At 35.4% G+C, this 72,089-nt stretch overlaps 1 pseudogene; it reads left to right on the top strand.

Annotated features, from left to right (window-relative positions):
* The first annotated feature begins 37,612 nt into the window (after nt 1-37,612).
* Nucleotides 37,613-38,341, top strand: LOC131517964 (small ribosomal subunit protein eS6-like; annotated as a pseudogene).
* The last annotated feature ends 33,748 nt before the right edge of the window (nt 38,342-72,089 follow it).

Below are 72,089 nucleotides of genomic sequence, written 5' to 3'. Positions count from 1 at the left end.
ATCTCACTTAAATTTTAGTGCTATAGGAGCGCCTGGGTGGTTCAGTTGTTTAAACGTCCGACTTCGGTTCAGGTCATGATCTCACGGTTTGTGGGTTCAAGCCCCGCATTAGGCTCTGTGTTGACAGCTCAGAGTCTGGATCCTGCTTTGGATTCTGTGTCTCCCTCTCTCTCTGCCCCTCCCCAGCTTGTGCTCTCTCTGTCTCTCTCTCTCTCTCTCCCAAAAATAAGTAAACATTAAAAAAAATTTTAATTTAGTGCTAGGAAAAGCTTTCCAAACTTATGATTAAAACCAAAGTCCTACACCAGATTCTCTTTAGCCAGAATTGGGTCCTGGCACTGGATGCTCTATTTCAATCAGCACAATCATAGATAAATAATTTGCGTCCCGTCTGGGAGAATGACTGGGGTACACTATAGGAGGGCTTTGATTGTGAAGTGGAAGAATGTGACTTATAGCCTAGGATTTCTATAGATCACCTGCCGTAGACACATACTGAGCTCTAATAGCCCATTACTTCTTGGATAGACTATATTTAAATCAAAGTGATTAATGAAGCATATTATCATTATTATTTTAATTATTACAGTTCCTTGCATTACTGTTTGGAAGGACAATGGTCTGAAGCAATTCAGATCCTCCTGATATCTTTTATTGGTCTGCATTCATACTAATTTGTTCTCTGTGCCCACTTTTATCTATTGGGAGTTTCCAGACTGTTATGATGAGGCTTGGAATAGATTGAACTGGTTCTAACTTGCCTTATAGCATTCATTTAGGAAGGAATTTAAGACCTTCTAGCCATTGATTTCATCATGCCCTTCCCAGTCCTTACTATTATGGTCCCCTTCATGCTCCATTCATAAGGGTATTTTTTTCCCCACTTCCAGATTTACACATGCTTAGTGAGTGAATGAGTGCATGAATATTTCTTAAAGTAATTACTCATTTTATGTTCCCTTTGTACTTCAGAGTATTTTATACCTTTAGAGTTAAATGCATTTCTTTCAACCTAAGTCCAAATTAAGTACAATTTCATCATAAAGATTTATCGCTTCCCTAAAGAAATGTTTTTCAATTTTTTTTTTTTTGCATACATATACTTCATGCTTTGTTTGATTCTGCTCTGATTTTTTTTTTTTTTGGTTTCTGCTTTTTTCATAATCGTTCTCCCAAGAGTAAAATGCACACTAGTTTCATTCCTTCATTTCTGCAGCACACATTTCTAACACAGTTGTTGCTCAAAAAATGTTATTTGGTGGATAAAATAGTTGCATAATTTAGTATTGTTCATATATTGCTTGCTACATATATGTAGCAGTTTTGTTCCCTAACTATTCTTAGTTGGGAGCCATCAAAAGGTACAGAACTGTACTTACTGTATAGACTCAAACATGCTATGGATAGAAATAAGTAATTTTTCACTTACTACTTATTAGAATCCTGACCTACAAAGTACTCAAATTGACATAGGCCTGAATGTTACTGGAAAATACCTTTTTGTGAGTGTGGTGTGTGTATGTGTTAAATTAACATACAGTGTTATATTAGTTTCCATTGTACAATATAGTGATTAAACAATTCTATGCATTACTCAGTACTCAAGGTTAAGTGTATTCTTTTTTTTTTTTAATTTTTTTTAACATTTATTTATTTTTGAGGCAGAGAGAGACAGAGCATGAACGGGGGAGGGTAAGAGAGAGAGGGAGACACAGAATCGGAAACAGGCTCCAGGCTCTGAGCAGTCAGCACAGAGCCCGACACGGGGCTCGAACCCACGGACAGTGAGATCGTGACCTGAGCGGAAGTTGGACGCTTAACCGACTGAGCCACTCAGGCGCCCCAAGGTAAGTGTATTCTTAATCCCCTTCACCTATTTCAACTATCCCTGCACCCACCTCCTCCCTGCTAACCATCAGTTTGTTCTCTATATTTAAGAGTCTGTTTCTTTATTTGTCTCTTCTATCTTTGTTTTGTTTCTTACATTCCTCATATGAGTGAAATCATATATTTGTGTTTCTCCGACTTATTTCATTTAGCATTATGCCCTCCAGATCCATCATTGTTGCTATAAATGGCAAATTCTTTTTATGGTTGAATAATATTCCAAAGTGTGTGTGTGTGTGTGTGTGTGTGTGTGTACTCCTTTTTTTTTAACAATGTAAATATTAAATACATAATACATAAATATTAAACAACACAATACTGCACAACCAAGGGGTGAAATAGGAAATCAAATGGCAAATCAAAATATGTCTCAAAACAAAAGAAAAAGAAAACACAACATTCCAAAACCTATGGGATGCAGCAAAAGCAGATGTTAGAATGAAATTATGCTATAAATGCTTGTATTAAGAAAAAAAGTTCAAATAAACAACTCTTAACATACATAATGTTTTCACTTGTAGTAAATAACTTGCTTTTTTATATTGATAATTAAAGGCTGTTGCAACCATTAATAAAAATGACAGACTTTTTGGTAGTAATTAGTTAACCTTTATAGCAATGAAACTTTAATTTGCTACTTTAATGCATTAGAACAGCAAAGGACAAGATCAAATCAGCATGGTCTTATTTAGAATACAATATTCAAATTCACTAAATGCTTTCTGGTCTTTTCTGAGTCCTAACTCAATGTTTAGAATCTATGAAGACAGGAGACAAATCAAGATATGGATTCTATTCTATGTTTTTCATGTGGTTAAATATATTTAGCAAAATGTAAAATAGTACAGATTTCACAAGCAAAATTTATTTTCATATGTAGAAAAATGTTTCATGTAAATGATGTTTCTTCCTCTGTATAAATCACTGTAAAAATTAGAAAACTAGTTTTAATATTTATCATTGAATGTCATCCTTTCCTATGATTCCAATTACAAATTACAAAAACTTTTGACACTTCATTCTTAGTCAGCTATGTGGGTCAATTAAGATTTCAATGTAATTAGTACGTATATGGTTACTATGGATGACATATTTGACTTTTATTTCCAATAGTTTAAAAGAAAAACATTTAAATCCTTAATAATAAATATTTTAGGTTTGCCAAATGTTCTTTCCAGTCGCCTACTTTTTCTAGATGTCATGGTTAATGTATCAATTTTTACCTAAGTTTGCTCAAATTGGGGACAAAATGAAGTTTCAGCTACTTCTTTTAATTTTCGGTTTACTTTCTACCTGGGTATTAATATGGGTGCTGTGAGACAACAGTAACAACTATGAACTGTAGATTGCTCTGTGGATCTGCAATAAAAGAATCTTTCTTTTCCAGAAAGTTCCCATTGCTTGAAAGGAGATCAGTAAAGAAACTTGCATAGACTTTGCATGCACTGAAGTATGCTCTTCCTCAACAAATCGTTTCTAGTATATAAGCTAGTTGATGGTCTCCATAAAAACACCAATAAAGTCAAACATTAGCTGGGAGACGTAGGAACCCCAACAGACTTTAGGGCCATGTTCTATATTCTGTCACTTATGCGTTTCCCCTTCTTGTTAATGATATTGAGTTGTGCATATTCAATTTCTAGCCATTTCATCAACAGATTTTGCCTGTGACTAAGAGTCTCTTTTATTATCTCCATCACATGATAGTCCATTGGCTCAAAAATCATCATTTCTAGAAGACTAAATGCTTTGTAAAAGTGTAAATTATACATACCCATGTGCCTGTAGATTTAGGATGCTATTGACTTTTTTTCTAACTATGAAGAAGAGATCTATCTATTCCTTGTTATTACTACTTAGAAATCCAAAATAATTCTGTTATTTCTACACTATCGTTTCTGATACAGAAGACCACTTCATCCTGATAAAACTCACACACAATTCAGCACAGAATAGCAAGTAGGTTTCATTTCTCTCTCTTTTTTTAAGTTTATTTATTTATTTTAAGAGAGAGAGAGAGAGAGAGACAGCAGAGGAGCAGCAGAGAGAGGGAGAGACAGAATCCCAAGCAGGCTCCATGCCATCAGCATGGAGCCCAATGCTGGGCTCGACTCAAGAACCATGGGGTCATGACCTGAGCTGAGATCAAAAGTCAGATGCTTAACCAACCGAGCAACCCAGGCACCCCTAGCAAGTAGGTTTCAAAACAACTGAGTTGTACATTAACCAATTCTATATTTCCCATCATATCTTCTATCAACTATCCGTCATATTCCTTCTCTCATATTACTTTCTGTCATTCTTCATAAGTATTTACCTAATAATAAAAAAGCAGAAACGAGCCAATTGTTCACTTTTCTATATAGGCATTGTGGTCACTCAAACCTTGTCTAGTAAATGCCTTGTTAAATAAATTGCCTCATTTGATACAGAAACCATGGATTGGTGCTAACCATGGAGAAAATATAAAAACAATATGCAGGTCTTGTACAAGAAAATGTAAGCACAAATTATGGAATCTCCTATTTTAAAGATTCATGGTTTCTTAAAATTTATGTGATTTTTCTAATTGTAATTTTCTCTAGAATTTGATATAGAATAGTAAATAAAAATTGGATATGTAAAAATTTGAGGGGATAAACTTGATTTTTACCTCAATATGAATTCTTGATCTATGAATGTCATGGAATTTCAGTAGGGAAGAGACTATTCAAAGATCTATCTGGGCAGATAACCACAAGAAAGACTACAGTGTCACATACATGCTGGGATTTTAAATGGCAAATATCAATTACTTGTATGTTACCCTGGGATGTTGATATAAAAATCACCGAACTATTTAAGATAAAGTACATTCATCAACATGTAATTTTAAATTTATGAATTATATTTGAAATGATGTCCAGATTTATAACATAAATAAAGGGAAAGCTGCCAACTAGACGTTGGGTCTTATATTTTTATTGTGCTGACAATATTTGTCTTTCAATTGGTATATTTAGACCATGTACATTTAAAGTTATTATTGATATATTTAGATGACATCCGCCAGGTTTGTAGCTGTTCTCTATTAATATCACTTGGTTTTTTTTTTGCCCTTTCCCCTCTTTTTTCTGCCTTCTCTGGTTCTAACTGACATTTTGCATTATTCCACTATATCTCTTCCGTTAGAATGCTAACACACTTAAAAGAAATTTTTAGTGGTTGCCATAGAGTTTGTAATATACATGTTTACCTAATCTTAGCCCATCTTCAAATAACATTTCAAATAAATAACACGGGGTGCCTGGGTGACTCAGTCAGTTAAGCGTCCGAGTCTTGGTTTCCTCTCAGGTCATAATCTCACGGTTTGTGAGCTAAACCCAGCATCCGGCTCTGCTCTGACAGCTCAAAGCCTGCTTGGGATTCTCTCTCTCCCTCTCTCTCTGCCCCTCCCTGCTCACTCTCTCTCCTCTCTCAAAATAAACTTCAAAAATTAAAAAATAATAATTAAATAATACAAATATCACTGTGTGCATAGTGTACCTTATAGCAAAGTATTCCCGATTCCTCCTTCCCATTCTTTATGACATTGTTGACATTTGTCATATTTATTCATATGCTGTAATCACCCAATACATTATTATTATTACTTTAAGCAAGATACTATCTCTTAGATCAATATAAGAAAATATTTTATTCTACTTTCATGTATTGTTTCTTTGATAGTCTTCTTTTCTATTTGCAGATCCTTTTTCTGACCTATGTAACTTTTCTTCTCCCTGAAGTACTTTTTTTTGACATTTCTGAAGGCAGGTTTACTGGCCATGAAGCTTCTCAGTTTTTGTTTACCTGAGATCTCTATTCCTCACTACTGAAGGCTAATTTCACCCACTATAGAAATTTAGGTTTTGATTTTTTCTTCACTTTAAACACTTTAAATATGTCACCCTACTCTCTTCTTGCTTCCATGGTTTATGATGGGAAATCTACTGTCATACTTATTTCTCTGTAGAAAAGTTGTTTCGCTTATTTTTGGCTCCTCTCAAAATATCTCTGTCTTTCCTTTTCTGCAGTTTGTTAAATTTTTTTTAACGTTTTATTTATTTTTGAGACAGAGAGAGACAGAGCATGAACGGGGGAGGGGCAGAGAGAGGGGGAGACACAGAATCAGAAGCAGGCTCCAGGCTCTAAGCTGTCAGCCCAGAGCCGGACGCGGGGCTTGAACTCACGGACCGCGAGATGGTGACCTGAGCTGAAGTCAGACGCTTAACCAACTGAGCCACCCAGGCACACCTCTTTTCTGCAGTTTGAATATGACACACCTAAGTGTAAAATCTGGCTTTTATTGTGCTTGCCATTTTCTGAGCTCCTTAGATTTGTATTTGGTGTATGTTTTTAATTTTGGAAAATGTTCAGCCATTATTGCTTCAAATATTTCTTCTGTGTTCTCTTTCTTCACCTTTTGATATCCCAATCAACCAGCTAATATTTTACTAGAAATAAAATAGAATCTAAAACAAAATAAAATAAAAGAGCAGCAGCAAACAATGGTTTGTATATGATTTGATACACCAAAGGAAAAGCGATCTGTATAATGATTCATGTAGTTTAGAGTTAATATGTAATTAAGAATTATTTGAATTACTACAGTGATTTTGTTTGTTTCGTTTGGTACAGAAGTTTTTCAGTAAAAGTAAGTGAGTTTGAATATAGATTGCTCCTTTAAAAATATGAATCAACTAGCATTACTTCATTATGTTCCCTACCTTAATAAAGAGATTATAGAACTGTAATGCTTTGCATCATTTCTGATATGATGCACATATTCAGGAAGTGTTTGTTCTCCCTTTCCTTCTTGTAATCTAGATGTTGGTTTAAGGATATGGGTGCTGACTAATTTCTTGAACATAGTAAGAATGGAAAGTGAACCTAGTGACTTATTATGTCAAGGCCAGGACAGTATATTATTTTACAAAATCGACAGTAAAAAAAATCTCTCTTCAAAATTTATAAAAACAGGTTGCCTTAAGGATTAGAAACCAAAGTCAGCAATGCAGTGCTTGCTTCAGATTTGTTTACACAGTAGCATTATAGAACAAAGACACAGCATACTGTACCATGCCTATATACAAAAACTTGCACACAAAGGTTTATTTCAGCTTTATTAACAACTGTTAAGACTTGGAAGCAACCAAGTCGGGCCTTCAAAAGGTAAATGGACAAACAACAGCTAAATTCAGGTACATCTAAATAGTGGGATACCATTCGGGAATTAAACAGAAATAAGCTGTTCAGTCATGATAAGGGATGGAGCAATCTTGAATGCATATTGCTTCGTGAAAGAAGCATCTGAAAAGTCTTCATATGGTATGATTCAAACTACATGACCCCCTGGAAAGAGCAAAACTATAGAGATAGTGAAAAAAAAAGAGTAGTTGCCAGGGTATAGATGAGGGGGGATGAATGAGTAGAACACAGGGATTTTCAGGGCAGAGAAACTATTATGTGTGATACTCCATGGTGGATACACAACATTATGCATTTCGCAAAACCCATGGAACTGTACTATACTCAGAGTGAACTCTGAACTATAGAGTTTGGCTAATAACAGTGTATGCATGTGGTTCATCAATTATAATGAATGTACCACACAAGTGCAAGATGTCAATAATAGGAAATGGGGGAAAGGGAGAGGGTATAAATAAATAATAAAGGGAGAGGGTATATTGGAACTCTACACTTTCTAGTCACTTTTTCTCTTAACCAAAGCTGCTCTAATAAATACACTCCACTAATTAATAAAAACAAGCAAACAAACAAACAAAACACATGCTTTAAGCCAAGCATATTGTCTTGGTAATATGCAATTTACTTTTTTAAAATAGGTAAATTTCCTATGTTTTCCTTCTATATTATTTCTTCTTCAGGGTGTATTTTTAATAACCTTTAATTTAGTTTGGCTCCTTCCTAACAGGTAAAGTTATCAATTAAATATGTTTTTATTGTTCAGAAGATATGATGGTAAAGTAATAGGAAATTATTAATTTTTAAGAATGTATTAACATTTATATGCTATAATATTCATTGGATTTTTGTTTCCAAGCAAAACACAATTGACACAATAAAAGTAAAATTACCCAGTGATGAACATCACAATAAGAAATATGGCTCTTTTCATAGTTAAACATTTCATCCTGTCAATCACAGGGATATTCAGTCTAAAGAAACAAAAAACAAAACATTCACAGGGTAAATTGAATTATTTACTATGTTTTCAACTTGTTAAAAAATTAGGTGTTGGTAAGTGCGCCTGGGTGGCACAGTCGGTTAAGCATCCAACTTCAGCTCAGGTCATGATCTCATGAACCCATGATTCATGGGTTTGAGCCTCTGTTGGGCTCTGGGCTGACAGCTCAGGGCCTGGAGCCTGCTTCAGATTCTGTGTCTCCCTCTTTCTCTACCCCTCCCCAGCTCACGCTCTCTCTCTCTCTCAAAATTAAAAGAACATAAAAACATTTTTTTTAATTAGGTGTTGATAAAAGTTCTGAGGACACTTCTCATAGGTGAAGACATTGTGGCTGCAACAACAACAAAAAAACATGTTTACAGAGAACATGAAAAACATCAGTTTGCTGTAAATATTATATAACAATGAGGCCTTTAGCAATTATAAATTATTTTATAATGATATATCAAATGCAGGATGTGCTCCATTTGAATATTTATTTTTATAGTTACTATTACCTTATTGCATTTAGAGATACTGACCCTAGCAGTGTTATGGGTTGAATTGTGTCTGCCCCCAAAAACATGTTGAAGTATTAACTCCCAGGACTGCAGAATGTACACTTGTTTGGAAATAGGGTCATGACAGGTAGGACTAAGATGATGTCATACGGGAGTAGACCTTATAAGAAGAGGACATAGAAGCATAGGGAGAATGTCATATGACATCACAGGCAGAAATTCGAATGATGCAGCTGCAAACCAAGAAATGCCAAGAACTGATGGCTGCCACCAGAAGCTAGTAAGCAGCAAGAAAGAATTCTCCGAAGACAGGTTTCAGAAGGAGAAGTGTGCTGTCAACACCTTGATTTTGAACTAAGAGCCTCCAGAACCGTGAGAGTATATATTTCTGTTGTTTCAGCAACTAAGTGTATGGCATTTTGTCTAGTATCCCTAAGAAACTAATACAAATGGTAAAGTATGCAACTACCACTACTCGTTTTTTTTTCATCATGATACTTACTACTCAAAAATTAAGAGCATATTCTCTATTTTTTAGTTATCTTTCTCACATAGCAGAATATAAATTCCCTGTGGCCAGGGGCTTTGTTTTTTATTTTCTTCACAATGCTTAGAACCTTGCCTGACAGTTGAATATTTATTAGTCACAACAAGTTTGACTATTATACAATCGTAAGAAACATCCCAAATATCAGTGGTTTATAAAAGGTTGATTTTAGTGTAGGCTACATTCCTAACAGGACAAGGAGGGGCTCCTCCTTCCAATGTAGCCAGTTAGGGTCATAGAGACAGGAGAAAGGGAACAGAGGAAAGCATGACCTGACTCTCAGAGTGTTTACATTTTGTCTTAGTCAGAGTCTCTATAGGAAACAGATGGTAAACAATTAAGAACAACTTGAGGATGTTTTAATACAAAGGAAAGAGCATAAGGAAATTACAAGCAATAAATCTGGAACTGGGGCTAGATGAGAAAAGAAGAGATTAGTAAAACCTGGGGAAAAAGGGAGCTGTAGTGTGGGCCACTTCAAGAATAACAGTGCTTTTCTGTAGAGAGATACACTAAGTGAAGGAGATCTTATGGGGAACGAATCAGCCGAATAAATACTATGACATCTCTCATCTTTTGTTTCTGTCTCCCCCCAAGGGTTCTCATAGGCTGAACCTAACCTGAAGCCAGAGGTTAAGGGGAGTCTTTTGATACAGTCCGTGCAAGTCAGTATCCCAAGTCCCAGCAGCATCAGGAAGGGTAGAAAGTAAACTGGAGACACACACTAATAGATACTCTGCGTATTACTTCCACTTTCTGCCACAGTGGTATTTCAAGGAACAATTTTGCACATAATCTTTGTCTACATCTTAAATTGTTTATTTAGGATGCATTCCTAGATTTAGCTTACTTTATTATAATTTAGCTAGTGGACATTTATAGATCCTAGTTGGCTATTCAAATAAAAAAATTGTATCTATTCACCTTTGTGATTCACAATTCCTCATAATGAATGACTTGTTTGTAATATGCTTCTCATAAAAAGTAAAAGATCCCCTTGTACAAGGCTAACTGTGTTATACTTCATTTTGTAAATACTGAAGGTGATTCCAAGAAATAGGGGTCTTACATTAAGCTTTCAGTTACAGAGGACCAGGAAATAATTTTCAACCTATTCGATCTATTTTTAATCTAGTTATTCAGCATCTGTTTTGTTTTAAGAATCTAAACTTTGATTGGTTTGCAATGCTTTCACAGGTAGAGACTGACACCATTTCCAGTTATATCTGTGAAACCGAATTTTTACATTGACTCTTTTATTAGGTTAAGTAAGGGAGAAGTATTGGCTATATTGATATATTTGTTTGCTATCTATTAAGAGAATCATTATTTAACCAATGAACAAACCAATATGCTTAATGTTGTGGTAAATTAAAATATAAAAGGGACATGATCTCTGTCCTCAAGGGGATCACACGCTTGTTGGCTACCAGATTGTAACTTAAAGATAACTATAAGATGCAGCAGGATATGATCAGCACTATACTAATTGCAGAGTTAAGAAATGATTTTAAGCATTTGAGAGGAAAGAAGAGAATTATTTAATTCTTCATTGGGAAATCAGAAGAGTGTTCTTAGAGAAAATGGCATTTGATCTGAATATTAATTAGCAAAAAGATTTTACAGTCATAACAAGAAGGAAGGACTTCATAGTCTAAGGGATTAATATAAGCAGAAGTACAAAGATGGAAACAGTACTTTCAGGGAAAAGTAAATGATAGTACCTTTTAAGGTACAAATGTTTTATTTTGTGATGAAGTTCAACAGCAAGGAATACAGGGCTGAAAAGAAGGCCTAGTGGTCCCTCAATTTTTGTTTTAGTGAATGTTTTCGTTTTTGTTTTTATTTATTTTTTTGAATCTAGACTTTAGTAAAGGAGAGGGAGAAACAGAAGTCTGCTGAGGCAGGCTGGAAAGATAGAAAAGAAAATTCTACAACCATTTTTATAACTGCTAACCAAAGTAGACTGAATAAAGGAATATATACAAAAATCTATGACATAATGTCTGTTTAACTCAAATGTTTGCAATGACCTAAACTCTTTCTCTTAAAGTATTATTTATTTATTTTTGAGAGCTGAAGAAAGAGAGCGAGAGAGAGCAAGAGAGAGCAAGAGAGAGCAAGTGATCCTGAGCAGGGGGAGGGACAGAGAGAGAGGGAGAGAGAGATTCCCAACCAGGCTCTGCACTGTCAGCACATGTGAGGCTTGATCCCACATCCTAAAACTCTGAGATCATGACTTGAGCCGAAATCTAGAATCAGACACCTTATCTACTGAGCCACCCAGAAGCCCCTGGCCTAACCTCTTGAAAGGGTTTACTCTTGGCATTGCATCAGAGAAAGGGTAAACATGAAAAGAAGCAAGTGAGCAGGTGTGAGTGCTGGAAGGGAGGCACCCCTTTTCTACTACAAGAATAGATACACTGAGGCAGAAGAGTTGAGAAATGAAGGGTAATCACTGGGGAGAGTGTATACTCAGACTGTGATTGTTTATTATCCTAATTTTTCCCTAGTACACTTAAACATTAAATGACATTGAAATAAAAGCCATTTTATAGTTCAGGATATTTGGTAAGAACCCCTGAAGTTAAGTAAATCAGCCTGCTGGGATCAGGAAAAATACTTTTATACTGCTCCTTTAAAATGGGAAGACCAAACAGAGGACTCACTCACCACATAAGTTATGAAGCACTATATACTTCATAATCTGCATGAATTCTACCTCATGGAAGAATCAGCCACATACAGACAAAATAGTCATAAGTCAGAGATGATATGAAATAAAAGACACAATATGGAATCTATTCAAAATGAAAGAGGAATATGATATGTTAAAAAAAACAAAGGCATGAAGAGACCACTTTGGAAGATGATTTAGTTTAAAAAACAAAAGAAACATTCTATGGCTTTGATCTATAAGAGAATTTTTAAAGTTCATGGTAGGTATGAAATAAGAAATCAAAAAAGGCATTATAGTGATATAGAATGAGAATAAAAGGAAGTTACTAGAATTCAGAAGAAGAAAAAGAAAACTACTCCAAGACTATCCCATTGCGATTTATGAGGAACATGGATATGTGCTGCCCATATTACCTGTCCAGGAAGGATGCGATGTTCAATCTGGCTTCCTTCTTCCTCCTTCTGTGTGCTTTATCTGATTTATACCATCTCTCAAATTTACAAGATGAAACATGTGCCTTAACTTCTCTGTACTTCATTTCCCTCATCTATCTATCTATCTATCTATCTATCTATCTATCTATCTATCTATCTTTAGGATAATACTAGTATTTACCTTACGGGATTGTGGTAATAATTATATAAATTATCAGCAAAGTATTGAAAACTCCAGTTGTTTTTATTCTTTCCTTATTTGTGTCAGTTTATAGCCTTCTCTCAATTTACCTTTATTTTCCAGAGTAGACTCTATGGAACATCATTCCCATAAGCTTTATCATTATAATTGTGTGTCTATATTTCAAATATGAACGAAATCAAACATATTTTCTCTATGACTTTCCAACATTTTTAATGTTGGAAAAATAAGATTAATACCATAGTGCCATTCTATGTTATATTCTATTTCTATATTCTGCTAATTCTCACTTCACTACTTCAATAGACTTCTACTCCTCCTCCTTTGGTTCTCCATCAAATTCATTATTAGTACTGCAGCTGAAGTGATACATTTTTAAGTCTGATTATACCCCTGATTATAATTTTTTCTCATTAGTTTTAGATTAAAATCTGAGTAAACAAACAATGCCCCAAATGCCCTATTTTTTTTTCCAGCTTTCTGTTTGTGAGAATCCCATTCTACCTCTATAGTCTAGCAGCATCAGCCTTGGAGTAGAATTTTCTAATGTGAAATGATCCTTCCCATCTCAGGACCATCAACTCAACTCAACTCTCTCACTGGGTAGAACTGTGTTTTCTTCTTACTACTTTTGCTAATAAATTCCTATTAATTTTCCCCATATTTCACCTGAAAAATATAAGATTCTTCTCATGTGTACTTTCAAAACCCATGTACTTTTTCTTCACAGTTTGTAAATACATATGTATTTACGTTATTCGAAGAGTATTAATTTCCTCTCTTACAAGCAACGCTAGGTAATTAGTATATATATTAATATTTTTTTAATGTTTATTTATTTTGAGAAAGAGTGAGAGCAAGTGGGGGAGGGGCAGATAGAGAGGGAGACAGAGAATTCCAAGCAGAGGCTACACTGTCAGTGCAGAGCCCTACGTGAGGCTCGAACTCATATGAACTATGAGATCATGACCTGAGCTGAAATCAAGAGTTGGGTGCCTGAGTGAACCACATAGGTGCCCCAACACTAGATAATATATTTATGCAGTAAAAAATATTTTTGAAAGTAGTAAATGAAAAGCTTGAGAAAAATCACAGAAAATCATAGTAAATTTCAGGTAGAATTCAAGGGATTTAGTAAGAAGATGATCATTATGTTGGGGAGAAAACCAAGATTCAGTGTAGAAATAATTAGTATGTCTGAAGAAGATAGGACAAAAATGGTACAGGAAAAATTTTTCAATATTTAATGAAATGTTCTTGAAATAATGGAATGCCTGAAAATTTAGATAAAAATTATCCAATAAAGACAGAGCATAATGATTAAGATATATCCTGATGAGCATATTGACCCACATGGATTAAAAAAATAATTCTAGGGGCACCTGGGTAGCATGATCAGGAGAGGGGCAGATAGAAAGAGGGAGACAAAGAATCCAAAGTGGGCTCCAGGCTCTGAGCTATCAGCACAGAGCCCAACGTGTGGCTCGAACCCACGAACCTTTGAGATCATGACCTGAGCTGAAGCTGGATGCTTAACCGACTGAGCCACCCAGGTAGCCCATGAAAAATAAAATAAGTAAATAAATAAAAAATAAAAAATTCTATACAGAGTTATTTTGCTCATGGAATTTGCCTCTGAAGGAGCAAAACAAAGATTAAGTCTATATTTTTGATAGAGAACAATATTCCTCATGTTAAATGACTAAAACACAAGATATATCCTTAAATACTCAGCAGTTATGAAAAGATAGCATGCATACAACTTTTTTAAAAGAAGAACAAATGTTTTAAACAAGTAACCCAGCCAACTGACTGTTTAATTAAAATTAAGAAATTACTAAAGGGTAGTGGTGTCATGAAAAACTTGATACTTATTACATTTTTACAACTTCCTACAACAATGCATAATTCTCTTTATAATATTAGTTGTGTGTTTCTTCTATCATATGTGATCAAATTATAGTGTGTCTGCAGAATTTTCCCTAAGGATGTGTTTGATATTAAGCTGAACCATATGAAATTGGTATTTTTGTAGGACAAAAAATGGTTGAATATAAGCAATTTCATGAGATTAAATCTTACAGTCAGAAAGGATTTTTTGTTTCAATGATGCTAAAATGATTTTAGGCATCTTCATCGTTCTTTAATCATTTAGGTCAGATTTTTAAAGTATATCTTTGTAAGTCTATTCTTATGCTACCACCCTTCTCTGAAATCCATGAAATATTCTTAATTAGATTTCCTACCTCCTTCTTTTCAGATAAAAAAAAAAAAAAATCTTGCCAGAACAGAATAATTAGGTTAACCTTTCTTTGCTCAAAAGTTCAATTGTAAAAGTCATTGTGATTTATAATAACATTAGTGTACTCTCTCAATGTTTAACAATTAAATTTATTTTTGTTCTTACCACTGTAAAATAAAATTTAAGCATTTTCATTATTCCAACAAAGGGTTATCTTACAGAATAAATAATTTCCATAGTTAATAATCAAATCACTTGAAAGTAAACATTCTCGATATAAACACTTTATAATTTATTGTTTTATCTGGAAATCTCTATGAGAAGAAAAAAGCCATATCTTGTTTAATCTCAACACCCTGCTGTTAACAAGAGGTTCTTTCTTGCTGAGGGATTCTGGGAATATGGACACCTAAGTATACCTTCCTTACCCTTCAAACCCAACTACATTTTGCTTGCACCTGCTTAGCCAGGATTCTTCTAAAACCGGAAAACAACTTGGAATGGCATTACTTCTAAATTTTCCAAGCGCTCCTTCCTCAGTAGTCTTTGGGGGGAGGGTAATCAGGAGAAATCAAGGGTAGAGCTTGGCCAAAAGACCTCAGGAAGAGCTTAGTCTGAGTACTTCAGTCTAAAGAGAACTTCAACAGGAGTCTGTTGGTGTCCTTGACACTGGAAATGGTCAGCAGAGAGCCATTAATCAGCATTTCTGCCTTCACCAAATGAGAGAGTTTATCCATATTGGTATTTAAAACACAGGTCTCAAATTCGAAAGGCCACTAAAAAACTAAAAAAGAATAAAGAAAAAAGAAAAAAATAGCACTGAACTTCTCATTTGCAAAAATAGAATGTAGAAAACAATGAATTAAAAGAGAAAATGAGTGAAATGAGAAAATAAGAGAGAAAAAATTATTCCAACCATATCATAACTGTTATGGGAGGGGAAAATATTATATGGAGCTATTTAAAAAACAAGAAACCTTACTACTCAAGTACTTGAGGAGAGAGTTCACCCAAAATAATGAAAAAACTGAAAGAGAGACCTCAATGTGGGGAAAGATTAACAGCAGAGGAAATAGTGGTAAGAAGTGAACCTTGAGGGGCGCCTGGGTGGCTCAGTGGGTTAAGCGTCCGACTTCAACTCAGGTCACAATCTTGCGGTCCGTGAGTCCGAGCCCCGTATCGGGCTCTGGGCTGATGGCTCAGAGCCTGGAGCCTGCTTCTGATTCTGAGTCTCCCTCTCTCTCTGCCCCTCCCCCGTTCACGCTCTGTCTCTCTCTGTCTCAAAAATAAATAAACGTTAAAAAAAAATTTAAGAAAAGACGTGAACCTTGATATATACTATATATATGTATGTATTTAATGAATAAAGATAGTCTCTTCAAAGTATATAATATCAATATTAAGGAAAGTCTGCTGAATCAGAAGTGTCCAGATTAAGAGAATTTCTATTATTGAAAGTGCTGCTATAAACATTGGGGTACATGTGCCAAATTATGGAAAGAGCCTAAATGTCCATCAACTGACAAATGGATAAAGAAGATGTGGTTTATATATACAATGGAATACTACTTGGCAATGAGAAAGAATGAAATATGGCCTTTTGTAGCAACGTGGATGGAAATGGAGGGTATTATGCTAAGTGAAATAAGTCAGTCAGAGAAAGACAGATACCATATATTTTCACTCATATGTGAAACTTAAGAAACTTAACAGAAGACCATGGGGGAGGGGAAGGGGAAAAAATACTTATAAACAGAGAGGGAGGGAGGCAAACCATAAGAGACTCTTGGATACTGAGAACAAACTGAGGATTGATGGGGGGTGGGGGAGAGGGGAGAGTGGGTGATGGGCATTGAGAAGGGCACTTGTTGGGATGAGCACTGGGTGTTGTATGGAAACCAATCTGACAATAAATTATATTTTTAAAAAATAATAATAATAAAAAAAATAAAAAAGAATTTCTATTAGATATGAAGGGTTAGGAAAGAAAAAAATGCTAGGAAATGAAGGCTAAGAGGGAGGAAGTAAATGTATTCTACAGGGGTAATGGAAAAAAGAAACAAAAACTAGAGGATGGGAGGAGAGAAGGTAAAATGATTATAAAGATCATGTCCTCTTAAAAGAGGAAGTAAATTAAAGTGCCACAGTTAAGGAAAAATGCATCTCGGTGATTAAAAATAGTTATCTTAAAAAGATAAATATTAGTCATTTATATCTGATTAGGAGAATAGGCAAAAGGGTGGTGATTATTTACAGGAATAGGAAATTGGAGTAGATACAAATTAACAATGAACAAAGATCCTTTTCCCATGAAGTTTATATTCTAATGGGAGGAGATAAAAATAATTTCATACTTAATGTGAGTTAGGAAGTGATATTTCTTTTTTAATTTTTTAATGTTTATTTTTATTTTTGAGAGAGACAGACAGAGCATGAGCAGTGGAGGGGCAAAGAGACAGAGAGAGACACAGAACCCTAAATAGGCTCCAGGCTCCAAGCTGCCAGCACAGACCGACAAGGGGCTTGAACATATGAACTGGGAGATCATTACCTGAGCAGAGGTAGAATGCTTAACCATTTGGGCCACCCAGGAGGTGGTGCCCCAGGAGGTGATATTTCTATGAAGAAAAATGAAGCAGGCTAAGGGATTAACAATAACGCAGTGGTCAAGGAAAGTATCTCTCAAGACATGTAAATGCCCTACTTTGGAAGCGTGCTTGGCTTATTTAGGAAATAAGAAGGAGTCAAGGTAGCTAAAAAAAAAAAAAAATGATGAGCTGGGCTTCATAGGAAGGGAAATAGTGAGAGGCAACATCATGGACAGCCTTAAGGGCCATGATGAAGAACAGATTTTATTCTGAGTGAGATGGTAGCCATCGGAAGTTTAAGGGCAGATAAATAACAAGACTTACCTGTCCTTTAATACAATTACTCACCTCTTTGGAAAATAAAATGTGGAAGTATCCGGGGTAGAAAACAGGGTGAACTCTATTATAGATTTTTTTTTATTATTATTTAGGAAGTGTCTCATCTATAGCAATAAGGTGGCGTGCCAAATTCCATGTGTGCCTAACAATGGTATCTGTCAGAGAATATTTGCTTCCCAGAATCAATTGCTCAAATTCTTTAGAGATACAGACTTACATTTTGGGTAGGATATATTCCAGTTAGCCTGAAGATTGCTTCTCTCCTTGTACTTTGCAACTAGTTATAGAAAGGTGACTACAGTTTGGCCAGTGGGAGGTAAACGTAAGTGTTGTGCTTCTTGCTCATGAAATTCATATGTGATATCAGAGTTGGAGCTCCCACTCTGGACCATGAAATGACCCTAGAAATTAAGTACATGCACAGCAGAGCACAGATAAAAGAAGCCTGAAACTGTCACCGCAGAAAATGATAACAGCCCTTGACAATCTACCTCTGGCCTTTTATTTGAGAAAGAAATAAATCTCTCTACCTTTTTTTAATCACAATTATTTTGAGTTTCTCTCTCTATGGCTGAATATAAACCTAACTGATATAATTTAGCAAGCAAATTAAAGCATCCACCTGAAACCTTAGCCAGACAAATTTCTCCTAGTACACATGGGCTAAGTACATGGACCAACTATTACAAATATTTTGCTGTAACATTTTGTACGTAATCATAACAGCAAATGTATTCATTCATTATTTGTATTCATACAAATAAATATGTTGAAAAGAAGAATTTCCATTTGTTAATAATTTTTGAGCAAGTAAACTTGACTACCAAGTTTCCAAATAAGACCTCACAAAAAGATTTATAATCTCCCACTACCAGTCAATTCTAGCCACTAGCTAACTAAATTTTCTCTCAGGAACACTAGAACAAAAGGAAATGTACATCATTTTGCTATACCTAACACATAACTGATATCCAGTAAATGTGTTAAACATCAAATTACTGAGTCCAGTTTAAACATTCAAATAGATGAAGCTGCTTATTTCCATGGAAACATAAATAAAAGGGAATTATAAAATACTAGTTTATTTCATTTCATTTTGACTAACTGCTTAATTTTTACAACTTAGACATAGGTTTTAGTGAGCAAAAGCTTAATTTTATTGCTGTCACAAAACTTCTGGTTTTCAAAACCAGGCAAAGTATTGCCAAAAATTTTAAATAGACAAATTTTCTCAAAAACAATCTTATATTCCTGATCATGATTTTTATATTTTTAGTTATATATAAAAAACATTTATTTACAAACATTTGGAAAATACAAGATATTTTCAATCACCCTCAAAAAATCATTTCAACAGATGTATGTACATACACACTCTAATTTCTTAGCTAAATGACTATTTTTCATTTTTCCATTTTATCAATTTTCTTTCATTCATTTTGAATAATTTACTCATAATAATTGAACACTTATTTTTAAAAGACTGTAAAATATTTAGTTTTCATTCTTATTTATAAATTTACTTTTAAATTAGAAAAAAATGTATAATTAGAAGCATTATTTTGGGGTGCCTGGGTGGCTCAGTTGGTTAAGCCTCCGACTTTGGCTCAGGTCATGATCTCACAGTTTGTGAGTTCAAACCCCATGAGGGGCTCCGTACTGACAGCTCAGAGCCTGGAGCCTGCTTCAGATTCTGTGTCTCCCTCTCTCTGTCCTTTCCCTGCTCATGCACGTGACGTGTTCGTTCTCTCTCTCTCTCTCTCTCTCTCTCTCTCTCTCTCCCCGTCTCTCTCAAAAGTAAATAAACATTTAAAAGATGTTTTTTTTTCTTTAAAAAAAAAGTATTATTTTGATCCTAGTAAAAATGTCCAGGATTCATACAAAACACTGGAATAGTTTGTTTAAAAGCTGTCCTTGCTTAGTCCAGTCAAACTTGAACTCTTCTCTGGAAAAATAAAAGATACTTTGGAAACGCAAGTTGCTCTTAATCTGCCAAAGAAAATAGCTCATCCCCTATAAAACTTTTATATATAAGAGCACATAAGACTTGTCTTAGATTTCAAAAAAAAGACACAAAGAAAAATAAAAATATATTGCCCACAAAGAAAACAAACAACTGGAATTATTTTATAGTTTTCAACATCACATTAACAATATCAGAAGCCAGAGGCCAACAGATCAAATTTGACAAGTCACTGTGGGAAAAAAGACAGTGTTGACTCTTCCTGAGTAGGTTTATTTTTATATGCAAAGGAAATAGAAAATAATTTTAAGCTATTTAATGATTCAACAATGTAATCATATACATTCACAGAAAAATTTATTTGAAGATACAGTTTTGGCCAAATGAAAGATGAGTTAACTCACAAATAGGAAAGCCATTTCAAGAAAACTATGATATTTAATCTCTGAAACATGGAGTTGATGTAAAAGACCACTGAAAAATTGTTAAATTTAGGCGTTTAGTTCTTTTTGATGCAATTGTAAATGGGATTATTTTCTTAATTTCTCCTTATAACAGTTCATTAATAGTGTATAGATATGAAGAAGATTTTTGTGTATTGATTTTGTATCCTACAATTTTATGGAATTCATTTATTAGTTCTAACCATTTTTGATGGATTCTTTATAGTTTTTTTATATATATAATACCATATCACCCACAAATAGTGATAGTTATACTCATTCCTTTCCAATCTGGATGTCTTTCACTTCTTTTTCTTGCCTTATTGATCCGGCTAGGACTTCCAATACCATATGGAATAAAATAGTCACAGTAGGCATTCTTGTCTTGTTCCTAATCTTGGAGAAAAAACTTACAGCTTTTCAGTGTTGAATATGATATTAGCTGCGGGCTTATTTCCTTAGTAATGTTGAGGTACATTTCCTCCATATCTGCTTTAATGAGAATTTTATATAAATGGATATTGAATTTTGTCAAATGCTTTTTCTGCATCTATTGTGATGACCATATGATTTTTATCCTTCATTTCGTTAACATGGTGTATCACACTGATTTGTAGATGTTGAACCATCCTGGTATCTCTGGGATATATCCAACTTAGTCATGGTGTATGATTATTTTAATGTATTCCTGAATTTAGTTTGCTAATATTTTGTTGAGAATTGTTGCATCTATGTTCATCAAGAATGCTGGCTTGTAATTTTCTTTTCTAATTGCATCCTTGTCCGGTATGTATCAAGGTAGTATTAACTTTATTAGTTTGGAAGACTTCCCTCTTCTATTTTTGGAAAGAGTTTGAGAAGTATTGGTATTAATTCTTAGAATGTTTGGTAAAATTCACCAGTAAAGCCATATGGTCCTGGATTTTTGTTTGTTGGAAGTTTTTTGATTACTGATTTAATCTCTTTCCTAGTAATCTGTATGTCCAGATATTCTATTTCATCATGATTTAATCTTTGAATATGTATTCAAAGATTGTTACTTATTTTTATACACACTTGTGAACATTATGTTTGTGTATAATGTAAAAATAATAAATATGAAAATATGCCCATTCCCAAATCATGTAAATGTATGGCCAAGTATCAGGAATCAGGTAAAATATGCTAATTTCTTCAACTCTGGTCTCAAGATTCAAAATCTTGGTTAGACCAACTGATTAGGTCATTCATGCTCCACCGTCTCTGTGCTTCTTTTTCTTTTGCCCAGTTTTACTGAGATATAATTGACATATCACATTATATAAATTTAAGGTATGTAAAACATAACATATATGTTGCAAAATGATTACTACAATAAGGTTAGTTGACACATGCATCAATTCACATAATCACATAATTACCGTTTGTGTGTGTGTGTGTGTGTGTGTGTGTGTGTGTGTGTGTGTGTTATGAGAACATATAAGATTAACTATCTTAGTAACTTTCAAGCATATAATATTGTTAACAACAATGTATAGCTTCTAATCTTACATAACCAGTTACAACCACTCCTTTCTTCAATCCAATAGCATTAAGCAGTTAGATTAAGATTCGGAAAACCTAAAGTAAATAATATAACACCTTATGCTAAAATCATCCAAGGACTTCTAACTTCACAGAGAGTAAAATCTAAACTCATTACTAGACACTATGAATCTCTATCATCTTGGCATCCATCAATCTCACCAACTTCAACTCACATCACTGTCTCTTTTGTTTAATGAGCTCCAGTTGCATTTTCTGCACTGCATTTTCCTTTTCTTTCTTTCTTTCTTTCTTTCTTTCTTTCTTTCTTTCTTTCTTTCTTTCTTTCTTTCTTTCTTTCTTTTCTAGTAATCTGTATGTCCAGTTATTCTATTTCATCATGATTTAATCTTGGTAGGTTGAATATGTATTCAAAGATTATTCTTTGTTGTTATCTTTCTTTCTTTCTTTCTTTCTTTCTTTCTTTCTTTCTTTCTTTCTCTCTTTCTGATTTTAGAAGGAAATGGAGAGAGCATGAATGGGGGAGGGGAGAGAAGGGGAGAAGAGAGATGGAGAAAGAGAGAATCTCAAGCAGGCTCCAAGCTGTAAGCACAGAGTCCAACGGGGGTTCATACTCATGAATTGAGAAATCATAACCTGAGCTGAAATCAAGGGTTGGATGCTCAACCAACTGAGTCACCCAGATGCTCTAAGAAACAGACTCTTAAGTATAGAGAACACATTGATGCTTACCAGAGGGAAGGTGGGTGTAGGGATGGGTGACATAAGGGATGGGGATTGAGGAGTACACTTTTCATGATGAAGAACAACATGCTGGCTTAGAAATCTCTCCCACAGACTTTGTTTAGCTGATTTCTTCTCATCCCCCAGTTCTCAGCTAGAATTTCACCTGCTTAGAGAGGCTTTACCTCATCACAAAATCTAAAGCATTTTCTCACTGTTTCATGCTATGGACATGCCTTGTCTACCTTACTCATAGCACTTATGTCTGTAATATTTCAGTTTTTTCATAAAATTACATTTCTTATGTTTTATTACTATTTAGTTTAGGCTTTTAGTTTAAATTATAAATGCTCATATATATATATGTAGGTCACATATTTGGTTTTAAGATATATCAGGTATATCACTCCTCACTCCCTTCAATATGGAGAATGATTTAGAGAGAAATAATATACAAGACATAGAGATGTATAAATAATAAATGCTGCTCAAGGTGATGGATGCTATATTAAAGGTTAATGAATATGGAAATATTGAAAAGCTTTCATTTGCGTAGCTTACTGGTCTGGACATTTGGAATGTTTTAGCAGCAGTATCATTTCTACATTCATCTTCCTTGCCTCATCTCACTGAAAACTTTTACTTTGAAATCACATTTTGGATTATAAACCATTGGATAATATTTTTAAACAATGCTTTTATTGTCAATGAAAAAATCTTACTGATCATCATATCTCCAATTGTATTCTACATTCATAATTAAAGACATACAATCATAAAATCCATCTAAACTGTGAAAACAAAAGTCTTGGTGACATTGAATAACTAAAATTCATATTTATAAATATTCTTCCAAATGAAAATGTCTCAAAAATAATCTCGATAAGATATTTTTAATGTCTAATATTTTTGAAAATGGATAGATTCAGAACTGTTTTTTAGTAATAGAAATATATGAATGCATAAAACTGTAATAATAAATGTTAATAATATTTATCATTGGTGAAATTATGGTTATTTTAATGTTTTATGATGCTTTATGTATTTCTTAAGTTTTTTTTGTTTTGTTTTGTTTTTTGTTTTTTTTTTGTTTTATTTATTTATTTTTTTCAATATATGAAATTTATTGTCAAATTGGTTTCCATACAACACCCAGTGCTCATCTCAAAAGGTGCCCTCCTCAATACCCATCACCCACCCCCCATCAACCCTCAGTTTGCTCTCAGTTTCTAAGAGTCTCTTATGCTTTGGCTCAAGAATGGGTATTAGTTATCTGAGTAATAATTTTTTAATGATATAATCATTCATTCAAAAAATATTTGAACAACTATATATACTTGACTGCCTTCTAGGCTCTTGGATATATCAACGAGTAAAACAGAGAAGATCTTTTTCCCTTGTTAAGTTTATATTTTGGAGAGGTTAGAGAGAGACAATGAGCAACATACATAATAAGTAACTAAATTATGGAATATTTTTTGAAGTAAAAAGTGCTATGGAATAAAAGCAAAAGTCAAAGTAACATAAGGTTGATCAGAAGTACCTGGAGAAGGAGGTTCGTGCATTTTAAAAGAATTGTCAAGAGAAGCCCCCATGAGAAGTAATATTTGAGTAAAACCTCGTAAGAGACAGAGAGAAAACCATACTTCCTTCCAGAGGAAGAGAGAACAACATGTACATCCTAGTCAGGAAGCCCTCGTGGCCCTAAGATCTCTTCCATATTTGGGAAAGAACAAAGAGGGTAGAAGGATCTACAAAGGGAGAGTGGCAAAAAAAGGAGGTGAGAGAGTCCACGGTACTCCAAATGACTTTTGTCTCTCCTTACTGCAATATATACCTGAGATATATCTGTCTGAGATATAGATATGTCTATCTTTGATGACATATCTGAGACCTATCTCTGTCTATCTACAAACCTATTTATCCTCTTAAAGAATTTTCTCTTATCCTAGTTCTGCCCTCATGCTGCCATGCCTTAAGTTGTTCCTCTGATGGCAAAGTGAGCTCTTGCTAAATAAAAAAGTTCTTACATCAAAGAGATATGCATTCAAGCCTTGGCTTTATCATTAAGGGAATATGTCCTTGTACAAGTATTTACTTTCCCTAAGTTTCAATTTCCTTATACATAAGTTTCAGAAAGATCATACTATCTGCTGTATGATTTTGTTCTGAGGATTAAACTAATACAATTTAGCACAAAGAAAACATATAGTATTTAGCTCACAGTAAGCATCTATATTTTAGCTACTTTAATATCATTATTATTGTAACTATAATTATTGCCACACAACTGTTCCATTATTTTCTCTGTATTATCTCCCATTGTTGTCAAACAGAAGCTATCTGCTAGAGATAAACTGGAATGGATGCCAATTTTACACTGTGTTTATTTTTCTTTTGACTTTATCTAAATTCTCATTATCTTTATGCCTTACCAAGTCCACAGAGTCCATGTATGTGAATTTTCTATATACTTTCGATCACCTTGAAAATCCTATAGAATTTCTTATCTATACCATTAATTTGGCACTGGCCAATCGCTAACATCTATTGTTAGTTTTATTTCATAGCTTATAGCCGGCTTTTTCAACAGTCTTTAAACTCCTTAAAGACAGGGAAACTACTTCTAAATAGTTATTATAAAAGTGTCTTATATATGGCAGGCATTCCATCAATTTTGTTGATTTAGTGTTAGAGAAAAAGATAATACATCCCTGTTATTGCAAAACGGGGTAGTGTTTGCCATTATGTCTGGGGTCACTTTATTACTAAAAGAACTACTGGCAGGATGTTTAAATTATGGTTATGCTTCTAACGTATACTGCAAAATGAAGTGCTACAATCCTGTGCATTACTTCTTAATCTGGCCTGGAGAGAGAGGTGGTAGTAAAGCTGTTGGGGGTGATATAAAACTTTTAAAAACCTGCTGGAAAACCACAGAAAATAAAGTAGGAACTAGGACTGGAATGGCAGGAACATAGGTCTAGTTGCCAGAACTATTGTAAAGTAATAAAAGTCGTTCCACCAACCTCATTTAGATCACTAACACCTGCCCCAGCTGCCTAGGAAGCTCTAAGTTCACTGTTGGCATGCCCGCAACCCAGCTGCTGCTGTGATTACATTATTTACCTCTGTTTGCTTCACTGTGGAGTTGCCAATGCACACCAACTCCCAAAGTAATCCCTATCATTATAGCCTAAATTAAAAGATTGACTACAAAAGGTCATGCGTTTCCCTCATATACATATTTACAATTCATGTGGACATGAAGGGCAAGAACAAAAATACCGGTACCAGGACTGGTGTAGCCTGGTCTTAGATTCGGAATGGAAAGTAAAGGAATCCAACATTGATAAAAGCGAACTAGATGGTTTGGGGACTATAACATAGCATTAGAATATTCTCAGGAGTTCTTAATTACAAAAAGGCTTATTAAAAATATTCAACCTAAAATCCAGGACCAGATGTCTTCCCAGGGGAGTTCTACCAGACGTTTAAAGCAGAGATAATACCTATCCTTCTCAAGCTATTCCAAGAAATAGAAAGGGAAGGAAAACTCCCAGACTCATTCTATGAAGCCAGTATTACTTTGATTCCTAAACCAGACAGATACCCAGTCAAAAAAGAGAACTACAGGCCAATATCCCTAATGAATATGGATGCAAAAATTCTCAATAAGATACTAGCAAATCGAATTCAATGGCATATAAAAAGAATTATTCACCATGATCAAGTGGGATTCATTCCTGGGATGCAGGGCTGGTTCAACATTTGCAAATCAATCAACGTGATCCATCACATTAATAAAAGAAAAGATAAGAACCATATGATCCTGTAAATCGATGCAGAAAAGGCCTTTGACAAAATTCACCACCATTTCTTAATAAAAACCCTTGAGAAAGTCGGGATAGAAGGAACATACTTAAACATCATAAAAGCCATTTATGAAATGGCCACAGCTAACATCATCCTCAATGGGGAAAAACTGAGAGCTTTTTCCCTGAGATCAGGAACACGACAGGGATGCCCACTCTCACCGCTGTTGTTTAACATAGTGTTGGAAGTTCTAGCATCAGCAATCAGACAACAAAAGGAAATCAAAGGCATCAAAATTGGCAAAGATGAAGTCAAGTTTTCACTTTTTGCAGATGACATGATACTATACATGGAAAATCCGATAGACTCCACCAAAAGTCTGCTAAAACTGCTACATGAATTCAGCAAATTTGCAGGATAGAAAATCAATGTACAGAAGTCAGTTGCATTCTTATACACTAACAATGAAGCAACAGAAAGACAAATAAAGAAACTGATCCCATTCACAATTGCACCAAGAAGCATAAAATACCTAGGAATAAATCTAACCAAAGATGTAAAAGATCTGTATGCTGAAAACTATAGAAAGCTTATGAAGGTAATTGAAGAAGATATAAAGAAATGGAAAAACATTCCGTGCTCATGGATTGGAAGAATAAATATTGTCAGAATGTCAGTACTACCCAAAGCTATCTACACATTCAATGCAATCCCAATCAATATTGCACCAGCATTCTTCTCGAAACTAGAACAAGCAACCCTAAAATTCATATGGAACCACAAAAGGCCCCGAATAGCCAAAGTAATTTTGAAGAAGAAGACCAAAGCAGGAGGCATCACAATCCCAGACTTTCGCCTCTACTACAAAGCTGTAATCATCAAGACAGCATGGTATTGGCACAAAAACAGACACATAGACCAATGGAATAGAATAGGAACCCCAGAACTAGACCCACAAATGTATGGCCAACTAATCTTTGACAAAGCAGGAAAGAACATCCAATGGAAAAAAGACAATCTCTTTAACAAATGGTGCTGGGAGAACTGGACAGCAACATGCAGAAGGTTGAAACTAGACCACTTTCTCACACCATTCACAAAAACAAACTCAAAATGGATAAAGGACCTGAATGTGAGACAGGAAACCATCAAAACCCTAGAGGAGAAAGCAGGAAAAGACCTCTCTGAGCTCAGCCGTAGCAATCTCTTACTCGACACATCCCCAAAGGCAAGGGAATTAAAAGCAAAAATGAATTACTGGGACCTTATGAAGATAAAAAGCTTCTGCACAGCAAAGGAAACAACCAACAAAACTAAAAGGCAACCAACTGAATGGGAAAAGATATTTGCAAATGACATATCGGACAAAGGGCTAGTATCCAAAATCTATAAAGAGCTCACCAAACTCCACACCCAAAAAAACAAATAATCCAGTGAAGAAATGGGCAGAAAACATGAATAGAAATAGACACTTCTCTAAAGAAGGCATCCAGATGGCCAACAGACATATGAAAAGATGCTCAACATCATTCCTCATCAAGGAAATACAAATTGAAACCAAAATGAGATATTACCTCACGCCAGTCAGAGTGGCTAAAATGAACAAATCAGGAGACTATAGATGCTGGAGAGGATGTGGAGAAATGGGAACCCTCTTGCACTGTTGGTGGGAATGCAACCCGGTGCAGCTGGTCTGAAAAACAGTGTGGAGGTTCCTCAAAAAATTAAAAATAGATGTACCCTATTACCCAGCAATAGCACTGCTAGGAATTTACCCAAGGGATACAGGAACACTGATGCATAGAGGCACGTGTACCCCAATGTTTATAGCAGCACTCTCAATAATAGCCAAAGTATGGAAAGAGCCTAAAAGTCCACCAACTGATGAATGGATAAAGAAATTGTGGTTTATATACACAATGGAGTACTACATGGCAATGAGAAAGAACAAAATATGGCCCTTGGTAGCAACGTGGATGGAACTGGAGAGTGTGATGCTAAGTGAAATAAGCCATACAGAGAAAGACAGATACCATATGTGTTCACTCTTATATGGATCCTGAGAAACTTAACAGAAACCCATGGGGGAGGGGAAGGAAAAAAAAAGAGGTTAGAGTGGGAGAGAGCAAAAGCATAAGAGACTCTTAAAAACTGAGAACAAACTGAGGGTTGATGGGGGGTGGGAAGGAGGGGAGGGTGGGTGATAGGTATTGAGGAGGGTACCTTTTGGGATGAGCACTGGGTGTTGTATGGAAACCAATTTGACAATAAATTTCATATATTGAAAAAAGAATATTCAACATAAGAGATTCCTTTTAAAGTTTCTGATACGTAAAATTATAGTATATCATGTGTATTTAATTACTTTAAAAGCTATGATTTTACAATATTATTTTGAAAAATTATATATAGTTTAGAAATGTAACATCAGTTCATCTTATTTTTAAATGGCAGTCAGACCTTTCCAATGTATCCTTATAAAGAAATGTAAACAATAAACGTGACTGTATTTTGTAAACTAATGGTACAATAAGTCATTTAGAAAACTAACATATAATTGCAGCAGAATAACACTCATGAAGACATTTGCTTATTTTCTCCCCAAGGAGAATTAACAGAATCCGTATTGAACGGCTGATCATGGATCAGTTAGGTATGTCTTGTGATATCAGTTGCATTTTAAACATCAATTCTTCCCTGCTGGGTGGCTCAGTTAGAGGAACATGGGCACTAGTGTTTTGTTACCTGGGACGAAATCCCAGCTTCTAGGCTTTATAAACAGTTCAGAAACATATAATCACCACTTCTAGGCTTTATAAACAGTTCAGAAACAGGCCCACTTCATGTCTTAGTAACACAGGGATGATGACAGTAGTAACTAATTGTGGCTTGTTGTGAGTATGAGTGAGATAAACCATGTAAATATTATGCTAAAATGCTCCGTGTCAACAATTATTAGGAAGGTTAAATGAACATGTGGCAAACTATTTCAACCTATTCGTACATACTTTTAAAAATTGCACATACCTTACAAATTCTTAGAAATCAAGCTAAGACAAAATTCTCTAAACAAAAGCTACATAAAGATAGGATCTTCATGATCTAAAGCCAAAGCAAAAATTGTAATGTTCAGCAGAATTGGAAAGGGACTCAGAGGAATCTCTAGTTTTCATAAATTCCAAAATATTTGTACTATTCAAAATAAGTGGAAAAGGGTGAGGGATAAACAATAACATCTTTAATCTATTTCTTCTTAAGGTAAATAGAATCTTAGCTTAAGGAAACAGAATCTCAGTAGGTTTTTGACCATGGCAAGGAAGGAACCATACCTCATTATTTTAATACCTCTGTTTTTACAAGGTGATAACTTTTTTTTTTCTGCAAACAAATGGGTTTTAAACTAGTTTCAGAATTAGGTAGCTATAGAAAAATTTAACAATATATGGCTCATTTTTAAATGATGCATTGCATTATGTAGATGCGTTTGTAAAATGCATGGATGGTCTATTTAGCTTTTAAAAAATATTGATAGAGAAAAAATCATTTGTGGCATATTGGTTTAATGCATGTATATTTTATTAAAGCATATGAAAATGGCTAAAAACTGGAAAGTGAGGCATGGTAAAAAAAATATCTGCAGAACTGCGTGAAGGAAATCATATACGAGGGAAATGAAATGTAATTATATTTCCTATTGCTCTCGTTTGGAAAAAAATGGAGAAAAGAATGTAAGGAAGATTGGAATCAACATGCTGAGGACTCTAAGTATTAGTGGGAGCCAAATATGCTCCATTGTAGAAACAGAGAAAGTCTAAATACAACTAAGAAGTTTGTAGAAAGCCTAAAATACGCAACTAAGAAATTTGTAGATACTAATTTTGTGAGAAGTAACAATGATGATATTGGAAGTGAAAAGCATTGTGGTGATTACAGCTATGCAAGAAATATGTGCCCATGTTTTAAATTTTATTTCATTTTAAAATGAATCACACATAAAATCCGGAAGACACAAGAAGCTGAAAGCTGCCAAATAAAGAAATGTTAGCCTGCTGTAAATCTAATAACAGTGCCTCTTTTGATATAAAATTGTATGCGTATCTTAAAGTCTCAAACACCTATCTGAAAAAAAACAAACAAGTACTAAGGCGAGGTGAGCAGGCACTCCATTTTAAACAAGAAATAGAAAATTAAAAATGTTTTTTGTAACTAGAAATGTTCAGAATTAAAGGCAAAAGTAGTGTACTTAAAGGTAAACTCTGATCATTATATGGGAAACGATGGATTTGGTGGTAGGAAGGCAACAGCAAGGAGTACAAGAGTGTTAAGAGTCACATTTCAAAGGTGAATTAGCAATTCGAACTCCCTGGACAGAGAAACAGAAGAACAATGCATACGATGTGAGAAGTAATTCTCCTAGCATAATCACAGTGCCGTGTGCAAGCCCGGACTCACTAAGTTAAAAAGACCTTGGAAAACTTGAAGAAGGTTTAAGGACAAGCAATAAACATGATTAATAGCTTGGAAAATAGAATCTCAGAGGAAAGGTTAAGGGAACTAATATTATTTAAGTTGGAAAATAGGCTGGGGAAACAAGTTGGTTTTCAATTACATGAAGGATTATTACATAGAAGGTGCTGATCGGTACTCCGATGCCACCGAGGGCAGAACAAGAATAAGTGAGCTTGAAATGTTGTATAAAGCGTTTAGGTTGGCTAAGAGAAAGAACTTCCATCAGGACTGCAAGCCATTAAAATGGAAAGTACTAAATTTCTTTTGTACAGACCTTTCAAAATGCACTTGAAACTCATTTATCTAGGAAAGTTTACACGAGGCCCAGCCTACCAAGTGGAGAGGAAAGAGAAACACTTGAAGTTTTTACAAGGACTATCTTTCCTAAGTTTCCCTCCGCTCTCCAGAGTGCGAATGTTTGTATGATGAATTTGGGATAGCGCGCGGCAAGGAGAAAAGTGCTCACAGATCAAAATCTTTGAAATACAGCTTAAATGTGCACATGCCCTTGTTTAATATAGCAATCTTAAGAAGCATTGCAGCTCTAACACTCTTTGTTGTAGCCGTTCGAGCAATTTCACTTTGTTATACTATTTCAAGTTCGTGAGATTACTGGCAACTAATTGCATTTTTGTTTCTTGGTTTCTCATCTCCTTCTTGGCAATATATTTTTTGTTTGTTCTTTTAGAAATGAATCAAACCAATTGGATATTCTTTCATAAGGTAATAAAAATAATATATTTTCTCCCAAAAGATTTTATTTACTTAGAAAAATAGGCTATTCTCTGAACACCTGCACACCTAATTCTCTTAGAGTTAAATTATACAAGAATTCCATACCACTGGTTTCTGAGGCTTGTGCTAACAAAGATAAATGAAGGCAGGGATTTCAATAAAATTTTGCAAACAATTCTGTTAGAGCTTGTCAAATACGCACAAGATATGAGTTCTAACTCCTTTTATTTATGTGTCAATGTTATGAAAATCACCAAATGAAAGTATGGACTGTTGCATATAGTCTATACACAAAGAGATAAAAATGAAAACTCTGGCTGGAAGCTTTTAACTATTTCTTTGGTGATGATATTTATTTTTCCCCAGTAAAATATTTTATTTTCTATAAAATGAATCATAAATGAACATCTCTACCGAATACAAAGAGGCAGTATAGCTTATATCATGAAAAATACTTATTTTAAAGAACATCTATTGCTTTCTGTTTGGGAAGTGCTTTGCAGTCATTAATAATTGATTCTTTACAATGTGGGTAAGAATGAAGGTGAGTGACAGTTATTAGTTTCTCTTCTAGGATGAGAAAGGAAATCAGAAAGAGATGAATTGCCAAATATATATAACAAGTTGTTGAAAAGATGGAATTGCAACTTTGAGATTGTGGCTCAAGGTCTTTGTGTTTTGATTTACAAAAAGACTCCAAAAAGCTGACAAAAAAGAAGAGGGAACAGTTTAAAACCTGGACCAGAAAGCAAACCAAAAAGGTGTTAACCTTCTACCATGTCTAATAGCTAGTTCATGCTAAAAGGTCCGATTTAGGGGAGAGTAAGTATTTCCATAATGTTATATTGTACTCTGTGCAGAACAAGGCCAGCCAGCAGTCTCTTTTCCTTGGTAACTAAGGTACCACATATGACGGATAGAAAGATAACCTTGAATGAGTAGGAATGCGTGTCATACCAATGAGCAAAGATGGCGGTGCTTATTTTAATTTGGTATTCGTCATATTTGTACAGTCCATCTGAAAGCAAATGACTTTTTCATTATGTTAGCTACAATTTACTTTCTTGGACTTTGGCATTTCCTTTCAAATAAAGGAAACAGGAGTCCCACTCTGAAGTTTAGAATCTCCTACAACCGTAATTCCTATGCTCAACACAGAAGATCATCAATTTCTGCTCGGCATCTACTCAAATTCAGAATGAATGCTAATCATTAGAAATGAGATTGGGCTGCTCCGTCACAACTGTTTGGTATCCATATGCCCTCTGCAACGTCTCCATTCGGTCCACCTTCAACTCCCGCCCCTTTTATTATTCTGTAAATGCTCACTACTCCCGCACTCTTCTCAAATTAGGACCACATCAATGACTTGGATATCCACAACCCCGAGAGCAGTCATCACAATGTTTCCCATGTCTGTATTCTGCTCCTTGTATTATCACCCACGTACAGTATTCCCCCATATTTGGAACGACTTGTTTGGAATGACTAATAATTTCACCTAGAACTCTGATGATGGTATTCTTTCAACCTCAAACTAAGTATTAACTATGTTAGCATAACCTAAAAAGAAGGATACACAAATGGTAGTTATATTTGCCACTTACAATAAGCAATAGAAGTCTACCATTTTGTCCTCGATGATACAGTTTTGATATTTGTTACTATTTTTGATAATTTATTATTTTTACAGTGCAAACCTATTTCTTTGCTTCCTTTTTATAGAGTATACATGTTATTATTTTGTGTATTGTGTTATTATTTGAGAAGTATTTGAGATGTTACATCAACATTTCTTTTAATGTCAATGGAAATCAAATCTCCTGAGTTATTCAAGACACAGATTTCTTTCCTTTTTGTTACCATGAGCCCATAAAGAGTCTAGGATTACTGAGAAGAGAGAAATGTCACTTTACTGGAAAGGTCTGAACTAAGCTTTACTTGGAATACCTTTTGGATACATTGGGCTTCCTGGCAATATGCTTTGAGGTTACACCGACAGCTAATCATTAAATCTCCCTATAACCTAGGAAATTAACATCTTCTTGTATTTGGCTTCTTATTTCTCATTTGTGAATGACTGCAGATTGCTAACTTCCCAAGAATACACTGCAGAATCCAAAAAGTATGTATAACACATTAACATCATCAGATCATTGCTTAACAAAAAATGAGGACTTCATGGTTTTTAACTTCAAAGCGTTACATAAGATGCTCAAATTCCTTAAACCCAAAGGAATTCACTTTTATCATCAAATGATAGTACTGAGAAGAAAAGAATCATCATGTCTCTTAATGCTGCAATTCTAGACTCCTAAGAATCTAGAAGTATATAAAAGATATAATGAATTCTGAAATAATAATTTTTATTGTGAAATAATATAAAAGATATAATGAACTGTGCAGACTTACTCCAAGTTTGTCAGTAATGAAATCATTTTAACTATTACTGAACATAATCATTAGAAGCACATACCTAAGTCTTGAACTATAGCAAAAAGCCAGTAAGTAAAGTACTTTCAACAATTAATTACTCATTGCATGATAAGTATTCTTAACAAAGGGCCTTAGAGTTCCACATAAGGAACAACTGGCCAAGGCCAGAGGCTGTTGACAAACACTTTGCCACTGTCCTATGTCAGTCTTTTGAAGAAAAGAAACCTGCACTCAAAGGCATGAAATTCATAGGAATTTGAATCTCAGAAAGTTGCCATGCTTTCTCTTTGGGTTTCTCTAACTGTAAAATGGTGATATCTGCACACAAATTTCCTAACTTGACCAGGAAAGTGCTCATGCAATACAGAGGAGAACAGACTGTGATTAGTATAAAAAGGATATCGAACTTGTTACAGATTGTAAGAAAAACACTCGGGGAAATACAAATTCTCTTCTTATAAAACCACCCAAATTTCACTGTTTCATTTTGTTTTGTTTTATTTTGTTTTGTTTTGTTTTGTTTTGTTTTGTTTTGTTTTGTTTTCCAGTGTTTGACGCTGACAAGGTTTTCCTGTTTGTTACTGAGCCAGGCTTGGGCTTAATGTCATGTTCTCATTTTTTCCCCATCTTTCCTCTGGTCAATATAACACAGTGAATATTCTTATGACTCTCTTATTCCTTGTCAAGTTCTGCCTTTGAGGAATTTGCCAGAAATTTGATCCTCAATATGCTGATATTACTTTATTTCTCTATTAAGTACCATATTTACATAGTACATTATGAAAGATACTAAAAGCTAAAATACCTAACATGTGAACAGCATAAAAACATTCATGTGAACATTTCTTACATTTAAGCCAGTGGTACTTCAAATTTTTGACCTTTCAGTACTTTCTGAACTTACATTGCTTTGTTAAAATGCTTGCATTAAATGAAAAGAATTTAGGAAGAAGAGTATTAGAGAGTTACCACATAAAAGGTTTAAATATTGTCATCATTTATCAATTATATGATTTATTTATTTATCCCAACATACACCTCTAACTTCTTTCTTTTCAGTTTATATAAGCAGATGTAGATTTAAGTCCTGGAAGACAGAAACTGTGTTTTAAACCTTATGTTCCCTCTGCCTGTCAGATTATCCTAGCAGTGTGTGAAGGTTTGATTTACCTATATTACCTTATGAAATGCCTGTAACAACACTAGGAAGATATTGTTTTCTGTATGTTGAATATAAGAAAATGGGGGAGAGAGATATGAAATAATTTGCTCCAGGTTACGAATTGCATAAGCAGCAGAACAAAGAGAAATATGATGAGTCTGATAGGAAAGAACCCACTCGTAACTACTATGTATTACTCAAGTAGTAGGTACCGAAATACCTTACATATAGTAAAATTCTATGTATGTATATATACACACACAGAGACACATATGTGTAAATATATGTTGCAAGAGGCAAATAAATAGTTCTACTCTTACCTAGTGAATGGTATATTACCTTTTTTGGAAGTAATAATCCAGAGAAATATTTTAGCTCTCTGGAGGTTGTGATTACATAAAATTGCCTTGTAGTTATACAAGCAGAATAGAGCAGAAGTCAATTTGCAATAACTTTTTAACAAGAACTAGTTTCTGACGAGGACTGTTTGGGGAAACAACAGAAACTTATAACATCTTGTTTTTGAGTAAAATCAGTCACCAAGGTACAGGAAGAATTTTTGTAAATTATGAACTATAATCCCTAATTTGCTGTAAGCCTTACTTTTCGAATGTTGGTCAATGTTTTTATAAGAGCAGTATTATCACCAGAGATGGGGAAAAATATATACATATATATATATATATATATATATATATATACACACATATCTATGTATATATACGTGTATATATATATGTATACACATATCTATGTATATATACGTGTATATATATATGTATGTATATATATACGTATACATACATATATATACATATATATATATATATATATATATATATATATATATGTTTGCTGGGACTTAATCCATTCTTCTTCAAAGAAAACTTTGCAGGGTGCAATTGTGCAGAATTAAGAATCATCAAGTACCTGGACTGAACTGGATTCACATAAATTTGAGAATAGCCTCCCTAATATAGAAAGAGCCTTGACAGAGAATATAAAGCAAAGGAATCATTCTGCCAGGTTCTCCTAGAAGACAATGACAATGCATGAGCTAGTCATGTCTACATTGCACTGCATTGTTCCTCATCAGATTATCATATTACATCACTATGTAATTATGATGAGAAAGACTAATAGACTTAAAATGGATTGAAAAATAATAAAATGCTCTTAATGATAGAGAACAAACTGAGAGTTGATGGAGGGAGGTGGGGGAAATGGGCTAGATGGGTGATGGGTATTAAGGAGGGCACTGGGAATGAGCACAGGGTGTTGTATATAAGTGATGAATTACTAAATTCTATTCCTGAAACCAGGAAAAATAAGTAAATGGATTGAAATTTTATTACAATCAAAATAAATAATAAAAGAAAACAAATTATGATATTTAGGCAATGCCAAATTTAGAAAAGAGTAGGTTTTAAGAGGATTAAAATCCATAGAGAAACATAATGAATGGTTATGCAGTTGTGAAAACAAAGCATTGAGGAAACAGCTTGTTGAGAGCTGTTAATTCAAAATTTGAGATGGAAAGACATGCACGTGACATAATACCTCATTATCCATAAGTTAAAAATATCTAGTGTTGAGGGACTATGAAGATGACAATAAAATTGGCTAAAGAAAGAGGAAGAAACTTGATCAAATATTACTTTACTGATGATGGAACAGAGAGCACACTTAATTCATAAAAATCAGAAGTTTTCCTAACAACACATGACTATTCTGTCTCTAACAGACAAACAAAGAGAAAGCAACTTTAATTTAAGAAATATATATAGGTCGATAAATATACTAGAATAAATGTATAGGCAAATAATTAAGATGTAATCTCTTCTTTTTAGTACATGAAAGAATGGAAACAAGTGAAAATTAAGTATTATGTAAAAATGCTGATCATAGAAGGGGATACAATTTGAAGTGGGAAAACAAGAAGCTAAAAATCTTTACTGAGTAGCTTAACATTTTGAGACTTTAATAAAGAGTAGGAGTTTCACTGACCCACAAAAAGGGAAGAAGAATATTTAAGACAGAGGAAATAGCTGAGAGAGTCAAGGAAGATGTGAAATGAACATAACCTTCAGAAATGGAAAAGAAATTTGCATGATATGCTCAAGTTAATATTTATCATGAGGAAACTATGGTCAGTCACAACATGGGACTTATAAAAACAAAACACTTTAGTTAAAAAAACAATGGTAGGATTACCTAAAAGACTTTTTAGACTGAAGTTATCTAAGAAACTCTAGTTTGCATAAATTACCAGTCAAAATGGATACCAATAATGTCACAAGTGTTGAACAGAATTAGTTGATCAGAAAAGCCAAGTTTTTGGGGCACCTGGGTGGCTCAGTAGGTTAAGTGTCCCACTTTCAGCTCAGGTCATGATCTCGCAGTTGGTGAGTTCAAGCCCCCTGTCAGACTCTGTGCTGACAGCTCAGATCCTGAAGCCTGCTTCAGATTCTGTGCCTCTCTCTCTCTGCCCCTCCCCAACTCATGCTCTTTCTCTGTCTCTCAAAAATAAATAAATGTTAAAAAAATTTTTTAATAAAAAAAAAAAGAAAAGCTAAGCTCTTGTCAAAGGTACGCTTGAATGCTAAAGCTTGCTCTTTTCCATGGCACCTTAGAGGCAGCAGGCTGTTTTAGGATGAAGCTGAACACCTGTCTCCCAGCTACTCGCTGCCAGAATCTCCTTAAAGTGGATGATGAATGCAAAACTTGTACCGTTTCTGAGAAGGGCATACCCACAGAAGTTGCTGCTGATGTTCTGGGTGAAGAATGGAAGGGTTACTTGGTCCAAATCAGTGGTGGCAATGACAACCAAGGCTTCCCCATGAAGCAGGGTGTCTTGGCCCATGGCCATGTCTATCTGCTGCTCATTAAGGGTCATTCCTGCTACAGACCAAGAAGGACTGGGGAAAAAGAGCACAAATCTATTTGAGGTTGCATTGTGGGTGCCAGTCTCAGTGCTGTCAACTTGGTCATTGTAACAAAAGGGGAGAAGGATATTCCTGGACTCACTGATACCACTGTGCCTCATCACCTGGGACCCAAAAGAGCTAGCAGAATATGCAAACTTGCCAATCTCTCTAAAAAAGATGATGTTGGCCAGTGTGTTGTGAGAAAGTCCGTAAACCAAGATAAGAGACCTAGAACCAAAGGACCCAAGATTTAGCATCCTGTTACTTCCTGTGTCCGCCAACACACATGTTCACCTATTGCTCTGAAGAAACATTGTACTAAGAAAAATAAAGACAAGGCTGCAGAATATCCTCAACTTTTGGCCCAGTGAATGAAGGAGGCCAAATTAAAACACCTGGAACAGAATGCCAAGAGATGGAGGCTGTCCTCTCTGAGAGCTTCTCCTCTAGTCTGAGTCCAGTCAACAATGAGATTTTCTGAGAGTAACAAATAAAATCAGACTTCAAAAAACAAAATGCTATAGCTTGATAATGACATATTAGATAGATGATGATAGGTAGATAGATGATAGATAGATAGATAGATAGATAGATAGTAACATTTGCATATAATGTATGTAGAGTAAGTATTTGGAGCAATACTGACTGATGGGAGAAATGAGTTTATTTTCTCTAACATATGATTCCTAGACCTGTCTCTGGATCTCCTACATGTGAGAAAGTGACACGAGAGTGGAAGGGAATTGGGGATAGGGACAGGGAGCTGGGGATTGCATTTATCAAGCTTATTAGCAGCTTTGAATATATTTCTGCAAATCTGAAGTTACAAAATCATTCAAAAAGAAGAAATAATTTTACTCCATCTGCCAGCATCTGGCTGCTGCTATTATACATAATAACTTACTTGCAGAGAATTATAGAAATAAAGAAAATAGCCTTCGGAATTGGAGAGTCCTGAATTCAGAATCATGCCTCTCACTTGATATTTGAGAAAATTAACTGACTTATTTGGGCCTCTAATCTCTCCTCTATTCTTGGAGACAATAAAAACTGACTCATGACATACCTGGAAGACAATGTGAGGCCACCCACGTACACAGTTTATCATATTATCAAACATGCTGTTCATCTGCTGTGAGAAGGTAAGTATGATGTTTGGAATGAGAGACCGTCTGTTCTCCAGGTTTCCTTGGTAAGGGAATTCAGGAAAAGAAATCTGAATTTTTTCCTCATCCCTCACTCCACTTGGTGAGGGTGAGTGAAGAAACTCCACTTCTTTGCTTCTGTCTTTTCTAGATCTTCTCTCTTTTGAATTGGCCTGCCTATAGAAAAAAAATGCATTTTGGTATGATCACCCCTATGTGGGATGATTAGTAGTGACTCTTGTGTCTTATTCCTCATTTGGTTCCTGAAATTCAATGAGAAGACAATAGTGTTATGTCTCCTTAAAGCCCAAAATGAGACAGCTATTATTTTATTAACAAGCAACCATTATGCAGTACCTCTTGTGAGTTAGAATTTAGAAGTACTTTCTCCAAGTGTCTTTTAAGCAGTCTGTTTAAATTATAAATTTTGATTTAAAGGGGCATTTAATAATTATAACTTTAAAAAGTTTAAAGTGGTGCCAGGACAATACTGAATCTGTACTATGTAAAAAAAAAAAAATCATTTCCATCAGAAATGTCATCATGGAAACAGTATTATTTGAATAGTGAAACTTAGAGATTTATAACATTAACAGATATCATGGGGTGATAATGACAAGAATATTAGTTATTTATACGACATTGTGTGACAGAGATGGTTAACTCAATTAGATCCTGGTGGTATTAAAGTCAAGGTCACATATTTAATTTCCATACTCCTGACTGGGAAAACTTTGCTCTCTACTCACGGACTGCACCCCTAACCCCAATCTGTTATTTCTCAATTATGTGCCATTAATTGATGCAATATCCTACTGATAGTGGGTCATCCGTGCCATCTGCATAAATGAAGGACAGCATGTCTATGAGGCAGCCAACAGAGAACAACTTGAAGCCAACAGTACCAGAAATTTCACTAATAACCTGTAGGTTTCTTCAGGGGTAAAAAAAAAAAAAAAAAAAAAAAAAAAAAGCAGCTCCAAAGTTTCCAGGGGAGAATTAACTGCAAACATTATTCAAATGTAGGCTGGAATCAACTCACAGTTGTTTTCTGTAAAAATGAGGTAAATAGAAGTTCAATAGCCTACTACGCTTGTTTTTTAAACTTCTATTCAGCACATATTTATCTGATAAGATGTTCTCTCATCTAGCTTGTTTCCTAACAAAGAAGAGTTTTTTAGTTGCCATTGCTGTTTATTTACTAACTCAGAGCTCCTTTGTCTTTGTTCTAAATCCTACTGGGAATTTGTAATATATCCCAGTGTCATTCATTTATTATTAATTATTATAGTATTTATGATTAACAGACACGCTGTGACACACAGGGGGAGTAGTTGGATTATTTCTCATCCTCACTTGCTAACAAGAGAGTAAAGTCCTATATTCTGGCAAAGAACTGATCCAAAGTAATATCATAATGTAAAGTCTATAATAGATGAAGATTTTTTGAATAGACTTTGAATAGAGGCAGACAAAATCTTCTAAGACATACCTTCAATTTACTTATTTATTTATTTATTTATCCATTACTTGATTCTTTTATACCATCCCCATTCAGAAAATTTCCAAATAAGCTACTTATAGAAACCTGTAAGGAAGAGATTGATGGAAATCACTGAAACACTTGGTAATTTATACGAAAATAATTTCATCTATGAGAATAAGGATTTGAGGTGCTATCTATCTGAGAAATAGAAACATCTGTCTCCTGTTGTATGTCAAGTAGCAGTCACCAAATGGAACAGAATTTTGAGTTAGGGGATAGTGAGACATGAGGATACAAATGTTTCTTCAAAACACCTATGTTAGAGACGCTGTACTAGTAACAAAAGACTTAACAGAAAGTAAAAATTCCACATAATATATATGGATATTCATATCTATAAGAATCACATGGAGTTTGATTTTTTTTTTTTTTTAGTTTTCATAGTTATTTTATTTTTGAGCAACACAGAGCTTGAGTGGGGGAGGGGCAGAGAAAGAGAGGGAAACACAGAATCCGGAGCAGGCTCCAGGCTCTGAGCTGTCAGCACAGAGCCGGATGTGAGACTCGAACCCACGAACCATGAGATCATGACCTGAGCCAAAGTCGGACATTTAACCGATGAGCACCTAGGTGTCCCACATGGAGTGTGATTTTTAAATGCTATGAAACTTCCCTGAGCAGGTCCCACGAAGCAGGTTACTTCATCATCAGGCTCAACTTCTGCATCATCTGTGGAGCTTCTCCCAAGTCCAAAACAGAGAAACTTCTCACTGATGTTCTATGATTTCTGGAGTTTGTCTCCACTGCTAGACTCATGAGAATCTGTGCTTGCATTTTTATTTTACCCCTCTACTTGCCTAAGATGGAAATGCCCAAGTTGACTGTGGACCCCACATAACTGAAAACAGTACAGCCTCTCTCCAACTGGGACTCTAAATGACTACATGGAACTAAACTCGATTCACATCTTCAGATCAACTTGAACCTTTATGAGAGCTAAACTGTTATGTTGAAATAGTTATACAGTTTTTGGGTCTGTATGTTATTCTAGCCTAGACTTCCATAATTAATATACTCCATAACCATCCTGAACATATCTTATAAATAACTTTAATTTTACCAACACCACTCTTAGTATATTAATCTGTGTTCTCCAAATAAACAAACCCAGTAAGTTACATAGATTAGATAGCAGATATAAAGATAAATAGATATAGTGATAGATATAGTTTATCATAAGGAATTGGCTCATGCAGTTTTGAGAAGTATCAAGATCTGTAAGTTAGAGACCACAGAAAGCCAATACAGTTTTAGTCCAAGTCCAAAGGCAGGAGCAGACAGATGTTTCAGCTCAAAGACAATCATTAGGCAAAGAAAGCAAATTCTCCCTTCTGCCTTTTCTGTTCTATTCAGGTCTTCAATGGATTAGATGAAGCCCCTGAATCTGTCCCCTCCCCTGCCACACACACACCACCCCCCCCAGCCCAACACACACATTCACACACACTGGGGAAGGCAATCTGCTTTACTCATTCTACAGGAACAAATGTGAATCTCACTTAGAAATGCTCTCACACACTCACACAGAATATGGTTTAATTAAGTATTTAAGAAACCCATGGCCCATTCAAATTGACACAAATTAAACATCACAGAGGATATTCTTCAAAACTGAACATGATACTACTATGGAAACCTGACTAGTGAACAGTAGAGCAGGATTATCACCTTCTTTATGCTAAATACTGTATTTCTACTAATATAACCTAAAACAATTATAATTTTTAGAAGCCATATTAACACTCCATTATGTCTTTTCAGGGTCACACACTTCAGGTATTTGATCAGCATGTCACTCAAACTATTCTCACAGTTTTAGAAAGATAGGATTATATCAGAACATTATAGAAAGGGAGAAGATAGTTTATGCTGATTTTAATTCAAATAAGACTTAAAAGGGTAATTTTAGACATCATTTTGTATGAAAATACAGAGCAATATCCCTTTTCCTGCTGCAAGATAGTCATTTAGTTTGGGCTGAAATAGAAAATATGGATGCCTACAATTAAAAAAATAACATCTAAACAAAGTATTGTCTGACTTTACATTGTGCAGGCTAAAAAATGCTGTGACCAGTGGGTCATAACCTCTGATCTAAAGGATTTCAGGCTTTGTCACTAAATTTCTTCCCCTCCAACAAACAAAAACACAAAACAGGTCATATTTTTCTTATAGAACAAATAGAGTTTGTAGCTCTATTCAATTAGTCTTTGGTTAAAGTGATAAGGCATTGATGAAAGGAATAACAGTGTCATAAATAGAACAGACCTAAGGTAAATTCCTTCAATGATCTTTGAAGTGAAAAATTATTGTTTTGCAGGTCTTTTCAATATGGTCTTTGGATAACACTCTTACTTTTCTGCTCCTGCAGAAAAGAATAAACTTAGAATTGTCTCTGGTTTCTTAGCCCTTAGAAAGTCACAGAAATCAACATGCTAGACTACGTACCATTTCCTTTAATGACAAGGTGACTAGAGTGGTAAAAAATAGTTCAGCATACTGGTGAACATAAAATCAGATTTGACAATTCAGGAAACACAACTCATATAGCAAGAAACTGCTCATTCCTTTAGAATGAGGTGATCGTCTAGTGAACCAAGTCAATCTGTGCTCTAGGCTTACAGTCCTCCCTGATTCCTTAGGTGACATATGAAGACTGTTCAATGTGTTATAATTTAAAAACTTAATTCACTTTTGAGCATCAGAAGCGACACTAGAAATTACTGATTCTAAAATACCTAGTTATTTTGCTGTTAAATATCACAATTTACTCTTCCTTTTTTAAAATTGTAAAGCTCCCAGGGAGAGAGATTTTTCCTCATTGTGTTCACTGATGTATTCTAAAAGCCTAGAGCAATCAGTGGCATACAGCAGATGTTTTATAAACATCTATTCAATTATATGAAAGGTTGAATGAATTATTCACTTGGTCATCAAGCTCACCATCTTTCTGTTTTTAAAATGCCAAGTGCCCTTGGGGCGCCTGGGTGGCTCAGTCGGTTAAGCGTCCGACTTCGGCTTAGGTCATGATCTCGCGGTCTGTTGAGTTCGAGCCCCAAGTCGGGCTCTGTGCTAACAGCTCAGAGCCTGGAGCCTGTTTCAGAGTCTGTGTCTCCCACTCTCTGACCCTCCCCCGTTCATGCTCTATCTCAAAAATAAATAAACATTAAAAAACATTTTTTTTGAAAAAAAAATGCCAAGTGCCCTCTGGCTTCAGGAGCTTTGTACATGATTTCCTTCTCCTTGCAGCTTTCTCTCTCTCTCTCTCTCTCTCTCTCTCTCTCTCTCTCTCTCTCTCTTTTTCTCTCTCGCTTTCTTCCTTGTGGGTCTCTTGATAGACCCCTCCCTGACTCATAGTGTAGGTCTTACATCTGATAGCACTTTCTCATTGAGACTTCTCTGAGCACTAGAGTGAAAGCAAAGACTTTCTCCTCTGGTCTCGCTTTAATTCGCTACTTGATTTTATGGCCCTCGTAACATATGCCAGTTTAATTACACTGGAATATACGTATTGAGGGTAAAGATGACACTGTCTTCCTCACCAAACTCCATTACCTGGAAAAGGTTCAGGGTAAATCAGGCGTTTGAAATATACTTGCTGGTTGCTTAAAATACCACCATATGCCTGACCCTTTGCTCACCACTGAACGTGGACTAGTGAACAGTCTGTTCTCATGAAACAGTCAGAAAAAAAAAAAGAGCAAAAACCATTTTCCCCAATTGTTATAAGAATTATGACAGAAATAAATATGGCAATATGATAAAGAATAAAAAAGGAATCTCTTTAGATATGTTGAACAGCAAAGGTCTCTTAAGTGGTGACACAAACACAAACCTTAAGGATGAGGTTTCTCAAACACACCTTGCTCTTCTCTCATGAGGCCAGAGATGTAGGGCAAGACTGGGTCAGTTAGGGACTTAGCGTAAGGATTTTAGATTTCATTCTAAGAGCAATAAAAACAACTAAAAATAGGCATTTGCTTTGCTTTAAGAAGATTACTGGGTCTACTGTGTAGACAAAAGATTTGAAGGGCAAAGGGGGGAAGGTGCTAGAAACTGTCCCAGGAGTCTGGTAACAGACCTAGAATGACAGCAGTAGAGATGGAGAGAAGAAGCTGCATTCCACATCCATTTTATAAATAAAATGTACAGAACACAATGATTACTGCTGCGAAAATCATGGATGATTATGTTGCCATATAATTTGCATCTAAATGGGATACTTTTGAAGGAAAAATGAGGCAGTATTAACAATTATACCTGGACAAAAGGGATTATCCAAGGCAAACCAGGAGGTATGGTCACCCTCATATAGATAGATAGATAGATAGATAGATAGATAGATAGATAGATAGAAACACCATGAACACCACAGATAGAAACACCATGACAGGCTTTGGACCATCCAATAGTTCGGATATAACTTAAATTTGACCAGCATAAAACACATGGGCTACTGTTCATCATATGTTATCAGTAATCATTAGTTTGCACAAATTTATTACATTTACCTAGTATATTCCTCGTCAAGATAACACATTAAGAAGATACTATAGTTTTCTAGTTGCTAGAATTAACATTTTAAATTCCAATTGTTTAATCTCCCAATAGCTTTAAAATGAATCATGATTCCTTGATTATAAATACCTAGAAGTCCTTTAAAGAAAATTGGAGATTCAAAGAATTTACTGTGCTGAGTTGCTCTTGAAAAAAATGAAGGAAGTGATGGCACACCTTATTCATACACTAATAACTATTAGAACAGAAAATATTGATGAGTTTTTGATGTAACTTGAATTTAAATGCCTAAAGAGACTCAGAAAATCCCTACATCTATTTACTCCAGATTGGATCTGAAAGTCTATTTTCATTCAATTTCTTAGCATTATTAGTAGTTGACATATAAAGCCAGGATTACTGACCTAAGTGAGCCATCAGATTTAGCAAGACCTATACATCACATAACATTGAATACAGATTACCAGGCAAGTGACTGCTATTTTGAGTTCAGTCATGTTTGATAGGGTTTTTACGACTGGGGCAAGAAATGAATTACTCGGTTCATCTTTACAGAGAATCTATTCACTGCAGCCTTAATATGAAAGTCAGATTGAAAATTCATACCCATAGCAGGTAGAGTAAATGGAATTTTTCCCATAGATTAGGATATGAAATTATTATTAAGAAACTCTTCCATTCAAAATATTGTTTTGATGTAGGATCCCTGATACAACAAGTCTTATCTACTTATTTATGTTTTATCTGCCTACATTTTGATCAGTGTTTAAATGCCTATGCACATCTGCTGTCCCGATGGATGGGCTTGCTGCAGATATGGTACAACTAATGAAAAGATGGCACCAGCCCTTAGAAGATGCATAAAAATTTTTGAATCGATAAGAAAGCCTGAAATGCTAAGTTTTTAATTTTTAAATTTTTTCTAAAAAAGATAGTGAGCTAATCTGAGACAAATATTCCCACTTAATCTCACTACAGGAAACAAAGTTTGTATTATTCTCAGCAGACCATGGTTCCAAATGTTCCTTTCCACTTTCCTTTTTTGGTTTGGAATCTTCTAGTACCTCTCTCTACATGCAGGTTAATGCAGGAAATAAATTCCAAAATAACTCTGGGCCACACTTCCTAATATATTTTTTAGGCAGACTTCTTAATATATTTTCAACTTCTTATTGAAGAATAAGGTATACAAAGGACAGTGCACAAGTTATAAGGGCAGAGCTGGGTGACTTTTCATAAACCGAACACACCCAGGTGACCAGCAGCCAGATCAAGGAACAACTTCACTGGAACTCCCAGACAGGCAATCACATAACAAAGGTAAACTGTTTTTTGGCCTTTAGTATAATGAAGATTCTTCTTGTTTTTGAACTATATGCAAAAAGATTCTGACAGCATGAACTCTTGCGGATATGACTTCCTTCATGCAATACTGTGTGTGTGAGCTTCAACCACAACCATGAAGGCACTCACAGTTCAATCTCACCATGTTTTGCTCTTTCATGTGTGAATACACCACACATTTATATCCATTCTACAGCTGGTAGTTTCAGTTTTTAGCTATTCTATATGGTGCTGCTGTGAGCATTCTATTATTTAGTGTACGTACATATTTCTGTGGAGTATGTATTTACTAGTCCAATTGCTGAGGAACAGCGTATGCAAATGATCACTGCCAGTAAATAGTGCCAAATTGGTTTTCAAAGTCTTTTTATCAGCTTATGTTTCCACAATTTTACCAACATTTGGCATTGGCTTCTGTTTGATTTTAATAGTAGCATATTGTAGTTACATTTTATAATTTTTTGAAGATGAATGAATTTAAACACATATGTCTGTTGGCCATTTGAATATCCATTTTTTAAGTGCTTGTCTATATCTTCTGCTTGATTTTATATTGGATTTCTCTCCTTTACTTACTGATTTCCAAGAGTTCTTTATATATTTTCTGACACATCATTTGCAAGTATATGTATTACAAATAATCTCATTCTGTGGGCTGCTTATTCACACTCTTACTGGAGGGAGATGATCTTTTTCTTTTTAATGTTTATGTATTATTTTGAGAGAGAGAGAGAGAGAGAGAGAGAGAGAGCAAGTGGGAGAGGGGCAGAGAGGGGGAGACACTGAATCCAAAGCAGGCTTCAAGCTCTGAGCTGTCAGCACAGAGCCTGATGCCAGGCTCGAACTCACATACCGCGAGATCATGACCTGAGCCAAAGTCAGGTGCTTAACCGACTGAGCCACCCAGGCATCCCTGGAGGGAGTTGATCTTAACGTAGTCTAAAAATTTTTATTTTGGTTATAATTAAACCTTTGTTCATCCTATTTAAGAAAATATTGCATACCATATGGCTATGAAAATATTCTCTCATGTTTTCTTCTAAAATGTTTATTGTTATATTTTTCACATTTAAATCTGCAATTCTTCTGGAGTTAATTTTATGTATAAGACAAGAATTTACTCCTTTTTGGGTTTTTTTGTTTTGTTTTTTTGATATGGGATGCAAATTGACTAACACTATTTATTGGAAGATCATTCTTTCCTCACTACCTTGCTGTGTCACCTTTGTCTAAAGGGACTGCATGTATATAGTGATCTGATTCTGCACTGTTGATTCTTTACTATTGATATTTCTTTACTACATATGGCAGAGAAGCAGGAGTTACAGATTTTTTATTTTTTTCAACTGGAATTTAAAGACCAAAGATATGAAATGACTTTCTCAAATATCACTTTATTTATTTATTTATTTATTTTAATTTTTTTTTAACGTTTATTTATCCCCGAGACAGAGAGAGACAGAGCATGAATGGGGGAGGATCAGAGAGAGAGAGGGAGACACAGAATCTGAAACAGGCTCCAGGCTCTGAGCTGTCAGCACAGAGCCCGACGCAGGGCTTGAACTCATGAACCGCGAGATCATGACCTGAGCCGAAGTCGGACACTTAACCTACTGAGCCACCCAGGCGCCCCTATTTATTTTTTTCAATGTTTATTTATTTTTGAGAGAGAGAGAAAGAGACAGAGTGTGAGCAGGAGAGGGACAGAGAGAGGGAGACACAAAATCTGAAGCTGGCTCCAGGCTCTGAGCTGTCAGCACAGAGCCTGATGCAGGGCTCGAACTCATGGATGGTGAGACCAAGTCCTGAGCTGAAGTCAGACACTTGACCAACTGAGCCACCCAAGCGCCCCACAAATACTACTTTAGTTACAAAACAAAGGTTTCCAAAATTCAAAGGCAACATTAACATCCCTAAACAGATTTTATATTACTATATTTTTACAAAAGTTATTTTGATTTTTGCTATAGTTAAATTAAATACTACTATATTGCAATGAATTTATTTCCATTTATTTAGTGAATAAAGATAAATATATTTAGGAAATTTTTATTTTATATAAATCTTTTATTATAAGATATATAGTCTACATGGAACACTTTTTAATAGACTTTTTACCCTTTACAAATTCAAGTATGGCATGTGTATATATTTGGTTTATGTAAAATGAAGTCTCATTAGAGTTATTATACATGGGTGTCATGCTCTCCTTAATCCCCATCACCTATTTAATCCATTGCCCACCCAACTCCCCTCTGGTAACCATCATTTTGTTCTCTATAGTTGGGTCTGTTCTTCTGGGAAATCTATTATATCTTCTTCTTCTTCATCTTCTTTTTTGTTTTTTTGAGTTTATTTATTTTGAGAGAGAGCATGAGAAGGGGAGTGGCAGAGACAGAGAGAGAGAAAGAGATTCCCAACAGGTTCCACACCGTCAGTGCAGAGCCTGATGTTGGGCTTGAACTCATGAACCATGAGATCATGACCTGAGCTGAAATCAAGAGTCAGATACTTACTGACTGAGCCACCCATGCAACCCTGAGAAATCCATCATATCTTCTACAAAAAAAATATATATATATATATTCTTCTCAATTATCTGTATTATTAATTTACTTTCTCATCTAGTATTGTTACATCAAACTTCTCCAATAATATAAAATGCTTATTCCTGATTTTAATGAAAATGATTTCAGGTTTTAATTTTTTGTATGTGGCTTGCTATGATAAAATACACAAAGTTAAAAAAGTAAAATATGGTATAAAGCTAAAAATAAATTTCATATCCAGTCCTATCCCACAGTTCTCAAGTTTACCTTCCTAGAGGCAAATGTACTTACCTGTTTTTGTGTACCATGCTATTTATTTTCCACACAAACTCAAACACATCTATGCACATAACCCTCTTTTTACACAAATGTTAGAATAAATGCAGTTTCTCATCCCTTCCTCCCTCCTTCCCCCACATAGCAATAAAGCCTGATGGTTCTTTCCTACATCAGTTTGTATCAGAGAAAAAGGTTCATCAGAAAGCATTCCATACATTTTCTCCTATTCCCCAGGCCCTTGCTGTTAGTTAGGGTCATCCAACTAGCTATGTCTAACAAGCTATGGACAGAATGGTATATTTTACTTTCTAGCCAAAGTTTAAAGAAGCTGAATAATGATCTCAAAACCATCTTTTTATTAGTCTGTGACTGACAAAGACATCTTTCTAGATGACACAACTTTGGTATGTTATATACTGAAAATCATTAAAAACCACTGTTAAAAGGAATTAAAGATGACCTCAATAAGTAGTCTGTGTTCAGGGATCAGAAGACATAACATTATTAAGATGACAGTAATCCTCAAATTGATCTACAGATTCAACCCAATTTCTTTCAAATCCCCAGCTGCCTTTTTTTGTAGGAATGGACACATTGATCCTAAAATTCATATGGCTATTTAGAACAGCCAAAACAATCTTATAAAGAAGAACAAAGTCAGAATAATCATACAGCCCTATTATAAAAATTACTACAAAACCATAGTAATCAAGGCAGTACAGTACCATAAATAGACATATAGATCAACAGAAATTAGAGTCCACAAATAAACACTTGCATTTATGATCAACTGATTTTTAACAAGTGTGTCAAGACAGTTTGGTGAAGAAAGAGAAATCTCTTCAACAAATGGTGGTGGGACGACTGAATATCCATATACAAATACATACAGTTGAATTCCTACTTCACATATAAAAACTAACTCAAAATTGTTCATAGAACTAAATTTAAGAATTAAAACTATAAAACTCTAGAAGAAAAGATAGTTGGAAGTCTTCCTGAACTGCTTAGGCAATGGTGTCTTAGATAGGACACAAGCAACAGAAGAAAACAGATAAATAGGACCACAGCAAAGCTAAACTTTGTGCTTCAAGAGTCGCCATTAAAAAAAAAAAAAAAAAGACAATCCACTGAATGGGAGAAAAAATTCCAAATCACCTATCTGATAAGAGATTTGTATCCAGAATTATATAAACAATGGTCACAACTCAATATAAAAAGACAAGTAACCCAAATTAAAAATGGGCAGAGGATTTGAACAGACATTGCTCCAAAGAAGATATACAAATGGCCTCTAACTACATGAAGTGATGTTTAACATCATTAGCAGGGAAATGCAAATCAAAACCAGAATGAGATACTACTTCACTGCACTAGGAGGGCTTAAAAAAAAAAAAAGACAATTACATATTTCCATGAGGATGTGGAGAAATTGAACAGAAATTCACACTTTGGAAAAGAATTGGGTGGTTTGTCATAAAGGCGAATATAGATGTGATCCAGCAATTCCACTTCTAGGTATATACCTAAGAAAAATGAAGACATATATCCACACAAAGACTTGCACACAAATGTTCATACCAGCATTATTCATAGTAGTTAAAAAGTAGAGGAAAGGGGCGCCTGGGTGGCTCAGTCAGTTAAGTGGCTGGCTCTTGGTTTCGGCTCAGATCATGACCTCGAGGTTTATGATTTCAAGCCCCACGCTGGGCTCCGCACTGACAGTGCAGAGCCTATTTGATATTCTCTCTCCCTGCCATTCCTCTGCTCTCTCCCTCTCTCTCTCAAGATAAAAAACCCTAAAGAAATAGTGGAGGGAAAAAAAAAATCAAATACCCAACAACTGATGAACAAAAACCAAAATGTGGTATATGTACACAATCGGGTACTATCGGCAATACACAGAAATGAAGAAGTGATCATGTTACAACATGGATGAACCCTGAAAACACACTAAGTAAAGGAAGTCAGTGACAAAGAGCACAGATTTTACTATTCCATTTACATGAAATGCTTAGCAAAAGCAAATTCAAACAGACTTAGAAAAACATCAACTTGGAAAAAAAAATGAGAACAATAGGTGAAATTTCAATGTAAAAGTAGACAACGGGCAAAAAAAAAAGCATCACATAAAATAAACAACCAAGGAATGCATATAACTTTTAAAATTGTACAACCTATTACTGGTTATTAAGTATGGAATGAAGTCTCATATTTATACATATATATTTGTTCTAATTATGGTGGACCTTTTCAGAAATAATTGCAAATGTCATAAGGAGTACACACCCTTTGACCTAAAAATTCCATGTATTTCACCTAAAGAGAGTATGAATTCATTTGTGCACATTTATACTTTTGGTGGTCCTTCATAGCATACTTCTAAGTATTTAAAAATTTAAATGGTGGCTCAGTCGGTTAAATGTCCAACTTCAGCTCAGGCCATTGTCTCACGGTCCGTGAGTTTGAGCCCCACATCAGGCTCTGTGCCGACTGCTCAGAGCCTAGAGTCTGCTTCGGATTCTGTGTCTCCCTTTCTCTCTCTGCCCCTCCCCTGCTCATGCTCTGTCTCTCTCAAAAACAAATAAATATTAATTTTTTTTAATTTAAAAATAGAGGTACTGTCAAAACACAGACCTGTTAAAAATGATGATGTTCCATACAATGGAATAATATTCAGCCCATAGAAACAATGTTGTATATGAAAATATACTGACATAAAAGACTATTATGATGTAACAGATGAAAAGAAGTTTCAAAAGAGTGTGTATCTGTATAATGGTTATCACACACATACACGTTAATGCAGAAACACAAACTCACAATGAAAAGAGAGACACAGAGGTAGGTGAAAGTATATGCACACAAAGCCGTTAATGGCTAACAGCCACTTAACAGGTTAATCATTCGCAGGGTATTTTTAGTTCTAAGGAAACAAATATAGCTATAAAAGAAAAATACCTCTATACCTACATGCGTTCAGGTGAATCTATCAATTAGGATTATTACGGTTGTCAGGTGTTTAAAATTATCTTTGAAACAAGAAGTCTCAGTTGTACACTCGATATTATATACTCTAAATGACCCCGCACTTTACCCAGTTGTAATTTCTGCTTTTTGGCAAAGGAGCAGGGCACTTATGGAACAGCATATGCTTAAGCAAGTTCCTTAATCTACGGAGGAAGGCAATGTTTTTTCTGTGGTTGTGACATGGTTCTACAGCATGAGATGACACGGTTATGGTCTCCATCATTTACGGAATCAAAAGGAATGAAGAGGAGTGCTTTAAAATTTCTTAAAATCATGCACATAGGCACATAGGGAATGATGCTACTAGCTGTAAAGTAGTGGTGTTATATTTCATATACTAGATTATGAGAAAGAGCAAATTAAGAAGTTTGCAAGTCATTTGAGTTATGTTAATGATGGGTTTTCAGTTGCTCTATTTATAATGCTTTTTGGTGTAACATACCACTACTCTAATGTCTGAAAACTAACTGACCAAAATGTATATACGTGACTCGAGACATTTTCTTTTTCACTGTCCCATAGATTTTCTATTACGATTTCATTTTCTTTTAAGAAATACGTAAATTAGGTAGATAAGGAAAAGCATTTTCAGCAGAAAAATATTTAATATCATTCACGGAAATAGCAGTTTCTTTGGAAATGGCTAAGAATAAACATAAAAAATCATAAAAATTATAACAGTATGCTAATGTTTATACTGTTTGAAAATATAGTTACCTATTGCCTTAAAATGTAGAGCCGTACTAGTGGAAAAATTTTTTTAAGTTACCACTTTTGCCTCACACTTCACTTTGTTTAAATAATGCAGACACAGTGTAATCTGCACAATGAACATGGGCTTTATAATTTGACAGATCTGAGTTTATTTCTGCCCCCCCACTGATGGACCGTAATGCCTTTGGAAATTTCCTTCAATGCTCTCAGTTTATTCCTTATCTATAAACCTGAAGACAATAACATTTACCTCTCAAGGCTACCCAGAAAACTGAATGAGATAAGATGATTAAATGGCTGTTAAGTGAAAACATCTGGCACATTATTAGCTATGTCTTCCCATTAAAGAACAAAGAGGAAACGGCATGTCTTAAAAGGACAGTCATTCTGCTATAAGGTTTGTTTTGGAAATGCAAATTTATTCCATTAATGGAAACAATTTGAGCATAAAACAAATTTTGAGCTTGTTTATACATAATTTCATCCATGAGAAACAGGAGGTGAATGCATACAAGTGTACCCAGCTGAACTGAGTCATGCAAGAATAACATCTCCCTTCCCAAACACACTGTGTGTGTGTGTGTGTGTGTGTGTGTGTGTGTGTGTGTGTGTAAGACAGAGAGAAAGAGAGAGAGAGAAAGGGAGATAGAGAAACAGGGGTGGGGAGAGAGAGAGATGAGGCACACCCATCCATATTTGTTGATATGCCTTTCTATCTGATCTCAGATAACCACTATCTATAACTTACAAGGTTCAACCCATCTTATGACCACTTTTGCAAGCAAACTTCAGGTCTTTTTACAGGTAAAGTGCCATATTTGTTATAGTATTTGGGCACTGCCTAACAATTTCACTTGAGCAAACTATGTTGATGTTTTCATCATGGCCCATCTTCAAGTGTGTGTGGGTGTGCACACTCGAATCTTAATCCATTTAGGTTGTGATGACAAAATGCCAGAGAGTGGGTAGCTTGTAAAACCACAGAATTGTATTTCTTATAGATCTGGAGGCTGGAAGACTAAGATCAGAGTGACAACAGGGTTGGGTTTTGGTGAAAGCATTCTGGGTTGCAGACCACCACTCTGGTCCTCACATGGTGGATGGGACAAGGGAGCTATCACGGGCCTCTTTTATAAGAGCACTAATCGAGGGTTCTGCCTTCATGACCTAATCATCTCCTAAACATCCTACTTAGTGGGGATATTTAGTAATGTGTCATTGATGAACATTTTGAGTGTTGTGTCCCTAAATCGATATTTTCCTCAAGGCCTGTAGTTTTTATTGTGCTATTTTGCATAGCATAACTTTTAGAATTCATATGTAATGTTATATGTTAGCAATGGCTCATAGCTATTATATTTACTCTCAATATTCAATGTTTTTCAAATTACTATCTTTACAATTTTTTTTTTCATTGAGCAACTATATCATCAAGTCATGAACACATCAAGTTTAGGGAGTTAGAGGAGGTTAATTTATCTATACATTTCTTGAATAATACTCAGGTAGACACTTCTACATACTAAGATTTAATTCTCATTGAATATATACTCAGTTATTTTAAATGCTGAACACACAGAAACATCTTCTGTAAATATGTGTCTATGCTAACTAAGCTTATTGAGTACAAAATTTGTAGCGGATAATACAGTAGATGCATAAATGCACAGCCTACTCCTCACGAAGAAAGGATGGCCAGATGCAAAGAGGGTGGTCAGCAAACAGCCTTCCAGTTGTCAACTCTTTTAGGGTCAGCCATAGCCACAGCAAACTGCCAACAAAGGGCAAACACTTCCCCAAACAGCCCTTATCTGTTGATCAAGCAAGATTGAGATAAAACCACTCAACCTTTTGGTGTAATTTTAGGCAATCTGATGACCAGTACATGTTCTGGAGCTTCTGGCAGGGTTGATTTTTTTCAGGATTATATTGCAGTTGAACTTCTTCCTCTGCCTAATCATGCACCTTCCCCCTTCCTTCCCTGGTGTTATCACCAATAAACATCTTACACTCCTGACTCCGTCTCAGTGTGTCCAAGCCTGGAGAATTCAACCTACAACAGTTAAGTCTTCACTTAAGGTCAACGTTTCCTAGGAAGAATGTTATTGAATTTCAATAAATGAATTCATCTCAGAACCAGAGAGTCCTTTATGTTTCTTGGTTTTTAACAGTTCCATTTTCAAGTATTCAGAATGATTTAGACATGTAATAACTTGCTTATAACGTTGAAGCCTTTGCATCATTAATTTTTCCATTTTCCTATTTGTTTTTGTCAGTAGTACTGAAACTCAAAGTAAGTTTGATATGGATCATAAAACTTTCCAAGAAAACCAGTCTGGTATATCTACCCCTATAACTTAAATAACAAGATCAAATAATGAATGCTTGCTGATTTGAGCATTTCAAACAAGGGAGCAGAACAATTGCTCTAGAGGCCCTTGAGGCAAAGACTGGGTATTATATTAGCAAGTGTTTACACAACAAACAAAGATATTTCTGCCAATGGTTTCAAAATTCCTTTTTTGTGGCATTCTGACAAATACAAGAAATGTGCTTTTTTTTTTTTTCTTTTCAAATAAAACGTCTGCAGATCAGAGTTGCCTTCCCGCTTTCAAGCAAGCCTGATTCCTGATAGAAAACTTTCTATGAAGCGTAACTATTTTCCTATTACTGGCTTTTCTTTAGAATGAGTTTGTATCTTATCATTCATCTTCTAAGTGAGGCAGACAAGTAAATCAGTAATAAGTGTTGTGATAAATTTTTCTCCTGGCTAGTATAGAAAGACAGTGGAGAAGCATGTGAAACTGGTATGTTAAATAAACATGACACATGGATTATCATCAAAATGCAATTTGATTTTCTTCTGCCATCCCATCAAATTTTATTCAGTAGAGGTGATCCTACCCTGTCTTTAGATCTCAACTCTGGCAAATCCATAACTTTTTTGTTCACTCTTAGGTAACAAACAGTCCCACCATCACATTAAGTCAGAAGTAGTCTCAATTAAAAAACTGGGATGCCCCTAGCGTCATGTAATAATTAAAATTCAAGGGGCGCCTGGGTGGCTCAGTCGGTTAAGCATCCGACTTCAGCTTAGGTCACGATCTCGCGGTCCGTGAGTTCGAGCCCCGCGTCAGGCTCTGGGCTGATGGCTCAGAGCCTGGAGCCTGCTTCCGATTCTGTGTCTCCCTCTCTCTCTGCCCCTCCCCCGTTCATGCTCTGTCTCTCTCTGTCCCAAAAATAAATAAATGTTAAAAAAAATAAAAAAATAAAAATAAAAAAATAATTAAAACTCAAAACTTGACCAAATATTTATATGTTTTCCCTTCCCCTGCTTGGTCGTGCTTTGGGCTGGAATTCTGCTGTGGGCAAGGGCTATCTAATTGCTTTTTCTGTTTCTTGCCTTGCTTCTCTCACCTTGCTAAGTCCCTGCATTGCTAGCGTTTGGAGACCAGGGAGAGGAACAGGAGTGGTTAAAATGTCACTTGGGCTAAAAACTTTCGAAGCTGGTTTTCCCCTTTCTGATGATGTAGGTATTTAAAGCCAGTGTTCTTTATTCTTGTGGGGAGTTTTCATGTGCTGTGTATGTGTGTCTTTGGGACTTGTCTCTGTAGGTACCTTAAATTCAAGAACTGTCTGCAAAAATCTCTTTGTTTATCTTGTAGCATGACTAGAAAAGACTCAAGATAATTCCACACTGGTTCTCTCTCTCACAGGCACAAATCTACTCCATGGTAAAGTATCACGTACCCCTTGTCCCCCGAGTTCTGAATATCATAAAGCAGGACTCTGCCGGATCCCTCATCAAAGCAGTTGATAGGCTTTCTCTACCTTCTCCATTTCCTTGGGCAGGAGTCAAGGCATATTATTATGATAGGAGAAGATAGGATTCAGTAGGCAGAGAGGGAAAGACTAGCACCTGAGGTCCCTGGGTGGGGAAAAAAACACCTATTTTGGAACAATGCTAGCAGTGTCTGACCACAGCAAACCCCCTCAGGCTTAAGGCTCCTCTTAAGAATGGAACACACCTCCACCCACTCCCCCTCAGGTTTCTCTCAGGAATTTGACAAATGACCTAAGTGGGGCCATAGACCACCTCTCATACAATGGAAACAAGCCAATCAGGAATGGACAACCCAACACCTAGAGCTATCAAGCCAATAAGGGTAGAATCTGAGAAGGAACAAGAGGGAAGGGATGGGAGAGGGCTGACCAGAATCTTATAAAACAAAGACCCTCACCTGGAGTCCTCAGGCATTCAAGGTCGAATGTGCCCTCTCTGTAAAGAGAGCTTTCCTACTATTCTTACTTCCTAATCTTATTCTCTAATAAACTTTTGCCTGCTGTTCATTTTATGTCTACGTCTTCATTCTTCCAAGTGGTGAGACAGCGAACCCCAGGTATTGTGGTAAAAAATCCCATAACATCATCTCTACAGGAAACACACTGCACAAGTTCACAAGGCCACTAAAGTCACAGAGATTAAAATATGTAATGACACAAAGACCTACAGAATATAAAATTTTTGATCAACTTCTTGGTGAATTACTGTGCTTTACTTGAAATTCATTATCTTTTCTCCCGTATTTTCTCAAATCTAGCTTTAGATATCATGTCCTCATAAGCTAGACTCCCCAGGGTCTGGACATAGCACCCTGTCTGATAGATACTGTGGAGTATTTAAAAAAAAAAGTCCATATAGTGAAACTTTTGGATTAAAAAATATATTCCTAAAAGGGTTTTGAGGTTGCTATTATTGTTCTTTTTAATAGTCTAATGTAAGAGATTGGAAAGCTGTCAGATACAGAATAATTTAAATATCTATATTTTAATATACCAGAACACTGATATAAGCTTGCAACTTACATTTGCACAAGTTAATTGCACACACTGATGAAAGAAATTAAACAAAAAATGCAAAATAAGCCCCAAAATAACATATTCTTGTCTGTAAACAATGGTGTTGAGCACCATATGCTGTCTTGATAAAAAAATATGGTGATAAAACATCCTGGAAGTATGAAATAAGAGAGTGCAAACCCAGATTACATACTATAATATACTATAAAATGATAACATATCAGTTACAATAACAACAAAGGTCAGTTATAAATGCATTCCAGCACTGGCTTTTCACTCACATTTTTTCTAGAACTCTGGAAAGTCTATCAACACACATGTGACAATATGCCAAGAATAAACAACAGTGTAGAAAGCTTTCACAAAAGCAACACAAAGCTCAGTTACAAACATGCATCTTACTAATACCTCTTCTAAGAAAGGAAGAAATTAATAATTTTATTAAGTTTTCATGTTTCATTACATCCTTTTAAAAATTTTTTTTCCATGTTTACTTATTTTTGAGAGAGACAGAGCATGAGCAGAGGAGGGGCAGAGAGAGAGGGAGGTAAGAATCTGAAGTAGGATCCAGGCTCTGAGCTGTCAGCACAGAGCCTGAAGCGGGGCTCAAACTCACAGACCACGAGATCATCACCTGAGCCGAAGTAGGACGCTTAACCGACTGAGTCACCCAGGTACCCCTGATTACATCCTTTTAATTTTTTTTTTTAACGTTTATTTATTTTTGAGACAGAGAGAGATAGCATGAACGGGGGAGGGTCAGGGAGAGAGGGAGACACAGAATCTGAAACAGGCTTCAGGCTCTGAGCCATCAGCACAGAGCCTGACGCGGGGCTTGAACTCACGAACCGTGAGATCATGACCTGAGCCGAAGTCAGATGCTTAACCGACTGAGCCACCCAGGTGCCCCTGATTACATCTTTTTAAATGTCCCTCTTATTTTTCGTTATTTTATCTTTTATGACAAAATTGTTTTACAGCCAGTTATTTATATGTCAAAAATGCTTGCAACAAAAATGCTTACAGAGAAGTTACCCAGGCCACTACATTCTCCTTTGTGTTTAATACCCTTTGATCCAATGACTATTTGCTTTCTCCTAAGAGTAGAGCATCTACTGATAAATTAGTAATATCATGAATTTTAATGCATAGCAATGCTCACACTCCCAGTGATCACTTGCTGGCCTTTAAGAAATGTTGAGCGTGAAAGAACTGCAAGTTTTCTAATTTTGCTGACCAATCAGATAAGCCGTATTTTCCACATGCCCTAGAATTACTAAGTACTTCTAAGCAGGCCCATTGACATGAGATAAAAACAGGAGGAACAAAGCAAACACAAAGATAAAACAGAAGTAAACATGGGGAGCAAAAGCATGCAGATGTACTTCTCCACCACAACTCTGGACTTCAGAATAATGACAAACTAGCAAGAGAAGGGGGGAGAGATGCTGGAATTACATGAGAAGAGAGCATCAGAACATTTAGTTTTCATTTTGTTGTTGTTGTTGTTGTTGTTTATTTATTTATTTTGAGAGAGAGTGTGTGAGCAGGGGAGGGGCAGAGAGAGAGAGACAGAGAAAGAATCCGGAGCTGAAGCACAGATCCAGATGCGGGGCTCAGTCTCATGAACCTTGAGATCATAACCTGGGCCCGAAATTAAGAGTTGGTAGCTTAACCCACTGAGTCACCCAGACACCCTGAGCAACAGGACATTTAAAAACTGATTCTAAGTTGGAAAAGAAGAAACACGCTGCCAAAGAAAGACCTGTTAAGGACTGGTATCACTGACTTTTTGTTAATCTTGAATATTCAAGTTTAAGTTTCATTGCTGAAATTTGAAGTCCCCCCAACAAAACAACACATTTAGCTGCCATTTTGGACACATGCATCTAACATTTCGTTGACAACATCAACAAAAAACTTGAAACTCCATACTGTGGAAGAGGGAGAGTTTTGCTGTTTTTAAAATTTATTATTACAAGTCAGATGCAGGGCGCCTGGGTGGCTCAGTCAGTTTAGCAACTGACTCTTGATTTCCGCTCAGGTCATGATTTCATGGTTTCATGGGTTGGAGCCCCCTGTAGGGCTCTGCGCACTGACCCCACGGAGCTTGCTTTGGGATTCTCTCCCTCCTCTCTATCTGTCCTTCCCCGGCTCATGTTCTCTTTCTCTCTCAAAATAAATAAATAAACCTAAAAAAATAAATAAATAAAAAGTCAGGTGCTTATTTCTGACTTGGGTAAACTTTATGCAAAACAGCTGTGTAAGAAAACATGCTTAATAGAGAAGAAGACACATCATTTTATACACTGAATAAGTTATGATTAGCTCTGTCAATTATCACAAAATAAGTGAGCAAATTCAACTTCTCTTGACAACCATGTTAGACAAGTTTATGTAAATAAACACAATTCTTCAAAACAAACATGTCAACAAATGTTGTTCCTTACAAATGCATACATAGTTCCAAAGTTATTAGTTATTAATTTTTGGAAGTTAACTTTAAATATCTATTCAATGTCACAGAAAAACATTGCCCTTTTTACTAAACAAACAGAAACTTAACTATATGATGAAATGACACAAAAAAGTATACATTAATGTCCTTTTTTGATAACTTATGCAAATATCTGCTGATCTTTAAACAATTATTCTAATCACAAGGACAAAGCTCTAGTGCTTTGCATTCTAACAAGGACTTTTGTCAACAACTTCTTTACACAGTCTTTTATTAACAGCTACTGACACTTGTTGCCAGTGGTTTAACTATAATTTTTTCAATTAAAAAAATATTTATGTATTTATTTATTTTGAGAGAGACAGAGACAGCATGAGTGGGGGAGGGCAGAGAGGCCGAGAAAGAGAGAGAATTGAAAGCGGTCTCTACACTGTCAGCACAGAGCCCAAGGAGGGCCTTGAACTCAACCGTGAGATCATGACCTGAGCCAAAAGCTTAACCAACTGAGCCACCCAGTCGCCCTTAACTATAATCTTAATGATGTCATACCAAATAATTTGGAGCTTATTATAATTATTTTTGCAAACATAAATGAGAACATACGTAAGGTCATAATATTTTTTGGTAATATACCTAGCTTGAATACTAAACACAGCCTACTACATTCTGGAGAAGTAAAAAGCAAAAGAAGTAAAAACAAAAAGAAAGGCTAACTTACCTTGCAGTATGGTGAGTGTCCTTCTTCATTTATACGGTCCTTTATTAATTTAAAAATGTATACTGAATACCCATCAGGTGACCTACTAGCAGCACACTTGGTAGAACTTCCGTTAAGTCCCAGAACTTGAAAATCTCTGTCATGTCAAGAAAGATAAAGTAGCATGGGGGCGCCAGGGTGGTTCAGTCGGTTAAGCATCCGACTCTTGGTTTTGGCTCAGGTCATGATCTCCTGGTTTCGTGGGTTCAAGTCCTGCAGTAGGCTCTGTGCTGGCAGTGTCGAGCCTGCTTGATATTCTCTGTCTCCCTCTCTCTCTCCCCTTCCCCCACTTGCTCTGTCCCTCTCAGAATAAATAAGCTTAAAAACAAAAAAGAAAGAAAGATGAAGTAGACATGTAGAGATAAGTCTCAGGTCAAGGGAGGGAGCTCTGCACAGGGGACCTGTGTTTGGGAAAGGGCAATCACAGAGACTGTGAAGAAGAGAGCACAAAGAATTGAAACCGTGGTGCAAAGTGCCTAAAGAGTGGCATTTCACTGGGCAGAAAATTACAAGTAACTCTAGTTACTATCATGTTTCCCTTTTAATGGAGGCAACTAACCCTTTAATTTCATAAGTACAACAAAAGATAGAAATGCAATTTCATGTTTGTACCGATCCAGAAACATTATAGTTCACATGTGATTAACATGGCTTAAATGTATTTGCTGGTGTGCAAATTACAGCAAGGTCACAATACCACGTTAAGAAATAATTATATGCATGTTAGAATAATTTGAGCATTGTCGTTCTGGTGAACATCTGATCTCAATGGGTCCCTCTGAGGAGAATATATTCCATTCTGGGTCACACCTGCCAAGCCTTCCACATCAAAACCTGTGCACCTGCCTCTGGTCCATCTCCCAGATAGTACATTTTTAACACATCATCTGCCAGGGGGAAAAAGATCACATAACAGAAGCTCGCTTCAAATGAAAGATTTTCTGCCGAGAGGATTGGGAATTAAGCTGCCAGGCTGGCAGATGATATGGAAGCATAAATCTGAAACCTATTTTTTTTATGTCATCTGGTTTAAGACACTTTCGTTGCCATTTCAGCCCTAAATTTTATCCATATACCTGTGTGTATTAATTTTAAAAAATAAAACTCAAGCGTTTTATTCAAAAAAGTTCAACCAGATTTAAACTAGAATCTCAATCATATGGATTTATAGGATCAGTGTGCATGGTAGAATTTTTATTTTTTTCACCCAACTTGGTTTTGGCCTCAAAGGCACATATATGTATCATCTTTAGCTTTTGCCATTACCTGTTACTTAGCTATTCCTCAACATTCTATACAAGAAAAAAAGAGCAGTTGCTAATACAGACAGCATCACTTGCTCAAACTAGCAGAAGACAAACCAATTGAAAGGATTAAAAATTGAATCATAAAGTATTTTCAAGGAAATAATATTTCAAGATAAAAAAGCACATAATGAATCTAAATTCACTAGGAAATGACAATTATTCACTTGCATATTTCACACATTCAATCTATAATTGGCTCAGAGAATATGTTCTTAGAATAATTCTAATAAAATCACACATTTGTGATATGGCAAGCACTGCTAATTGTCTGCACTCTGTGCATTCTATCCCTTATTAACGGAGGCCATTCCCTCCCAAGGGAGAAATATATCCAATGAAACCTCTATTTCCCACCTTCCCTTGCAGCTAGATTTGACCATGTGGCTAAACCAGCTAATGAAACGTCAACAGAAGTTTGCTGGCATATTCTGAAAAAGTTTCTCTTTCTTGACAGACTCCCCCATACCTTTGTATACATACCCAGTGTTCCTTTCTCCTCCGCTCTGCCTAGGACACAAATATGCTGCTGAAGCAACAGAAACCATCATGCAACTAAGAACCCTAAGGGAGTCCCAGAGACTGTGCTATCCTGTGATAGCACAGAGAGTGATGCTCACCATAAGAGACTTCTTTTTTGCATGAGGATAAACTCCTGTTTATTTTTATTCTTTTCTTTTCTTTCCTTTTAATTACAAAATCATAAGTTACATACATCAAGGTACACAGATCTTCAGTATACATCTTGGTCGCTTTTTACAAATATATACATCCATATGTATACCATATGTATGTGGCCATATGCATTTTTATATATGTAACCACCGTCTGTATGTGGGTATGTGCCACACTCCAGAAATCTCCAGCCTGACTGATACTCCTCTGTGAAAGCAAATTCTATTCTAAACTCTAAACCCAAGTTTATTTAAACCAGTGTTTAGTCAGTTTTTACTGTAATTTGTAGACAAATATAATTTGGTACAATTCTTTTCATAAGCAGGTTTCTGTTGATATAAATTAGCATTGCATTAGGTACCTTCTCAATATTTTTAGAAGTTTACTTTTGATAAAACACCTTTTAATCCTACGTAAATCTTAGCATCAACTTTGTTTGAAAACTTTCTACATTCAGTGGACTTGGAAATGAGTTTGCACAGAGAATTGATTAGATATTGCAAACTTTTTGCATATTGTGTGACCACATACTTTATAATTTTCTTTATCCCTAAATCTCACTTCTAATATTTTGTACAGATATAAGCAAATATTGGTTTTCTATTTAAAATGGAGATTTTAATTATCAATGTGACAAATTATTGAGTATGTCTAGATTGACAAACTCAATCACTTCATTAAAAAATAAACACCAAATTTCACACGGGGATCATTTAAATGATCAAATAGCCGAAATGTTTAATTATGACCAATAAACATATTTATTCCTACATGTCAATCACTTCCCTACTAAGATTCGCATCTAAGACAAAAATATTCTATATCCTTCAATAATCCAAAAATAAAATTATTTTACTAAATTTGCCAATATTATCTATTCATTAAGCATCTTTTACCCTCATCTATACCTTTTCTAAAGTAGTGAAAATGATTAGGAAATAATTGAAGTGGTGTTAAAACCTAATTTAATGTAATAAACAAGATCATTCAAAATTACATTTCAGTCTCCCTTCACAACAGGAAATTCTTATTTTTGGTCACCAAAAGTAAAATTGATACTGTAACCTATATTGTCTCTATTTAGGGTGAGTGATTTTAATGCAAAACATGTTAATCTGTAGTTCATTAGCAAGCTTTCAGTAAATTTCTTTGGGGAATTAGGAAAATAATCCAATTGTTTATCAACTATACACAAGTATCCACAAATTGTGTTGTGATAGTCAATAACCATATACCCACCAATACTCTAATTCTGACTCAGACTGTAAATAACCCAGTGGGAAAAGAAAGTTCAAGAAGTATGCCAATTTCACAAGAGCTGGTCAAACTCTGGGGTTGCTATGCAAAATATTTTGCTTTCCTGCCCTTACTTTGTTCGTTCTTTTCCATCTAGTCTAGGGCCACACTGCTCTTTGTTGTATCAGATAGTTTAGGCAAGACAAATGACCTAGAGAAAATAGTGGGACCAATGAATTCTAATCTATTTCCCAGATTTTACAGGCCCTGAAATGGAGGTTAAAGGAGATACAAAGTGAGAGTCAATGTGTCAATTTTTTCAAGCCAGAAAGTAAAAAGAAACTTTCAGATGGACTTGGGTCTGATATTGACTCCTGCAGGATGTTAAGGTTATAGAGCAATAGCCTGAAAAAGACACCAATAACAAACAATTCAGGCAAGCCAAACTGTGAAGCCTGTGGCGACTTCAGCTGGTCTTATCTAGCAAGGACATTCTATGAAAAAAATTTAGGACAGGAACACTATTTAGAACTGGACAGAACATTTCAGATTAAGAATAATTCTATGCCCATAAACCAAAACTTTCCAGACCTCTTTATATGTAACATTCCTCATTCTGATGATATAATGAATTTGTTACAAACTTTATGATTACAAAGCACAAGGATTGTTTGATATCCTAAATGAAAGTTCCAAAAGGGAAGTTTTTCCAACAATACTCTTTTCTCCTCTTATAAATGGTATTTGTGCTCTCTGCTTCATTTTAATCATTTGTTAGTATTAAAGCCTGCATCAATGATTTGGCCATTTGTATGTTTATAGAAGTAACATACAAATTCACAAATAGCCTAAAGCTATTGTAGCTAGATAAATATAGATTAATGAATACTGTTTTTTTTTTTCCATTTTAAATGGGTTCTTAACAAAAACCTTAACACAGAAATAACATAAAACATTCTTTTGGTACAATTAAGTGGTGAAATTAAACTATGAAAAGAACTCTCAAGCTTGACATCTATAGAGGAATTAAATTTTGGTCAATTTTTTCCTGAAAATATTACTGCAATGAAAATGTAAAGGTCATATTTTTCTAAGCAGATTTCTCTTCTGTACAAAATTATAATATCGTGGGATATCTTATCTCAGACATATTGACATTGTTCCATGGATATAACAAGCCAGAGGATAGATGTGTAAAGTTTGATCCTCAAGTGTCAAATTTACTCAATGGAATGTCATTAAAATATAAATATACATGATAGAATGTAACAAAAAAGATACTATTGTATTATGGAGTCGAAGATCCAATTTGTTTAAATATCATAATATAAAATGTAGCCATTCAAAGAAATTTCAACTATGCGTCAAGTTTTAGTGGTGCTATAATGGAAAAAAATTAACCATGATCATAATTTATGGTGTAAAGAAACATATGCAAAATTTCTAGAGCGAAATATATAACGTATTTTTAACAAGAGTAAGTCAATATTAAAAAAAAATTTTTTGCTAAAATCAGTAATAATAGAGATAATGAATTCCTTGTAAATCATTCAATGGTTAAAGTAATTTTTTATCTGTGTTTTATCTAATTTCAAAGTTTCTTTACCTCAATCAGGGAAAATAACAGCTACTGTGCTCCTCTAAAAATAATTTTGTCACTATATCTATGTCAATAACTATATTTACTTTCTCAGTTTACAGTATCCTCTCTACATATTCAGTTTTTGTCATTTAAAATACAGTTAACATGCATCAAAAAAGCCATTAACTCTCATTTTTATCATCGGGAAATTATTTCAAATAAAATCACATAGATCCACTATATTGAGTTACGTTCACATCAATGTTAATACATCATCTATCAAATAAATTCAACACAATAGTATTGCTGATAAGCTAAGAGTCTATGTGCAAACAAAATTTTAAAACTATGCTGTAATACGTTCACTCACTCAACACCTATGTACTGAGTGTCTACCCCTGGTTAGTTTCTCTGCTAGTTGATGATACATGTTTATAAACTGAACTCAGTCTCTACTCTCATGATTTTATAGTTGAAGAGAGGAAGGAGGACTTTTTCAAAGAGTCACAAAAGTTCAATAAACCTAAAATGCAATAAGTAAACTACTACTATGATGAGATATGACAGAACGCTTTCCTGAGGAAATGATATTAGACCTGAGAGAGTACATAGCAGTAATTAACAAACTTTAGGTCCTAGCATCAGCAAGCTGTAGAGCCAAGACTGGAAGGCTGCCAGACTGACTCTATGCTCATCCTTCCATCTAGAATGTGCTATAGATTCCCTTCCAGTGAACTCTGCTTGGATGGGAATCTTGGTAGGATATGAGAGATGGGAAATATCCTGCTTGAACCCACATTCTTCTCTTCAAAAGGGCCCAGAATGGGATGAGGAAGAAATTTTTTGTAGAGATCAATTTAATATCTCTAGACGATTAATTCTCATCAAAAGAGATCTAGGTGTAAGAAAGTACAAGAGAAAACCATAATCATTTACCTGGGAGTCTATCTTGGAGCATTAAAACAAAGATAATTGAGGAGAAACTGAAAAGGCAAGTGGGTTCTCCAACTCTGGCTGTTCCTACTCCTGATTATACCAGCTTGCCTGATACTGTTAAATTTTCACTACAATGGCCACAAGCGGACAGGGGCATGCATTTGGGGATTGTTCAAATTAGTCAATTTTAAAGGAAAAGGGCATGACACCTATTTGCTGCTCCTCCCTATCTCATTTTCTGGCTCACTAACAACAGAAGGGCTGAACAAAGAATATAACCCATCCTATAGCTCAAGAATTTTTAAAATTTTACTTAAAAATTATGACCATCTCCTTCCCCACCCCCCACCCACATTTGTATTAGTGTTACCAGCTACTATTTGGTCAAATGTATTAAGAAGACAAGGTACTTTCTCTGGGCTCTGGAGGACAGTTAGCATAGGCATTATGTCTTTCTTGAAAGTTTGAAAGAACTCATCAGTGAATTTGTCTGAGATGGAACTTAATTTGCAACAGGCCGGGAGAGTGGGAATGGTAAGATAAGAATAGTATCTTGATGTCATTCTTAATACTTTTCATTATTATGTCTTCATGGTTTTAAAAAAAATGTATTTTTAAATACATTTCAACTTTAAAATTTTGTGTGAGGGACTTTCAGCTAATAGTCCAGCAGGTAAAGAGCTTGAAGTCACTATTCTGTTCTAACGAGTAAAAAGCTGCACAAACTGAAGAAATCAACAACTCTTGATAGATACTTCAGAGAATTGATGTCATGGGCCTATCTGCTGGAGAGACAGGTAGGTGAATACAAAGAATTGCAACTTACTAACTCATACATCCACAAGCAAAAACATTCATGAACACCAGTGTGGAGTAGGAAAACCTAAACTGTAATTGACAAATTGTTGGAGGTTCAGTGTAAACAAGTTGGAGAATGAAAAACTTCAGGGCAACCCAGGCATGGAGGGCTCCAAGCTTTTGTTAAGTTGTACCTTCAAGAGATTGACCAGATTCTCACAGTGAACACTGGAGAAAAATTCCTTTGTGCTTCTGGTAGGGAAAGGAGAAAGAATACCATTTTGAAATATGCCAGAGTATTATTTTCTCTTTAACAAGGTCTGCCCTTGGGAGAAATCATTTTACCAGAGCCAAAGTACTGGAGTTCTTTCAGAGCCTAACCAACCTAGAGTGAGGGAAACAATCAACTCCAGTTCACTCTAGTCACCTTGTTCCAACATAAAAAAAAAGAAAAAAAAAAAGAAAAGAAAAGAAAAGAAAAGAAAACCTGAGAAGCACTTGCGAAGTTGACAAGGCTCATTAAAAGACTGAGACACAATCATTGGACTCCAGAATGCTTCCCCTCCCCCATGCATTACCACCACATTGCTAAAAGCCTACTCACCACAGTTATTTTTACCCAGAGCATCATGTCTGACTATCAAGGCGTATTAAAAGGCAAAAAAACCCAAAACAAACAAACAAACAAACAAAAAATAGTTCAAAGAGACACATCAAGCATTGAAACCAGACTCAGATATGATGGGGATGTGGAAATTTTCAGACCAGGAATTTAAAACGGCTATGATTAATATGCTAAGGTCTCTAAGGGATAAAGTAGGCAAATGGGCAATGTAAGCAGAGAGTTAGAAATTTGAAGAAAGAATCAAAAAGAAATGCCACATATCAAAAACACTGCAACATAAATGAAGAATGCCTTTGATGGGCTCATTAGTGGACTAGATATAACCAAAGAAAGAATCACTAAGCTTGAGGATATCTCAATGGAAATTTCCAAAACTGAAATGTAAAGAGGAAAAAAAAAACTGAAAAAACAAAACAGAAAATCCAAGAATTGTGGGCACTAAATCTTAAGATGTTTATGCCTCCTCACCTGTAAAATGATCTAGTAATGATCCCTGTCTTATAGGTGTGTGGGGGGGAAAAAAAGGTAATGGATATAAAATATATATAGCCAGGTAGACTCAATAAACATTTATTATTTTTTTAAATTAAGAAACTAGTGTTGAATATATCAAGGAGAGTAATGATGGAAAGTATGTCATTAAACCCAGAACTCCAAGTGAAATTAACCAAGTAATTTTCCCTTGTTGTTTTTCCTGCTCAATTTTGGATATTAGTGTTATTGTAGACTCAAAGTTAAAAACATCTGGTTAGTTATTTACTATAGGGTTATTTGTCCTTTAAAATGTGGGAGAATATGTCTGGAAAACAATACAGACTATGGAGCCAATTGTTACACACACATACATAATGTGTATATAACTTATAATGTAATATTACTAATGTATATAGAATAGGAAAGAATTACTGTGATTTTTGTTTAGCCACTACATTTTCATTAAACAAAGATCACTTTAAAAGATCTCAGGAATAGGATTTGGAAGAGCAATTAGCACTGCCCCTTGCTGGAATAGTCACACTTTTCTTTCTTTTTTTTTTTTTTTTTTTAAAACGTTTATTTATTTGTGAGACAGAGAGAGACAGAGCATGAACGGGGGAGGGTCAGAGAGAGGGAGACACAGAACCTGAAACAGGCTCCAGGCTCTGAGCTGTCAGCACAGAGCCCGACGCGGGGCTCGAACTCACGGACCGCGAGATCATGACCTGAGCCGAAGTCGGCCGCCTAACCGACTGAGCCACCCAGGCGCCCCGTCACACTTTTCTACTAAATACAGTAAGTCCTGGATGAATCAAAGTCATGGGACCTCAAAGGAAACCATTTATCCCTGCCAGTATCATTTTCTTATCCATCTTCCTTTTAACTAGTTTCCCTCTCCCTGGAATCTTTTCTTTATGGAGCGCTGAGTATCTATATTCCTTCATTGTAGTGAGTGAAGCAATTTGAGGAAATGTTGACCAAATGTAAAATGATGAGTGAGAACAGACAAAATATATTTTATCTCCAAAATGCTATACACAAGCATTTGCAAAACCCCAAACCCATTCCTGAATAAAAATAAAACAACTGGAAGAACAACAACGAAACATTTCTTAGCAAACTTGGAAAAAAAAAAAAAAGGGGGAGAGAAGAGCTTCTTAGCTAGATTCGCTCATGCTGCAGTTTGGACCTGGAAGGAAAATTTTAAATCTTACTGTTTTTTTTCAACAATTTGGCCTTTCTCTTAAGCCTTCAGCTTGCTGGCTAGCTGGAAAACTTAACTAAGTACCCATTTGGCTAACAATGTATTCAATTCAATTATTAAAAGAACAGTTATTATTGGAGCGCCTGGGTGGCTCAGTCGGTTGAGCGCCCCACTTCGGCTTAGGTCATGATCTGGCCGTCTGTGAGTTGGGCGAGCCTGGAGCCTGTTTCAGACTCTGTGTCTCCCTCTCTCTGACCCCAACCCGCTCATGCTGTCTCTGAAAAATGAATAAACCTTAAAAAAAAAATTTAGGAACACTTATTATTAAATTATGTTATTACAATCATGTTATTATAATAATTATAATAAATTAAAATAGATAAAAATAATAACATATGATTTTATTATATTATTATTTAAAATAATTTTAGAGAGACATTTTAATCTGTAAAATCACTTCTAGATGAAAAGTTGCTACATCTCCATTTTGTATTTTTCTGGTTTTGAGGAAATTAATTAAAGCAAAATATAAAACAGGGGCACCTGGGTGGCTCATTCAATTAAGCATCTGACTTTGGCTCAGGTCATGACCTCACGATTCATGAGTTTGAGCCCTGCATGGGGCGCTGTGCTGACAGCTCAGAGCCTGGAGCCTGCTTCAGATTCTGTGTCTCCCTCTCTCTCTCTGCCCCTCCCCAACTTATGCTCTGTCTCTTTTTGTCTTTCAAAAATAAATAAATGTAAAAAAAAATTTTTTTAAAGCAAAATATAAAATGAATAAATAATATCTAGGGAGGGAAAACCCAAAACAAAACATCTAATCCCCTCTAATATAATGCTATCTAATCCTACTCATGTTCTATGGGGCAATATCTCTTATATTCCCTCTGCTTGCATTGTTGCATTCAAGACTGAATTTTGCAAAGGGTGTAACTTGTGACCCTGTCCTGGTCAGAGCCTGGGTGAGAGTCTCAGGCTAACTCCATGACATCCCAGGCCCTTGCAGTACTGCAAACATTTGAAAAATGTGCTGTGACTTATTTGGTCCCAGACAGGTCAGTCTATAATACAGCCTTCAGGGCAAAGCAAGGGAGACCCTGTCAGAATGCTCTCCTTTGACAAGTTCCCAGATGCACTTTCAGCTTTCTGGTTCAATTCCATTCTTCAAGGAAACTAACGGGGGCTAAGAAACATCAAGACACTAAATTATAGGACCTCCTTCTATGTGAACATTTGCTGTCAAATTTTCTTTGATTTATTTGTCCCATATTAGTCCTTCAAAGCTCTACTCTCAATCTGACTCTCAGTTACCTGATCAGCTTTAGGGGCTCTGCAACTCCTGCAGCTGGAAACGTATTTGGCTTTCCTTTTATGTCTCTTATATTGCATCCTTTTACTGTAGAACACCACCCTTCAAGACATTGTTGCAGAAGATGAAAGCTCAATCTTGTCTACTTTACAAAGTGGTACTACTCCCTTGAACTGGAGAATGATACATGTGCATTAAAATAATTAGCAAAGTCTTATATTGAGAAACTACCCTGGCTTTCAAAGCCTTCATATTACTGCATAGTCCTATTTTTGACAGTTAGATTTTTTTCTCCTGATCTTCTAGGAAAATCTGTAACTCCCATTCACAAAACATACCCTACTCCACAAACAGGTAACACTGAGATCAACAAAATAAATATTCTGTTGTCAGGAATGTCAATGGGAAAAACATACTAATAATTATTTAACAAATGTCACAATTTGTCACAAGTTTCATGGCACTCTTGCATACATAGCTTTCATCCACACAATTATACTTGAAAAACTCTATCATTGCCTTTGGACCATGGCTGTGCAAGGCTGAGGAGTGGGCTGCCCGCTTTGGGCTGAGTCTCCAGGCCTCACGAGGTCCCCTGTGGGAATGCTGCTGTTTCCAAGATGCAAATTGCACATTGCCTAGATTTTGTATCTGTGGATTTGGATAAGGGACATAGCAGGGCCAAACTGCTAATAGACGTTTATCTTGGCCAAAATGATACTTCAAATCTTCTGATTGTTCCTAAATAAAAATGTAAATGCATTTTTAAAAATCTGTCAAAGAGAAAAAACAAATGTTTACATGAGAAAATAAGGTAACAATATTGAATATATATTTTGTGCCAAGTACTATAGGTA

This window comes from Neofelis nebulosa, chromosome 7 (assembly GCF_028018385.1).
Source record: "Neofelis nebulosa isolate mNeoNeb1 chromosome 7, mNeoNeb1.pri, whole genome shotgun sequence".
In the NCBI taxonomy this organism is placed as follows: Eukaryota; Metazoa; Chordata; class Mammalia; order Carnivora; family Felidae; genus Neofelis; species Neofelis nebulosa.
This window is presented reverse-complemented; position numbering and strand designations above follow the sequence as displayed.